Here is a 70976-nt window from a genome sequence, read left to right as displayed (position 1 = left end):
AACACACCCAATTTTTTCTTGAAAGAGCTTAAGTTCTCTTTCTCTCTTTGCTTCGAGATGTAAATGTACTACCTATTTTCTCTAAAACTCGGTAAAGTCTTCCTCAGATAAATGTTAACCTTTACCATTTACAAGAAAGCAATTTAAATCCAACTATCCTTTAAAATGGTGGGTTTTACTGATCTCATGCCTGAAGTCTTAAAATCAAAACTCTAAAATCTTTTTGTCTCTCTCCATCTTTATGTGAACATGTATATATGTTTCATCACATATATGTATATGTCACACATGTTTATATACTGTTTACACATAGTGTCAAATTAATGTAAAAATAAATGAGTACTCATAAATTAAGTGAGCAAGCCCAAATGCTTTTCTATACATGTGATTTTAGTACCCTTTGGTGAATATAGATAGTTTTAAAATTGTTGGTAAAATAAAGTAGAAATGTGTTCATAATTTAATTTATACATTTTTGCCTAGGTCTGTGGGCCAGCAGGTTTATATTGTCTTTACTAGATGTTTTAAGGTCAACAAACAGTTGTTTCTGTGTATATACATTTGCTTAATTTGTCTGTGAGCTTATGTCTTTATATTTGAACCTTTAAATTCTGAGTTCTAGATGAGAGACCATAGCAAGAACTGGGGACAAAATCCATCCCAACCCCAAGTTGTGCCTTTTGGCCATACTGAGAGAGATGAGATTCTCCAGGCATTTTCTTCATAGCCCTGTTCATTGTCTTGGACTTTACATGTGGTACATAGTTAGAATGGTTTACTCCCTAGTTTTTTTTCTACTGAAAATAAGGCTGTATAAGTCTGTTTTTACATTGCTACAGACAAATATATGAATCTGAATCATTTATAAAGAAAAAAGGCTGAATGGTCTCATGATTCAGCAGGCTGTACAGTAAGCATGATTCTGGCATCTGCTGAGCTTTTGAGGAGGCCTCAGAAAACTTACAATCCTGGTGAAAGCCAATGGTGGAGGAAGACATCTTATATAATGGGAGCTGAAGGAAGAGAGCAAGGATTGCACACTGGTAAATAACCAGATAAACACTCACTATTGCTACAACAGCACCAAGGAGAGTGGTGTTAAAATATGAGAAACCACCTCCATGATCCAATCACTTCCAACCAGGCTCCACCTCCAACTTTGGAGATTATAATTGGACATGAGATTTGTGTAGGGGCATAGGTCCAAAAAGATATTATTCTCTCTATGGTCCCTCCCAAATCTCATGTCTTTCTCACATTTAATAATATAATAATGGCTTCCCAACAGTCTCTAGAGTCTTAACTCATTCCAGCATTAACTCAAAAGTCCAAAATAGCAAGTTTCACCTGAGACGAGGCAAGTTCCTTTTACCTATGAGCCTGTAAATTCAAAAACAAGTTAGTTACTTTCAAGACACAATGGAGGTGTAGGCATTGAGTAAATACTCCAATTCCAAAGGGAAGAAATAGGCCAAAGGAAATAGGATACATACCCCACGAAGTCTGAAATCTTGCAGCACAGTCTAAAACTTAAAGCTCCAAAATAATCTCCTTTGACCCCATATCTCATATTCAGGGAACACTGATGTAAGGTTTAGGCTTCCAAGGTTCTGGGCATCACAAGAACATTCCAAGAGAGTCACAAAAGAATTTTAGTGTGGCTTTTTTATGCTAAACAGCATGTTAGACTGAATAAGTCACTGAAGAGAAAAAAAGTCAAAGGAGAAGATGGGCTTCCATCATTTGTAGGTTAATGATGTCTTCCTGATCACACATTTATTTGAGTTTTTGTAATTTCAGCTAAACTGAGACCCTCTGGTATTTGTTGATGGCTGCCCACAAAACATTTTTAAAACTTTTGTAGAATTCACCACACTAAATTGTAGAATTTAAAAGCTTTTGTAGAATTCACCACACCAGAGAGACTACTACTAGGAGGATAACACCAAAAGTTTGGAGTATGCACTTTAGGCAAGATGCAAACCAACTAAAATAGAAAATATCAAAGAATGAGACAGAAAGTCTAGCCATTTTAACCTAGCAACATGTTAGTTAACTTTTGCGACTGAGTCTTTATAATACTCAATGTATGTATGTATGTGCAACAATCAGTGTCAGAAACTGCACAGACTTCTCCCTGTTCAGCTGGTAGGGAACAATTTTATTGTCTAGCAGTCTATGGCTCATTAAATTAAAACAGGGAATGAGAACAAGTGAGTCTGAAAATGTACCTTTAAAAGGGACTACTGGCCGGGCGCGGTGGCTCAAGCCTGTAATCCCAGCACTGTCTGTTACCTTCTTTAAGTCATTTAAGGGGTAAAGAAAGGCAGACCCTTGCTGCTAGCATAGGGGATAATCCATTTTTTTCTGGGGACACGGGGCTTTGGTTGTTAACTTACATTATTAAAAGTTGACAAACCCAATCCTCATCTGAACCAAATTTTGGCCAAAAAATGGCAGGTTTTAAGACTGGCTCTTGGGTCCAGAGGAAGCAGCAATATTTAATCATCTGTTGTTTTCTCTTATGTTTAGTCTGCTCATCCTCTTTCCAATATTTTAGCATGAGTCCTAAGGGACTATCAGGAGGAATTTGGTCACTCTCCCCTCCCTTGTTGCCTGGTCTACTTCCTGTCCCAGTCCTACTGGAAGCATTTCCCATGTTGAATCCCAAATAGGTCCAATCCCTCATGCTAGGGATGTTTTGCCTATTCCTTTCCTGTGATGGCTGAATCCCCCAGATACGGGGGATATGTCTCGTCTGTCCCGCCCTTAAAGGCTTGCTAAAGGCTTAATCTGTCACACCAGAGGTGTTTCACCGATTCTCTTTCCCAGGGAGGTTAACCTTCCTCCCTTTCCCGTTTGGAGGTTCCTTACACTCTTCCCGTTTATGTCCACACACTGCCTGGACACAGCAACAGGCTGATAATAGAGCATACACATTCAGCCTCCCAAAAGCTGACCACCAAGGAAGTACTTTGCCGCCCTCTTGTGGCTCTTCCTACCTTGGCCCATGCATGGAGTCGCTTGGTTACCATGGTCCTACAAACCTCTCTCTTTCCCTGCATTGTTGAGAATCCAAGTATATCCCTCGCACCGGTAGGTCCCGGCTGTCCTCCTGGGGCGGCCACCAAGGGCGGTAGAGCGGCTCCCCATGAGAGAGGGCCAAAGACTGTCCCAGAGGCGAATGTTAATCTCGCTGGGGCCTCCAAATTGTTGGGGATGGGTGCTCGGTGTCATAAAGATCAACACTGAGACAGAGGATCTCCCAGAAAGGTTACTTTCTGCAGAAAGGGTGCCGCTTGCTAGAAGTCTTGCCATGAAGGCACACAGGAACAAAGGAGACAGGGTCATTTATAACCTGATGCATCCACCCTACTGCTGTGTCCAGCTTCCATTGGCTGGAACAGGACCTCACAATTTGTACTTGACTCAAACTACTACAAAACAAATACAGCAAAAATCAAAAAACCCAACTTTAAAAGGAGACAAAAGACTAAAATACTTCTCCAAGGAAGATGCACACATGGCCAATGAGGACATGCAAGGATTCTCAACATCACTAATACTTAGATATGCAAATCAAAACCACAGTAATACACCACCTCACACACATTAAAATGGCTTTAATAAAAAACAACAACAACAATAGCATGAAACCACAAGTGTTTTCAAGTAGGTGGAATAATTGGAGCTCTAGTGCATTGCTGGTGGGAATGCGAAATGTTATAGCTGCTGTGGAAAATGGTATGGCAGTTTCTCAAAAAAATTAAAGAATTACTACTTGATCCAGCAATTCTACTTCTGGACATACAGAAGTCCGGCCTGAGGCTCCCTCTCTGCCCATTTCCCTGTAGCCTGACCCAGGGGAGGCTTGGCTTCACCTGGCAGCTTGATTTAGCCAGATTCAGGACCAGCAGGACTGTCACATGCTCTCTGAGCCCCCCAATGTAGATAGCAGGTCACAGGGTGCCTGGCTAATTCCTGGGGATGCCGTGGGCACTCAGGCAGCCTCTGTTCTGTGTCAGCACTGGGCTCAGCCTGGGATGCCCCAGAAAACAGGACAGAAAAGCAGGGGCAGGTATTTAGAGAGCAGTCACAGAAGGAGTTGATGAAGTTGAAAGGAAGCCACAAGGAAAAAGTACCCAGTGTGGCATCACGTGCACCATGGCCACCCTGGGAGATGCCCTTTTGGGTGAGCCCCAGGAAGGAAGGCATGTGGGGGGCTGCCTGCAGAGGGAGCAGTCTCAGGTGGACGGCCGCCTGGCTGCAGGGAGGAGCTGACAGAGTCTGTGTGGAGAGCTTGGAGGGTGCAGAGCTGACCCTGCTGGGCTGTGGGCCCTGCTGAGCAAGCTCAACAGCTATTTGGGAGGCCGCAGGCCAGTAGGAACTCTGCCGCCCTCTGGTGGACAGGGATGGAAGTGTGTACGGCGGTGGCCCCAGGCCAGGCTGCGTTTTATTCCTCATGAATCTTCACATTTCACATGAGCTCACACAGGTTATGTTACAGCTCCATCATGTTCCAGCCCCTCGAGTACCAGTTTCTGTGACTGTGAGTTCACTGTCCTCCCTGTTTCACAATCACATGTCCCAAACAGATTTTTGTCACTATCTGTGAGTTTGTGTTTGTGTGCTTTGGGCTACACTGTGCATGCCGTGGGGGTGATATGTTTTGGGATATGGGGAGTGATGTCTCGGGATGAGCACTGAAGGGGGTTTGGGAACAGAACAGGGAGGTGCGGAGTGAAAAGATCAGTTGCAGGGGAGCAGAAGGGGAGCAGAGACAGGTCATCTTCATTTCTCACTGTCGGGGGACCAAAATCCGGGACCCTGACTCTGGAACACAGCACCACACCCTGTTGGAGTCCCTGGGTGTCACAAGGGCTCATAATTTCATGTTGCCTCGGCATGCATTTTTCAAAGTGTACATTTAATTTCCTCATCTCAGAGGCAGAACTTGGTCACCATGACAGTCTCAAATACTGTACCCGGTCCAAATGACTCCATCTGGTGGCCAAAGATAAAATCTTGGAGGCATCTCTCCTGCTTAGTGTGCTGGGCTCCCCTCTCTCCAGCTGCTTCCTTTCAACTGACAGTTCTGACATTTGCCCTCAAATTTAAAGTGACCACCTTTCAGTCACAGCGTGATCTCCATGCCCCAGTGTTTGCTTGCTTTAAACACACCCATTAAAGCTCCCTGCTGGACACCTGTCAGATAACACCCTGGACCCGAAAAAACCAACAGGTCCCTCCTCTCCTTTCTGTCTGGGCTTTCTAGAGTCTGTATCTATTGTGTCGAGGTTGGCATGTGCTCGCCAGTGTAAGTAGTAAAAACACTTACGATTTCACATTTTGGTTGTATCACTGAAGCCTCACCTGACATCCAGGTCTTGACATCAAGGAGGCCCCATGGGATCCATGAAGGTTGAGGCCCTGCTGGAGCTCTTTTCTTGGGGCCTCTGGTGCTGCTGCAGACAAGAGCTGCCAGCTAAGTTAATGAAAAAACTGAAGAGTTTCATTCAAAACAAGGGTCAGATGGTGTATTCCTGGGCTTGGGCTGTTATAACAAACACTGTCGCCTTGGTGACTTAAACAGTAGAAATCTATTTATCACAGTTCTGGAGGCTGGAAAGTCCAGGTGCCAGCTGATTCAGTCCTGGCTAGGGCTTCCCCACAGGTGCCTGTTTTCTTGATGTATCTACAAATGGTGAAGGGCTGGAAGGGTGAGAAAAGACAGAGAAAATGAGAGAGACGATTCTCCTGTGTCTGTTTTTATAAAGGCATTAATTCCATCATGAAGCCCCCACCTTTGTCATAATCTCAAAGTCATCTGCTTTCTTTGAGTATGCACACGTGTATGTGTATGTGTTGAATATTTATCAAGTAAGTAAAATTTCAAAATAGGGGGCCAGAAATGGTGGTTCATGCCTGTAATCCCAACACTTTAGGAGGGCTAGGTGGGGCTTGAGCCCAGGAGTTGCGTATATTGCAGGGCAATATGATGAACTCTTTTATCTACTAAAAATAGTTTTAAAATATATAGCTGGGTATGGTGACACACACCTGTAGTCCTAGCTACTCAGGAGACTGAGGTGAGAGGATCACCTGAGCCCAGAAAGTCCAGGTTGCAGTGAGCCATGATTACACTCCTACACTACATCCTGAGAAACAGAAGTGAGACATTGTCTCAAAAAAACTTAAGGGCCCGGCGTGGTGGCTCACGCCTGTAATCCCTGCACTTTGGGAGGCCGAGGTGGGCGGATCACAAGGTCAGGAGTTCGAGACAAGCCTGGCCAGCATGGTGAAACCCCGTCTCTACTAAAAATAAAAAAAATTAGCCGGGCATTGTGGCTCACGCCTGTAGTCCCAGCTACTCAGGAGGCTGAGGCAGGAGAATTGTTTGAACTCATCAGGCAGAGGTTGCAGTGAGCCAAGATCGCGCCACTGCACTCCAGCCTGGGCGACAGAGCCAGACTCTGTCTCAAGAAAAAAAAAAAAAAAAAAGAAAGAGATGAACCACAGCACTTCCCAGTAAATTACTCCAGATGGAATTGCAAAATGTTGTTCTCAATAACTCCTGGATGGGTATACTTAGAAATGAACAAATGTAAGAGAGTCCATGTTTCAAATCCAGTGCATTATTTTATGGAGTTTTCACAAGCTCCAAAAGATTCACAGTGCAGAACTGGAGGTTCTAGAGAAATTCCACGCCTCCTGCAGGTAACTCTTATCATTCAGAAAGCAGCTCTTGGCTCATCCCTGGGCCCGGGGCAATCAAGTTCAGGTCCTGGTGCTCTCTGAGCTATCAAACCATAACCTGGGGTATGCACAGCAGCCTCCAGCATCCACAGGAGAGCTGAGCATGGGGTCAGGCTCAAGCAGGTCCAAGGCCAGCAAGTGACTCAGGCTCCCATGGCACCTCTCCTCCTGCCTCTCCCTCTACCACATCTGTGAGCTCCTGGGAAGCCCCATGACCTCATACAGAGGAGGAAACTGCAGACCAGACTTATGGATGGGTCCTCACGGTGAGCTGGCACCCAGCAGAAGTGGACAGTGGCTGCCTTAGTGCCCACTTCAGGTGGTCCTGAGGAGTGACATAGGGAAATCCTTCAGACGGGCAGAGCCTCAGTGGTTCTGCAAAGAGGGATGGACTTGGGTCCATTGCATGAACCCAGAGTGGCCCACATAGTCAAGGACTTGAAGAGGATAAAAGAGTAAAATTAAGACAGGGAGGAGACATGGATGTTCCTCTGGGGATGGGCACAAAGTGTGAGCTATGCCATCCCCACCCTTAAGCCCAGAACCTGTGCTGTGAGGATGAGGTTCTTGGTGTTTGGTGGACAGTGTCAGGCAGACTGTGTCCCTCAGAGCTTGCTCAGGGGGTCCAGGCACAGATGGCCACATGGACAGGGAGGATGGCGATGTACCTTACCACAAGTGGACTGAGTCTACCAGCACTGGCCTGGCTGCACACTGTACCCAGCCCTGCCCAGTGTAGGCACAGCCCAGGGCTAAGACCCTGGTAGGTGTCATTTTACAGGAGGACTACCTGACCACTGTGGATAGGCTGGCCACAGAGGACACATCCCATCCTGGAGGGGACGGGGCTTTGTCCTCACAGGGATACACACACACTGAGGGTTCCAACTGGACTTCCCTGGACCCTGCTCAGTGCTTCCATGAACAGGGCCTTTCCTGTGGCTCTGGAACCTCTGCAGGATTACTTCCACTGGGGGACACATCTTAACGCAAAGAATGGGAGGTAATTAACTCACACCCATGGAACCCACTGACCGTCTGAGGTGCCCCACGACACAGAGACAGCTGCTTCTCAGAATGGCGCAATGGCTCATGTGTGGCTTATCAGGGCACCAGGAGGGAGACCGTACCCCATCACCCCACAGGAGATGCCACACATCTTATAAACCAGCAGCCAGGCCATCAGGTCACTTTTCCCAGGGCCAGATGCAAAGATTCAGGAAAGACAGGAAGAATAAGGGCGGGTCCCTCCCATGATTGCATCTGCCATGATTGCATCTGCCAGCCCACTGAGAGAATGCTTGCTCCTTGTCCCCATGGCCCTGGGCTGCTGTGGATGAGGAATCTCTTCCTAGTTCTGATCTGTGGGAAGCCATGACAGCCCTCCAGCCATCCTGTGCCCCTCGTGCTGCCAAAACAGCAGGCAAAGGAGAGGTCTCTCTGCAGTCGGGGGAACAGCATCTGATTACAGAGGGAGGTCAGGTGGCTGGGACAAGGAGGCTATTTTCGAAGGCAGGCAACTCATGGGGGTCACATTTCCTTGACCAGGGCCCTGTTCCATGGAAAACTATAGAAACTCACTAAAGACAAGGCCATCCAAGACGAACTCTCCATAAGAACCAAGATTTGGGTTACATTGCAGGTAACAAATAACATCCAAAGGAGGTTTTGGAGGTGGGAAGACAATGTGGAATGTACTAGAAGAAAGCAGCTCTGAGCACCAGCAGCCCCATCCCCAGGACCTCAGCAGCTGTGTTGGAAGCCATCTCCTCCCCACCTTCCTCTCATTGTGTGTGAAGAACTGGCACCCAGCATAATGGGAGGAGAGCATCATTGTCATCATCACACACTGTTACTGTGACAGAGGAAAGGACTGGAATTGTGTGTCATCTGCACGGAGGACTCTGATTTTTTTTCCCCCTTGAGACAGGATCTCACTCTGTCATCCAGGCTGGAGTACAGTGGCACAGTCTTGGCTCACTGCACCCTTGACCTCCTGGACTCAGATGATCCTCCTCCCTCAGCCTTCTGAGTAGCTGGGACCACAGACGTGCACCACCACAACAGGCAAATTTTTTGTATTTTTTGTAGAGAAGTGGTTTCACTGTGTTGCCCAGGCTAGTTTCAAACTCCTGGGCTCAAGTGATCCTCCCACCTCGGCTTCCCAAAGTGCTGACATTACAGGCACGAGCCACCGCGCCCGGCTTGGACTCTGATTTACATCTGGACAAAGGGAAAAGGTGGATGCCATAGAGACAAGGGAGTGAATGGTACTAGATATGTTCTGTTTCCTTCTCCAGCTTCACTCTCTTCTCTTCCCTCCCCTCTTCTCTGTTCTCTACTGTGAATGGTAGATCTGTGGGGGCTAGATCAGTGGCATCTCCTGCTTCCAGCCTCTAGGGGGTTCAGTCAATGGGGAACCTCAACTGCAGACCAGAATGAGGACATCAGTTTGGAATTTTAGTTCCCCAACTCCCTCCCCAGCATCATTGTGGGCTGGGTGCGTTTTTCAGCCTGAGATGGGAGCTCCTGTTAGGCAACCCTCTCTGAATAGCTCTCTCTTTCTGTCTCTGGCTCTCTCTCTAGCTCTCTCTATTTCTGTCTGTGTATGTGTCTCTCTCTCTCTTCTCTGCAGATTCCAGCAGTGGCTCCTCTCCTCGCCCTTATTGGGCGATGGTGGTAAGAAAGACCCAACGGTAACAGTTCTGGGAAAATGCTAACCCATTTTCTTCTGGAGTTCTCTCAAGCCTTTATGTCAATTACCCCATGATAGGCAGATGCTACATAGCAACGTTTGGGTCAATGACGAATTGCATATAGAACGTGGTCTCGCCGGGCGCGGTGGCTCAAGCCTGTAATCCCAGCACTTTGGGAGGCCGAGACGGGCGGATCACAAGGTCAGGAGATCGAGACCATCCTGGCTAACATGGTGAAACCCCGTCTCTACCAAAAAAATACAAAAAACTAGCCGGGCGAGGTGGCGGGCGCCTGTGGTCCCAGCTACTCGGGAGGCTGAGGCAGGAGAATGGCGTGAATCTGGGAGGCGGAGCTTGCAGTGAGCTGAGATCTGGCCACTGCACTCCAGCCCGGGCGACAGACAGAGCGAGACTCTGTCTCCAAAAAAAAAAAAAAAAAAAAAAAAAAAAAGAACGGTGGTCTCCTGAGATGACAATATTGTATTTATGCTGTACCTTTTCTATGTTTAGATGTGTATAGATACACAAATACTTGTCGTGGTGTTACAATTGCCTGCAGTATTCACACCATAACATGCACTGCAGGCTTGTAGCCTAGGGGCAGTCAACTCTACCATCCATCCTGGTGTGTGTTGGGCTGTACCATCTGGGTTTTTGTAAGTGCTCTCTACAATGCTCCTATGGCGATTATCACCTAATGACACATTTCTCAAGACATATCCCTGTCGTTAAGCAATGCATGACTATACTAACCCCTCCTGCAGTTGCTCAGATGGGACGAGCCACCTGTTTGTGCGAGGACCCTGGCTGCTAGGCTGGAAGCCTCATACGTCTCAGTGCATCTTCCCCTCCAGGTAATGATGATGCCCCAATACTTTTGGTTGGAGCACCCTGAAGTCTCTGCTACCGTCCAAGCTGGTTTGGAGACGTGAACCAGACCAATAAAGGGCGGGCTTTGGATGATCATGTTTTCATTAGGTTCCTCTCCTCCCCCACGCTAGATCCCTGGGTGTCCTGCTGTCCCCTCACATGGAGAAACGCCAGCACTGGGAGAAAGGACAAGGTCTTTATTACTCAGATACATGCAGCCACTCCTCCAACGTCCCCTCTCCCATAGGGCAAGTGCAGCTGCTCCAGGCTCTCCCCAGTGTCGCTATTAGGTGAGTAGACATGAATGATTGTGTGTGGGGAAGATAATTCATGGGCAGGATGGGAAAAGAATTTGGTGTCCAAGACTATTAGGTTACGAGGTCAGAGGGACGGTTGAGTGTGGTGGTCAGCAGGGGTGAAGAATCGTGGGGGAAATGGAGTTAGCAGGAAGGGCAAAGAGCCCCCCACCACAGCGCCAGGGTCAGTGCCAACCCCACCCCCCAAGTGAGAGACTCCAGGCCCCCAGCCCCACCTCTCTCAGAATGAGGGGCAGGAGCCTCCTCTTCACCCTTCTCACGCACAGAGAAGATCCCGATTTGTCTGGCGTGGTTCAACAAGGAGCTGGAAGGTTGGGCCACACAGCCCTGAATGCCCATTGTGGTGGTTACCCCACCTAGAGTGAGAAGACCAAGTCAGAAAGGACACAAAGTACAGCCCAGCCAAATTCGTGAACCCAGGAGTCCAGGCCTCAGACCCTCCTCTCAGTCCCAGAAGTCCAGGCCCCAGCCCCTTCTCCCTCAGACTCAGGAGTCCAGGGCCCCAGTCCCTTCTCCTTCAGACCCAGGAGTCCAGGCCCCCAGTCCTCCCTCCTCAGATCAAGGAGCCTAGACCCCTAGGCCATCCTCCCTTAGACCTAGGAGTACAGGACCCCAGCCCCTCCTCCCTCAAACCCAGGAGCCCAGACCCCCAGCCCCTCCTCCCTCAGATCCAAGAGCCCAGAGTCCCAGCTCCTCAGACCAGGAGTCCAGGCCCTGAGTCCCTCCTCCCTCAGACCCAGAAGCCCAGGCCCCCACCCCCTCCTCCCTCAGACCCAGGAGCCCAGGCCCCCACCCCCTCCTCCCTCAGACCCAGGAGCCCAGGCCCCCACCCGCTCCTCTCTCAGACCAGGAGTCCAGGCCCAGCCCCTCCTCCCTGAAACCCAAGAGCCCAGAGCCCCAGCTTCCTCCTCCCTCAGTCCCAGGAGCCCAGGACACCAGCACCTTCCTCCTTGGGGCCCTGCTTGCAGCACTCACCTCCTGAGAGACTAATGTACCCATCATAACAATGAGTGGTGCCCCTGGGGCAGGTCTTTACTGGGGAGTCACTTGAGCAGGTTCCAAAGGGCTGCGCACAGGTAAGACACTGCTGGTCTCCTGGCTCAGGGGCACCTAGGGAGCAGAGGGAAGGTGGGAGTACGTGACTTTGTGCTCAGAGCAGCCGCCCACCTTGGACCAGAGTGTCTGTGTGTCTGGGCTCATTTCTCCATGGCCCTGGATCCCATACCTTGAGGAGGGAGGGAGTTCAGCAGGACGCTGCTGCTGCTGGCACCATTGCACAGGTCTGAGGAGCAGAAGTGGGCATAGGAGGCCACGAGCACCCCAGGAGGGGCTGAGTGGATGGAGGTCTTCTGGGAATTTTGAGCCCCAACAGCGCTGCAGCCTTTGCTCCACACCAGGGTCGATGTGACTCCTAAGGGTGAGAGGGAAAGCTGGGCTGGGGGACTGGACAGCTCCCAGGGCAACAGGGGCTCCAGAACTGGACTCCCTGCCCTCAATCCACCTCAGGCAGAGGGCGAATACCCTGATCACAACTGCGTGGGTCACGTTTAGCATGGGGCAAAGACGGAGGCCAGGGCCTGGGTCCTCCCCGAAGCTCTGCCTCCTCCCAGTTCTCACTCAAACGTCACCTTCTCCATGAGTCTCCCCTGAACACTCAGCTTAATATTGTAGCCTTCACCTCACTTTTCCTATCTCCTTTTCCTTGCCAGATTTCTCTCCAGAGCTGGGATCTCCATCCCTATACTTTGCTGCTTTTTGTTTGTTTCCTGTTTCTCAAGGTATATAAAGCTGCAGGAATACAGATGGGATTGGATCTGCAGCGCCTAAGACAAATGCTGGATAAACATTTCCAGACTGTATGAAGTCACTGAGATTCCTCAGTGTTGGCACGGTTCTCCGCCCTGGGCAGGGATTACCGCATACATCGTCACCCCTACCCAGAAAGGCAGACACCATCATTCCCACTGCTTCACCCCCAGTTTTCATAAGGGGAACCCAAGATCCAGAGAGAAGAATAGTTGAATTGAAAATTGCAGATGTGGAAGAAACTGAGCAGGAAATTCAGGGGAAAGAATCCAGTGGGGTGGAGAGAGCTGCCAGGGACCTGGGACAAGTGTTTGTCTTCTACCTCAGTCCACGCACCTACATCTATGAGCAGCAGCGTCTCCTGACACACCTGGCCCGCCTCGCACATCACGGTATTAGATATGGTCCATCCAATGGGTACTTGAGTCAAGTTTTCCTGCTTCTGCAAAGAGTTCCCCCGATGACAGGTCAGAAAATCTGGGGAGAGGAAACCCAGGGTCTGTGTAAGCCAGGAACCGACCATGTCTGTCCCTCCAGGTCCTCAGCTACGGAAGGTGATCTTGCTCTTGAGTCACACTCCAGGTGACCAGGCCACAGAGTCCCTCAACTACGGATTCAGAAAGGACTTGGAAGTCCAAACCCCGCGCTCATTGTTCCCCCTGTTTCTACTTGAACATCCACAGGGACGTCCTCTCACAGCCCTGTGGGAATGGTCGTTCCTTGCTTCAGCTGTGAGAGCAATGGAAGCTCTTCCTTATCCTCTGCCCATCTCTGCTTCCCCATCTGAACTTTAAGGTCCTCATTTCAATAATAAGGAAGACAGCCTGAGACCTTTCTCATACCTTTCAGTTGCAAAGCCCTATGTTCCAAACAAACGATGCGGAGGGCCAGGGTGGGCTGAGCACTACCTCTGCACCTGGCTGACGTCATTGCTTCCCCCAGATCCACCTATCTAAAGTCCCAGGGAGCTCAGCTTATCTGAGATGCCTCATTTCCCCACAGTACCCCAACAGTAGGTGGGGCGATCACAATCAGCACCCTCATTTGCAACAAGGGAAACAGGCAGGATTGCTCAGTAGCCGCCCGTGCCACACAGCTTGTGAGCAGCAGAGGTAGGCTGGGAACCCAGGGACTCTGGACCCTCAGGGTCAGGGTTGAGGGCAGGAGGGAGACAGGTACTGATGACCATCTTCGGCTACCTTGGCCCCGAGGCCCTCAAGGCTCTAGTGTGAAACCACAGCCCCCAGCCTTCCCTCATGGCCATCACAGAGCAGGGGGCATCTGTCCCATGATACAGGGACTCTTAGACTGAGCCCCCAGCTTCCACCAACACATGCGACCTGCAGAACGGATGTCACCCCAGAGGGCTGCTCATTTGCATGCTTTACAGATGACAAAATCAAAATCATGGCTCCTGCTCTCTTCTCCCACCCTTCTCTCCCCACTCCCATCTCCCCTACTTATACCTGTGGTGGCTCATCTCTGCCGGCCTAGCTGAAAAGGTTGGTGCTGTCCTTGACCACTCCCTTTCTCTCCCACGTTGTATTCCTCAAGAAATTCTACTGGCTTGAGCTGCAGAAAATCTTCAAAACCCAACCCCACGTCACCACCTCTGCTGCTTCCACCCAGGCCAAACCCCCTTGGCTCCCACCTGACTCCCGGGGCTCTCCCTGTGCCTGCCTGCCACTCTTCCCCTTGCTGCATTCTCCGCGCACCAGGCAGAGGGAGGCTGGGTAAACCTAAGTCAGTTCATGTCACTCCTCTGCTCTGAAGACTCCAGGAGTTCCCCATTCTGGAGAATAAAATTCTAAGCCCTTCCAATGGCCCGGGAGGCCTGATAAGATGCAGCCACCTCCCCGCTCCATGCAGGTGTCCTACTCCGCTCCCTCCATCACTCTGCTCTGCACAGGTGCTTCTGGCAGGCACTCACCCACCTCAAGTCCTTTGCATCTGCTTCCGCCCTCTGTCTGCAACCTTCCCCTCCCCTTCCCCAAATCCAGGGAAAGAGGTTCCATGAGATATGGAGACTTTTGATCCTCATATGAAGCTGAGGCTGGAAAGCTGTTTCAGCGGCAGAGCAGGGCCTGGGACCCACGTGTCCCTGATTCAGACGCGGGCTCTTCCCTGCTCTCTCACTGGGACTGCTGCCCAGCTCCTCTAGGGGCAGCCAGGGCCTTATCTGCCCAGGGCTTCTTGGTTCTTCACAAGGGGCTGCTGCCATGGCCCCTTTTAGTAACCTGTGTCCTTGCACCCAGCTCTCCCACTGCTGTGGCTTCTTATAAGTGGTTCTATCACCCTGGAGCCTCTTCTCTCCAGCACTTGGTCCCCAACATCTTGTTGTTCCCCCAGTTTCTGATGCCTGGTCTTGTGATGCTCACTGTCTGCTAAGCTGCTGAACTGCACTTCACCAGGGAAGGCAAAACAGCCTCCAAGATCTGGCTCCAGTGTTGAAAGCAGAATATGAATCTCTATTAACAGCCCCGATTTGTATGTAATAGCTGTGTTTTATGTGGTGTGTGTGTGTTTGTGTAGTGTGTGCGCGGGGGTGTGAGGGTGCATGCGTGATGTCTGCAGATGTGTGTGCTGTGTGTGAGTGTGTAGTATACATGAGGGGGGTGTGGTTGTATGGGGTGTGTGGTGTGTTCATGGTATTTTTGTGTGGTGCATGCATGTGCAGACATACTATGTGTGATGTATGTGGTATGTGTTTTGTGTGTTTGCCATGCTGTCTGTTCTGTGTATGTGTGTTCTGTTTGCATGTGGTGTGTGTGTGTTTGTGTAGTGTGTGTGAATAGGGTGTGGGGGTGCATGCATGATGTGTGCAGGGGTGTGTGGTATGTGTCAGTGTGTAGTACATGTGTGGGAGTGTGGTTGTATGGGGTGTGTGGTGTGTTCATGGTATGTTTGTGTGATGCATGCATGTGTAGACATACTGTGTGTGATGTATTTGGTATGTGTTTGTTTTGTGTGTTTGGTGTGGTGTGTGTTCTGTGTATCTGTGTTTTGTTTGCATGTGGTGTGCGACATACCAGGTGTGTTGTGTGTATTGTGTGTTGTGTGTGGTATGTGTTGCATGTCCGATATGTTCAGAGGGAGTGTGTGTGGTGCCTGACATGTAGTGTGTGTGCCACATACACACTACATGTACACATAGTAATTGTGCAATTCTGTGATGCATTTGTGTGTGTTGTGCAGATTGTACGCTCTGTGTGTGATTTGTGTTTCATATGTCGTATGTCAGGAGTATGGGGGAGTGTGTGTGTGGTATGTGATGTGTGGTGTGTATGTGGCATGGTGTGATGCATTGGTGTCTCCTGTGCTTATTGTGGGCTGTGTGTGGCATGTGCTGCATCTGATTTGTTTCTGAAATACCTTCTGGATTATCAGTGTCACCTGGTTCCAGAGACCAGGGCCAGACTGTTAACACCAGCATCAGTCAAAAGGAAAGATAAATGGCTCAGACCCTGCCCTTCCCTGCTCCACAATCTTCCATGGCTCCCCTGCCTTCAGGAGATGGTCCACCCCTGAGTCTGGCTTTTCAGGTACTTGAGGGACCACCAGGTTCCCACTTACCTCTCCCTCCCCCACCAGTATCCATTCCAAAGGCATGCCAAGTCATTTCCTCCTCAGCCTCACACCTGCTGTGCCTTTGGCTTGGAGCAGCTCCCTCCTCAACCCCACACCCACCTTGTCCACCTGGAAAACTTCTAATCACCCCCAATCCCAGCTGCATCCCCTCATCTTGATGAGTCCTTCTCAGGTGGAGTGATGGACTCTTCTTGAAAACAGCAGGCTCACTCCCACCTCCAGGCCTATGCAGCTGCTACACACTGTTCCCTCTGCCACCAATGTCCTCTTCCTCTTCTACCAATAAGCTGTAGGTCATCTTTAACACACAGTTCACAGGCCACCTCCTCTGTAAAGCCCTCCTTACTCTCTACCCCAACAACATCAGTATCTTCCTCCTCTGAGCTGCCCCAGGCCCCACATCCCCATTTGCAACAGCCCTGATCACCTCAAGCTGTGACCATCTGTGTCTGTGGCACCTGCCCCTCCTAGTCCCGGAGGCCCTTCAGGTAGAAACAGGGTCTGACTCATTAGGGGACTTTGCATGTCCTCACTTGAGCAAACAGCTCCTGGTACCCTTCCTGAGCCGGCTCCTGAGCTACCCAAGGCTGGAAACCCTGGTGCCAGTGATACCAAGCCCCTGGCTTCGGGCTCCCAGCCTAGCCAGGGAGAAACAGCCAAATACACAGAGGAAGGTGTGCGGAACTCACACAACTCCCTCTTCTAAACTCTAAGGGTTGGCATGATGTGGGCAGACAAGGAAACAGAGGCATGGGTAGGGAAAGACTTTGCTCCTAGGAAGGAAGCTGGGATTCCTGTAAGACCCCCGCCTCCCCAGCATGGCTTCCCGTCGCCTTGGAGCCCTTCTTATGGAGACATTCCCTGGCACTCTCTTCCATGGCAGCACCTAAATGGGTAAGTGGGGACCCTCTCAGTGTCCTCGTTTAACTCTTGCTTTCTCTGTCACACCTGAAGTGCCCTTGATTTTGTCTCTCATGTTCTCTCCTGTGCAGGCAAGGCTGCTGGGGCACTCCAGCACTGTGGGCAGGGCGGGGGCTGGTGAGGGTGGCAGAGAGGCTACGGTGGCCTAGGGAAGTGGGAGACCTAGGTTATGCAAGGCCAGGGGTGTGGAGACAGAAATTGAAGCAAGCAGTCACTCTCAGCAGCATGAGAGCCAGCAGGGGCCCCAGCACTCACTGTTGCCTAAAGTCTCATGCCAAGCAACCCACCTTGCATCCTTGATCTTCCTCCTACTGGCTTTGGTGTGATGGCTCTGGATGCCCCATGTGTCATCGTGCCCCGAGGCTGCAGTGCAGGGCACAACCTAGGAGTGGGACTCACCTTTTGTATTGCAGTTCTCAGTCACCCGCAGGGGCCCAATTTCCTGCGTCCCATTGAGCAGGTTGCAACTTGGCTGGGGCATGCATCCCTGGACTCTCAGCTTGGAGAAGATGCCTCCTGCAGAAAGGGGGAGTGAGGGAGAGTCAGTGATGCTGCCTTGAGGACCACTCAACCCTCAGAGGCAGACATAGCTCCGGGAAGCCAGGCCCACCCTCCTCTGGGTCTCATGCCTCGCCTCAGCTCACCCTCACTCCCCAGAGACTAAGATCTCAGTCCCCAGACCGTCCCGTTCAGTCCCCTCAGGGACCCCAATGTCCCAGGCTTACCTCCCCTGAGCCTGAGGAGGCCATTATAACAGTGCATGGTCCCCTTGGGGCACAACTCTTCTGTTGTCCCCTCCGGACAGCCTTCCATAGACAAGCAGACTGGGCACCTCAAGGATCCTGGCTCTAGGGAAGTGACAGACAGAGTGAGGGGGCACTGAGAGGGCACTGGATTTGATCAGATACCTTCTCTGCACCCCACTTTTGCTGGCCTCAGGAGTCAACCTGCTCAGTCTTCCCAAAGGGGCCTTCTGCAGCTCCCATCATGAGATCTGGATGTGGGAAAATAAAGAAGTGTAACCTATGAAAGAGGAAGGGAGAGAGAACAGGAGGTCTGGGTAGAGGCACCAGGACTGGGTACAGAAAGTGGTCTTGGCTGGGTGTGGTGACTCACGCCTGTAATCCCAGCACTATGGGAGGCCAAGGCAGGTGGATCACGAGGTCGGTAGTTTAAGACCAGCCTGGCCAACATAGTAAAACCCTGTCTCTACTAAAAATACAAAAATTAGCCGGGCGTGGTGGCTGGCGCCTCTAGTCCCAGCTACTTGGGAGGCTGATGCAGGAGAATCGCTTGAACCCGGGAATCGGAGGTTGCAGTGAGCCAAGATTGCACCGCTGCACTCCAGCCTGGTCAACACAGCGAGACTATGAAAAAAAAAAAGAAAAAGAAAAAGAAAGAAAAAAGAAAAGAAAGCAGAAAGACAAGAAAGAAAGAAAGAAAAAGAAAGGAAGAAAGGAAGGAAGGAAGGAAGGAAGGAAGGAGGGAAGGAAGGTAGAGTTCTTGGGGGGAAGCAGGGGTAGGCAGGGTGGAGGAGGGGCCTGCTGAGGCCTGATAATAGACTCAGACATGGTCAGGTCTGAACCTTTCAACAAAGTCTGGCCTTCTGAGGGGAGACACAGAAGCAGACTCATTGGTCAAGGGAAGGAGGGATGTCCTGGAACGAGCCAGTGCCTTCACCTGCAAGGGCTACTAAACCTCCAAGAACAGGAGACTTCTGTGTTCACAAGCTATTCCAATAAAGAAGTGCAAACATCTCCCCAGACTCTTTATCACACCTGACAAGGAAAGTGGAAAGTTACAATTCAGTCTCCTTTAGGAAGAGAAATAGCAAAAAACCTGCAGGAGAGCTTCTTGAACCAAACGCAACAGAATTTAAAAAAAAAAAAAAAAAAATGAATGCAGGATGACCCATTTAATGGTGATTTCATATCAGAAACCCGTCCTGTTTGCTCTTAGAAGAGGAGGGGTGCGGCGAGTCCTGGGTGGCAGAGGTGGGTGGGAGGGATCAGGAGTGAGTGGAGAAGGATGGAAAGGGAGCAGTCAGGGGAGGGAGGGAGAGAGCAAGGGGCAGTACAGCGAGCGAGGGTGGGAGGGACTCCATAACAGCCCCTCCGCGCTCACCAGAACCCCTCCTGGCAGCCCCTCCCGCTCCTCCAGCCCTCCCGCAGGCACCTGCTGAGGTCTGCGGGGTCCAAAGCGGGGCAGTGGTAACTAGGTTGTTGCAGAAGTCCTTATGGCGGCACCACATAGGTGTGAGAGCACGGAGAGCCAGGCCCATCCGGTGCTCAGTGACGCGGGGCTCCTGGTCCTTGGCCTCGGTGCAGCCCTTGGAGAGCACCATGCTCACTTGGGATCCTGGACCGAGAGAGGGAGGCAAGCGAGGATGGAGGTCAGGTTTCCAGGGTCCCGGAGGGAGATGCTGCTACACTGCATAGCTGAGAGGCTATGAAGGGGATCACCGGGACCCTAGGAGTCGCTCCTCCCGGAGGGGTGGCTCCCAAGTCACTGCGCAGGGATCGAGGGACTGAGGGAACAGGGCGGGGTCTCTGCACCCCAGGGCCTTCTCACCGCTCTCAATGAGCACCATGGTGTCCTGGCACCCCAAGCCGCTGTCACAGCTGATCTCCTTAGGGGTCCAGTGCAGGGGCAACTCGGACACATTCCACACGTCGTGACCTGTCCCAAACTGGCAGAGCAGTTCCTGCACTCCTGGAGTGGCAAGAGCAAATGCATCTCAGCAGGGTTCCCTTGCCCGGCCTCCAGGGAGGTCCCCTCTAGGCTAGGGTCATCACTCACCTGGCAGTGGGAAGGTGACCCCCAGGAGGGCCAGCAGTAACACCGGGCTTATGACCCATCTGTAGCTGGTAATCTCTTTCTGCTTTTTCACCAGGAAACAAGTCCTTTATACCAGCCCTTAAGCAGCCAGCCCAGGAAAGGGTGGGGAGGGGAGGGCCTTGCTAAATGGAGGCCTGGGCCCCACCCCAAGTCTCGACCGGCCTATCAGGGACCCCCTTTCTTCCTCAGACCTTCGGGTCCAGGCCCCCAGCCCCTCCTCCCTCAGATGGAGGGTCCAGGACCCCCAGCCACTCAGCCACTCCTCCTTCAGACCCAGGGGTTCAGACCCAGGGGTCCAGACCCCAGCTCCTCCTCCCTCAGACCCAGGAGTCCAGACCGCAATCCCTCCTCCCTCAGACCCAGGAGTCCAGGCCCCCATCCCTCCTCCCTCAGACCCAGGAGTCCAGGACCCCAGTCCCTCCTCCCTCAGACCCAGGAGTCCAGACCCCCAGGCCCTCTTCCCTCAGACCCAGGAGTCCAGGCCCCCATCCCTCCTCCCTCAGACCCAGGAGTCCCAATGCCCAGACCCTCCACTATTAGAAACCATGGCATCTTGACCCTAGGATCCCCCTGGTCCAGAGTCCCAGCCCTCTTTCCTCCTGAGGCCAGCTATGTGGATCACCACCCCCACTCTGTTTCTCCAGTAGTTTGGGAAGGCAGTTTCCTCATTTCTCATGGGCTCCCTGGCCACCTCTGTACCCCAGATGGGGAAATGACCCAACTACCTCTGGGGACGCTGTGCAGTGGCCATTGGCTTGTCCCATATCTTTCGGCTCGCCTAGTTTCTACCCTCCGCTGGCTTCCCATGTCTCTGTTTCTTTCTCTTTCCTTCCCATATTGCTTTTCTTTTGATTCTCCTTTCATGCTTTTCTCTCATGCTTTCTCTTCTATTCTCTACCCTCACAGTACAACATAGGACTCAAGTCCCCAGTTTCCCACCATCATGAAAGACTTGGCCAGAGGTGGAGTGGAGATGGAATATCTATGAAATAATTACGATATATTTGAAAAATGCAACATCTATTTGCTGGAAGCCAATGGCAGAGCAGTGGTGTGCTGAAAAACTTACAGAAAAACAATACCCACAAATTCTGCCCCGTAGTGTTGGCCTATTTCTCTGGTGTAAATACTCATAGCATGTCTGATTTTAAGCTATCAACAGTTTACCAGCCGGGCTGATGAAATCCCTAGCTATTTAACCATTGGCCTTTCCAGGGCTGTACAAATCAGCTGTAACACACTGGGGAGGAGGAGGAAGACAGGAAGGAACCAGGGTTATCTGTCAGTGACTACAGAAGGATGTTGGGGTGTCTGTGATGGAGAGAGGAGAAGCAGAAGAGGGAAGGAGAGAGCAGGAATAGCAGAGAAAAAGAAATGGATGTGACTTGCAATTATATGTTTATTTTTGACATCTCTACAAATTTTATCTTTGTCTTTGCAAAGTTTATTGCAAGTTTAATATTTGCCACACCGACAGGAAAGTATTTGTTGGATCTCCTGCTATGTCTCCACCACCTACATGGCATATAGTACATGTCCAGTAATTTATTTATACTTTTTTTTCTGGAAACAGAGTCTTGCTCTCACCTATGCTGTAGAAGTGGGACAATCATAGTTCACTGCAGCACTGCAGCTCGCTACAGCCTCCATCTCCTGGACTCAAGCAACCCTCCCAACTCAGCCTCCCCAGTACTTGGGACTACAGGTGCGCACCACCATGTCTGGCTAATTTATGTATTTTTTGTAGAGATACGGTCTCATTATGTTCACCAGGCTGGTCTTGAACTCCTGGGCTCAGGTTATCCTCCCTCCTTGGCCTCCTAAAGTGCTGGAAGTAGAAGAATGAGCCACCAAGCCCCAGCCTCAATAAATATTTATTGAATGAATGAATGAATGAATGAAAAGGGGAAGACAAGAGCAGAGCCCTCACTCCATTTGTACAGGTTGTGCACCCTAGAAATCTTGCCCCGTGTTGCATGTCTGATATGTTGACAGGGAGTGTGTGAGGTGCCTGACATGTAGTGTGTGTGCCACATACACACTACATGTACACATAGTAATTGTGCAATTCTGTGATGCATTTGTGTGTGTTGTGCAGATTGTACGCTCTGTGTGTGATTTGTGTTTCATATGTCGTATGTCAGGGGTATGGGAGAGTGTGTGTGTGGTATGTGATGTGTGGTGTGTATGTGGCATGGTGTGATGCATTGGTGTCTCCTGTGCTTATTGTGTGGCTGTGTTGGCATGTGCTGCATCTGATTTGTTTCTGAAATACCTTCTGGATTATCAGTGTCACCTGGTTCCAGAGACCAGGGCCAGACTGTTAACACCAGCATCAGTCAAAAGGAAAGATAAATGGCTCAGACCCTGCCCTTCCCTGCTCCACAATCTTCCATGGCTCCCCTGCCTTCAGGAGATGGTCCACCCCTGAGTCTGGCTTTTCAGGTACTTGAGGGACCACCAGGTTCCCACTTACCTCTCCCTCCCCCACCAGTATCCATTCCAAAGGCATGCCAAGTCATTCCTCCTCAGCCTCACACCTGTTGTGCCTTTGGCTTGGAGCAGCTCCCTCCTCAACCCCACACCCACCTTGTCCACCTGGAAAACTTCTAATCACCTCCAATCCCAGCTGTACCCCCTCATCTTGATGAGTCCTTCTCAGGTGGAGTGACGGACTCTTCTTGAAAACTGCAGGCTCACTCCCACCTCCAGGCCTATGCGGCTGCTACACACTGTTCCCTCTGCCACCAATGTCCTCTTCCTCTTCTACCAATAAGCTGTAGGTCATCTTTAACACACAGTTCACAGGCCACCTCCTCTGTAAAGCCCTACTTAATCTCTACCCCAACAATATCAGTATCTTCCTCCTCTGAGCTGCCCCAGGCCCCACATCCTCATTTGCATCAGCCCTGATCACCTCAAGCTGTGACCATCTGTGTCTGTGGCACCTGCCCCTCCTAGTCCCGGAGGCCCTTCAGGTAGAAACAGGGTCTGACTCATTAGGGGACTTTGCATGTCCTCACTTGAGCAAACAGCTCCTGGTACCCTTCCTGAGCCGGCTCCTGAGCTACCCAAGGCTGGAAACCCTGGTGCCAGTGATACCAAGCCCCTGGCTTCGGGCTCCCAGCCTAGCCAGGGAGAAACAGCCAAACACATAGAGGAAGGTGTGCGGAATTCACACAACTCCCTCTTCTAAACTCTAAGGGTTAGCATGATGTGGGCAGACAAGGAAACAGAGGCATGGGTAGGGAAAGACTTTGCTCCTAGGAGGAAGCTGGGATTCCTGTAAGACCCCCGCCTCCCCAGCATGGCTTCCCGTCGCCTTGGAGCCCTTCTTATGGAGACATTCCCTGGCACTCTCTTCCATGGCAGCACCTAAATGGGTAAGTGGGGACCCTCTCAGTGTCCTCGTTTAACTCTTGCTTTCTCTGTCACACCTGAAGTGCCCTTGATTTTGTCTCTCATGTTCTCTCCTGTGCAGGCAAGGCTGCTGGGGCACTCCAGCACTATGGGCAGGGCGGGGGCTGGTGAGGGTGGCAGAGAGGCTACGGTGGCCTAGGGAAGTGGGAGACCTAGGGTTATGCAAGGCCAGGGGTGTGGAGACAGAAATTGAAGCAAGCAGTCACTCTCAGCAGCATGAGAGCCAGCAGGGGCCCCAGCACTCACTGTTGCCTAAAGTCTCATGCCAAGCAACCCACCCTGCACCCTTGACCTTCCTCCTACTGGCTTTGGTGTGATGGCTCTGGATGCCCCATGTGTTGTCGTGCCCCGAGGCTGCAGTGCAGGGCACAGCCTAGGGGCAGGACTCACCTTTCGTATTGCAGTTCTCAGTCACCCGCAGGGGCCCAATTTCCTGCGTCCCATTGAGCAGGTTGCAACCTGGCTGGGGCATGCATCCCTGGACTCTCAGCTTGGAGAAGATGCCTCCTGCAGAAAGGGGGAGCGAGGGAGAGTCAGTGATGCTGCCTTGAGGACCACTCACCCTCAGAGGCAGACATAGCTCCGGGAAGCCAGGCCACCTCCTCTGGGTCTCATGCCTCGCCTCAGCTCACCCTCATCCCCAGAGACTAAGATCTCAGTCCCCAGACCTTCAGGTTCAGTCCCCTCAGGGACCCCGATGTCCCAGGCTTACCTCCCCTGAGCCTGAGGAGACCATCATAACAGTGCATGGTCCCCTTGGGGCAGATCTCTTCTGTTGTCCCCTCCGGACAGCCTTCCATAGACAAGCAGACTGGGCACCTCAAGGATCCTGGCTCTAGGGAAGTGACAGACAGAGTGAGGGGGCACTGAGAGGGCACTGGATTTGATCAGATACCTTCTCTGCACCCCACTTTTGCTGGCCTCAGGAGTCAACCTGCTCAGTCTTCCCAAAGGGGCCTTCTGCAGCTCCCATCATGAGATCTGGATGTGGGAAAATAAAGAAGTGTAACCTATGAAAGAGGAAGGGAGAGAGAACAGGAGGTCTGGGTAGAGGCACCAGGACTGGGTACAGAAAGCGGTCTTGGCTGGGTGTGTTGGGTCTCGCCTGTAGTCACAGCACTTTGGTAGTCTGAGGCAGGCGGATCACGAGGTCAGTAGTTTAAGACCAGCCTGGCCAACATAGTAAAACCCTGTCTCTACTAAAAATACAAAAATTAGCCGGGCGTGGTGGCTGGCGCCTCTAGTCCCAGCTACTTGGGAGGCTGATGCAGGAGAATTGCTTGAACCTGGGAAGTGGAGGTTGCAGTGAGCCAAGATTGCACCGCTGCACTCCAGCCTGGTCAACACAGCGCGACTATGAAAAAAAAAAAAGAAGATGAAAGGAGAGAGAGAGAGAGACAGAAAGAAAGAAAAAGAAAGAGAGAGAGAGAGAGAAGAAAAGAAAAGAAAAGAAAGAAGAAAGAAGAAAGAAAGAGTTCTTGGGGGGAAGTGGGGGTAGGCAGGGTGGAAGAGGTGCCTGCTGAGGCCTGATATAGACTCAGATATGGTCAAGTCTGAACCTTTCAACAAAGTCTGGCCTTCCGGCCGGGCGCGGTAGCTCAAGCCTGTAATCCCAGCACTTTGGGAGGCCGAGACGGGCGGATCACGAGGTCAGGAGATCGAGACCATCCTGGCCAACACAATGAAACCCCGTCTCTACTAAAAATACAAAAAACTAGCCGAGCAAGGTGGCGGGCGCCTGTAGTCCCAGCTACTTGGGAGGCTGAGGCAGGAGAATGGCGTGAACCCGGGAGGCGGAGCTTGCAGTGAGCTGAGATTGGCCACTGCACTCCAGCCCGGGCGACAGAGCAAGACTCCGTCTCAAAAAAAAAAAAAAAAAAATCAAAGTCTGGCCTTCCGAGGGAGACACAGAAGCAGACTCATTGGTCAAGGGAAGGAGGGGATGCCCTGGAACCAGCCAGTGCCTTCACCTGCAAGGGCTACTAAACCTCCAAGAACAGGAGACTTCTGTATGCACAAGCTATTCCAATAAAAGAAGTGCAAACATGTCCCCAGACTCTTCATAATACCAGACAAGAAAAGTGGAAAGTTTCAATTCAGTCTCCCTTAGGAAGAGGAAATAGCAAAAAACCTGCAGGAGAACTTCTTGAACCAAACGCAACAGAATAAAGAAAAAAAAAAAAATGAATGCAGGATGACCCAGTTAATGGTGATTTCATATCAGAAATCCCTCCTATTTGCTCTTAGAAGAGGAGGGGTGCGGGGAGTCCTGAGTGGCAGAGGTGGGTGGGAGGGACCAGGAGTGAGTAGAGAGGGATGGAAAGGGAGAAGGGTGGGGCGGTGGTCAGGGAGCAGTCAGGGGAGGGATGGAGTATAGCGAGCGAGGGTGGGAGGGACTCCATAACAGCCCCTCTGCGCTCACCGGAACCCCTCCTGATAGCCCCTCCCTCTCCTCCGACCCTCTGGCAGGCACCTGCTGGGGTCTGCGGGGTCCAAAGCGGGGCAGTGGTAACTAGGTTGTTGCAGAAGTCCTTATGGCGGCACACATAGGTGTAGGAGAGCACGGAGAAGCCAGGGCCCATCCGGTGCTCAGTGACGCGGGGCTCCTGGTCCTTGGCCTCGGTGCAGCCCTTGGAGAGCACCATGCTCACTTGGGGTCCTGGACCGAGAGAGGGAGGCAAGCGAGGATGGAGATCAGGTTTCCAGGGTCCTGGAGGGAGACACTGCTACATTCCCTAGGCTGAAAGGCTAGAAAGGGGATCACCGGGACCCTAGCGGTCGCTCCCCCGGTGGCTCCCAAGTCACTGCACAGGGATCGAGGGACTGAGGGAACAGGGCGGGGTCTCTGCACCCCAGGGCCTTCTCACCGCTCTCAATGAGCACCATGGTGTCCTGGCACCCCAAGCCGCTGTCACAGCTGATCTCCTTAGGGGTCCAGTGCAGGGGCAACTCGGACACATTCCACACGTCGTGACCTGTCCCAAACTGGCAGAGCAGCGCCTGCACTCCTGGAGTGGCAAGAGCAAATCCATCTCAGCAGGGTTCCCTTGCCCCGCCTCCAGGGAGGTCCCCTCTAGGCTAGGGTCATCACTCACCTGGCAGTGGGAAGGTGACCCCCAGGAGGGCCAGCAGTAACACCGGGCTCATGACCCGTCTGTGGCTAAAAATCTCTTTCTGCTTTTTCACCAGGAAACAAGTCCTTTATACCAGCCCTTAAGCAGCCAGCCCAGGAAAGGGTGGGGAGGAGAGGGCCTTGCTAAATGGAGGCCTGGGCCCCACCCCAAGTCTCGACTGCCTCACCGGCCTATGAGGGACCCCTTTCTTCCTCAGACCTTCGGGTCCGGGCCCCCAGCCCGTCCTCCCTCAGTTGGAGGGTCCAGGACCCCCAGCCCCTCAGCCACTCCTCCTTCAGACCCAGGGGTTCAGACCCAGTGGTCCAGACCCCCAGCCCTTCTTCCCTCAGACCCAGGAGTCCAGACCCCCAGCCCCTCCTCCCTCAGACCCAGGAGTCCAGGCCCCCAGTCCCTCCTCCCTCAGACCCAGGAGTCCAGGACCCCAGTCCCTCCTCCCTCAGACCCAGGAGTCCAGACCCCCAGGCCCTCTTCCCTCAAACCCAGGAGTCCAGGCCCCCATCCCTCCTCCCTCAGACCCGGGAGTCCCAATCCCCAGGCCCTCCACGATTAGAAACTGTGGCATCTTGACCCTAGGATCCCCCTGGTCCAGAGTCCCAGCCCTCTTTCCTTCTGAGGCCAGCTATGTGGATCGCCACCCCCACCCTGTTTCTCCAGTAGTTTGGGAAGGCAGTTTCCTCATTTCTCATGGGCTCCCTGGCCACCTCTGTACCCCAGATGGGGAAATGACCCAACTACCTCTGGGGACGCTGTGCAGTGGCCATTGGCTTGTCCCCATGTCTTCCGGCCTAGTTTCTACCCTCCACTGGCTTCCCATGTCTCTGTTCTTTCTCTTTCCTTCCCATATTGCTTTTCTTTTGATTCTCCTTTTCATGCTTTTCTCTCATGCTTTCTCTTCTATTCTCTACCCTCACAGTACAACATAGTCCCCAATTTCCTACCGTCAGGAAAGTCCCCAATTTCCCACCATCAGGAAAGACTTGGCCAGAGGTGGAGTGCAGACTGAATATCTATGAAATAATTAGGATATATTTTAAAAATGCAACATCTATTTGCTGGAAGCCAATGGCAGAGCAGTGGTGTGCTGAAAAACTTACAGAAAAACAATACCCACAAATTCTGCCTTGTAGTGTTGGCCTATTTCTCTGGTGTAAATACTCATAGCATGTCTGATTTTAAGCTACCAACAGTTTACCAACCGGGCTGATGAAATCCCTAGCTATTTAACCATTGGTCTTTCCAGGGCTGTACAAATCAGCTGTAACACACTGGGGAGGAGGAGGAAGACAGGAAGGAACCAGGGTTATCTGTCAGTGACTGCAGAGGGATGTTGGGGTGTCTGTGATGGAGAGAGGAGAAACAGAAGAGGGAAGGCGAGGGCAGGAATAGCAGAGAAAGAGAAATGGATGTGACTTGCAATTATATGTTTATTTTTGACATCTCTACAAATTTTATCTTTATTTGTCTTTGCAAGTTTATTGCAAGTTTAATATTTGCCACACAGACAGGGAAGTATCTGTTGGATCTCCTGCTATGTCTCCACCACCTACATGGCATATAGTACATGTCCAGTAATTTATTTATTTATTTTTTTTAGAAACAGAGTCTTGCTTTCACCTATGCTGGAGTACAGTGGTGCAATCGTAGCTCACTGCAGCTCACTACAGCTTGCATCTTCTGGACTCAAGTAACCCTCCCAACTCAGCCTCCCCAGTACCTTGGACTACAAGTGCCCACCACCATGTCTGGCTAATTTTTGTATTTTTTGCAGAGATACGGTCTCACTATGTTGCCCAGGCTGGTCTTGAACTCCTGGGCTCAGGTTATCCTCCCTCCTTGGCCTCCCAAAGTGCTGGAAGTAGAAGCATGAGCCACCAAGCCCCAGCCTCAATAAATATTGAATGAATGAATGAATGAATGAAAAGGGGAAGACAAGAGCAGAGCCCTCACTCCATTTGTACAGGTTGTGCACCCTAGAAATCTTGCCCCCTCCCCAGCAATTCCCATTGTCATTGTGTGAACGGTGCCCTGGAATTGTGCATGGCCTAAAGCAATGTACCTGATGGAGGAGGGAAGGGAAGGGTGGGCAAAGAGGCAAACAGAGTCATAGGTACTCAATTCAATGTGTTACTTTAACATACATGTGGTCAGCAATTGTATGAAAAAAGCTCAACATCACTGATCGTTAGAGAAATACAAATCAAAACCACCATGAAATACAGCCTCACACCAGTCAGAATGACTATTATTAAAAAGTCAAAAAGTTACGCATGCTGGGAGAAAAAGGAACACTTAGACATTGTTGCTGGAAGTGTATATTAGTTCATCCATTGTGGAAGACAGTGTGGCAATTCCTCAAAGACCTCAAAACAGAAATACCACTTGACCGAGCAATCTCATTAATGGGTATATACCCAAAGGAATATAAATCATTCTATTATAAAGATGCCTGCATATGTATGTTCATTGCACCACTATTCACAATAGCAAAGACATGGAATCAATAGAAATGCCCATCAATGGCAGATTGGATAAAGAGAATGTGGTACATATACACCACGGAATACTATGCAGCCATAAAAAAGAGTGAGATAATATACTTGGCAGGAACACGAATGGAGCTGGAGGCCATTGTCCTTTTCTGACTAACACAGCCACAGAAAACTAAATACCACATGTCCTCACTTATAAGTGGAAGCTAAATGATGAGAACACGTGGACACATAGAGGGGAACACCACACACTGAAGCCTATCAGAGGGTGGAGGGTGGGAGGAGGAGGAGGAGGGAGAGGATCAGGAAAAGTAACTACTGGGTACTAGGCTTAATACCTGAGGGATGAAATAATCTGTACAACAAACCCCCATGACGCAAGTTTGTCTATATATTAATAACAAACCTGCACACGTACTTCTGAACTAAAATAAAAGTTAAATTTTAAAGAAAGTCTTGCTTTAATCAACAAATGTTTACTGAGGCTGGAATATGTGCCAGACACCATCCTAGTGGCTGGGGATATAGAGAAGCAAAGAAGAAGGAGGCCGCTGCTTTTTGTCAAGTTCACAGCCTATGAAGGGGCAGACTCTAAACCAACACAGAAGCATGAAAAATATTAGGTGGTTCAGGGTGCTGGGTAGAGAGTGAAAACCTGGTGAGGTGAAAGTAGACAACTGAACTGGCTGCTTTGGCTAGTAGGAAATCAGCGAGGGCCTTCCTAAGGAGGTGGCATTTAGCTGTGAGCAGAATGGGGGAAAAAAAAAAGAGCCAGCCCTGAAAGGACATGCAGAAAGAGCATTCCAGGCAGGGGAGAAGCAGGTGCAAAGGCCATGAGGTGAGATCCACCTTGGTTTAGGTAAGAATTAGAAAGAGATGCCAGGCCTGGGCATGGTGGCTCACACCTGTAATCCCAGCACTTTGTGAGGCTGAGGTGGGTGGATCACTTGAGCTCAGAAGCTCAAGACCAGCCTAGGCAACATGGTGAAACCCCATCTCTACCAAAAATACAAAAAATTAGTGAGGCATGGTGGCATGTGTCTGTAGTCCCAGCTACTCAGGAGGCTGAGGTGAGAGGATCACTTGAACCTGGGAGTCAGAGGTTGCAATGAGCCAAGATCGTACCACTGCGCTCCAGCCTGGGCAACATGGCAAAACCCATCTCAAAAAAAAAAAAAAAAAAAAAAAAACGCCAGGTGTGGTGGTGTACCCCTGTAGTCCCAGCTACTCAGGAGTCTGAGATGGGAGGATCACCTGAGTCCAGGAGATCAAGGTTACAGTAAGCTGAAATCGCACCACTGCACTCTAGCCAGCAAGGGGCAAGACCCTGTCAAAAGAAAAAAAAAAGAAAAGAGATAAGAAAAGAAGGAAGAAAGGAAAGAAAGAGAGAAAGGGAGAGGGAGAGGAGAAGGAGGGAGGGAGGAAGGGAGAGAGGGAGGGAGGGAGGAAGGAAGGAAGGAGAGAGAGAGAGAGAAAGAAAGGAAAGAAAGAAAGAAGAAAGGAAAGAAAGAAAAAGAAAGAAAGAGAAAGGAAGGAAGGAAGAAAGGAAGAAAGGAAGGAAGGAAAGGAAGGAAAGGAAAGAGAAAGAAGGCGGGCAGGTGGTGGCTGAACGGTAGTGGGTGACAGGGAGGGTGACACAGAGTGACAGGAGACTGGAACAGAAAGGTCTGATCAGGCTGCTTGGTTCAACTCTCCTGCTTCTGTCTGTGTGACCTTTGGCCATTCACTCTCCTCTCTGAACTTCCTTGTGCTCTTCTGTAAACCGACACCATGGTCAACTGCACCCGATGGGTTGTGGTAAATATTAAGAGCCTTGTACCACTCAAAGTATGTTCTCAGCAAACAATGAACAGGGTGACCACTATGAACCCTGACTGCTTCAAGCCGTTGTCTGAGCGCTCATTCAGGCACGGCCACAACAGTGAGAGAAAGCCTATTTTTTAAATTTATTTTTTAAAATTATGTATTCAGGGGGTCCGTTTGCAGGTTTATTACATGAGTATATTGCATCGTGCTGGATCCTCTATTGAACTCAAAACTCAAATAGTGAGTATAGCGTCCAATAAGTGGATTTTCAACTCTTGGCTTCCTCCTTCCCTCCCGCCTTTTGGAGGTCCCCATCTCTATTATTACCATTTTTATGTCCATAAGTATCTAAGGTATAGCTCCCACTTAAAAGTGAGAACATGCAGTATTTGAGTTTCTGTTTCTGCATTAATTCACTTAGGATTATGTCCTCCAGCTGCATTCATGTTGCTGCAAAGAGCATGATTTTATTTTATTTTTATGGCTGCATAGGACCCCATGGTGTATCTACACCACATTTTCTTTATCCAATCTACCAGTGATGGATATTTCAGTGGATTCCATGGCTTTGCTGCTGTGAATAGTGCTGTCATAAACATATAAGTGCAGGTATCTTTTGATAAAACAATTTCTTGTTCTTTGGGTAGATTTCTAGGAGTGGGATTGCTGGGTCGAATGATAGTTCTACTTTTAGTTCTTTGAGAAAGAGAGATCCCATTAACCGTCCAATTTTATTGGTGAAGAGACTGAGCCCTAGAGGAGCTAAACAACTGCCGGGCGTGATGGATCACGCCTGTAATCCCAGCACTTTGGGAGGCCGAGGTGGGCAGATCATGAGGTCAGGAGATCGAGACCATCCTGGCTAACATGGTGAAACCCCATCTCTACTAGAAAATACAAAAAATTAGCCGGTGTGGTGGCGGGCGCCTGTAGTCCCAGCTACTCAGGAGGTCAAGGCAGGAGAATGGCGTGAACCCGGGAGGCGGAGCTTGCAGTGAGCCAAGAAAGCGCCACTGCACTCTAGCCTGGGTGACAGAGCGAGACTCCATCTCAACAATAACAAAAAAAAAAAAAAATTACAAAAATTAGCCTGGTGTAGTGGCAGGCACCTGTAGTTCCCAGCTACTCCAGAGGCTGAGACAGGAGAATCGCTTGAACCCAAGAAGCAGAGGTTGCAGTGAGCCAAGATCATGCCACTGCACTCCAACCTGGGCGTGATCCATCACTTTTGAGAGCAAGACTCAGTCTCAAAAAAAAAAAAAGAAAAAAAAATTTCAAACCTGCAGAAAAGCTGCAAGGACAGTACAGTATTCCCTTCCTAGATTACACCCACTCTTCACATTTTACTGTATTTGTTTTTTTTTATTTTTTTATTTTTTTTTTATTTTTTTATTTTTTTTTTGAGACGGAGTCTTGCTCTGCCGCCCAGGCTGGAGTGCAGTGGCCGGCTCTCAGCTCACTGCAAGCTCCGCCTCCCGGGTTCACGCCATTCTCCTGTCTCAGCCTCCCGAGTAGCTGGGACTACAGGCGCCCACCTCGTCGCCCGGCTAGTTTTTTTTTTTTTGTATTTTTTAGTAGAGATGGGGTTTCACCGTATTAGCCAGGATAGTCTCGATCTCCTGACCTCGTGATCCGCCCGTCTCGGCCTCCCAAAGTGCTGGGATTACAGGCTTGAGCCACCGCGCCCGGCCGTTTTACTGTATTTGTTTATGCACACACGACGCATGCTTTTAAAATATTCTTAAATTTTAAAAACAAGGAGTAGACATTGTAACTCTTATCACTAAGTGCTTCAGCAAGAGCCTTCTTAAGATTATTCTTAAGGGAACTGGGCACGGTGACTCAGGCCTGTAATCCCAGCACTTTGGAAGGATCACTTGAGGTCAGGAGTTCAAGACCAGCCTGGTCAACATGGTGAAACCCCATCTCTACTAAAACTATAAAAATTAACTGGACATGGTGACACACAACTGTAATCCCTGCTACTTGGGAGGCTGAGGCAGGAGAATCACTTGAAGCTGGTGGTGGAGGTTGCAGCAGTGAACCGAGATCACACCACTGCACTCCAGCCTCGGTGACAGAGCCAGGCTCTATCGCAAAAAAAAAAAAAAAAAAAAAAAAGTATAGATTATTCTTTTTTTCTCTCTCTCTTTTTTTTAGATGGAGTTTCGCTCTCTCACCCAGACTGGAGTGAAGTGGCATGATCTCTGCTCACTGCAACCTCTGCCCCCCAGGTTCAAGCAATTCTCCTGTCCTAGCCTCCCGAGTAGCTGGGATTACAGGCACCTGCCACCTCACCAAGCTAATTTTTGTATTTATGGTACAGACAGAGTCTCACCATGTTGACCAGGCTGGTGCTGAGCTCTTAACCTCAGATGATCCATCTGCCTCAGCCTCCCAAAGTGCTGGGATTACAGGTGTGAGACACCACACCCAGTCAGGTCTGTAAAAATCTTTAAGTGTAACTTTTCATTAAGTGCCATAGATCCCTCCTCTTTATAACATAAAGTCCTATAAGCTGAATGCAGATCAGTTTGCCATAGCAATAATTTGTCTTTGCTGGAACATGCTGGGTGCTTGGCAGATGAGGAGGCTGGAAGTGAAACCTTCAGATTACTGATGAGCGTCCTCGGCAGGCTGCATTGGAGGGGAAGAGTGCAGGTTGTTTATAAGGCCTGACTCGTGGCCTTGGCCATCATTTCCTGGCTTTGTGACTCCAGCTTTACTTCTCCTTCCCAGGGCTCAGTTTTCCTCTCCTTGAATGGGATGAATGGAACCAGTTCTGGGTGCTGAACTGCCTGGGTGTAAAGGCTTCTTGTCATGGGCAGAGGAGTGAAGAGGAGGGCAGCAGGGGAGCTGGACCAAAAGCATCATGTGATTTGCCATGATCACGGAGAATTTTCTGGAAGTAGCTTGGGCATGATGTGTGCAAGGAGACAGAAGGGTCTCGTGGTGGGGAATAGGACATTCACATGGCCTCCATGACTTACCTCACAGAGCTCTTGTTAATTAACCAAGAATTTGACAAACAGGCATTAAAGACCTTCTGAATGTGACACACGACACCCAGCTAGAAGAACATTGCCAAAAATCATTAAAACTACTCTAATCATAAAGTCAGAGTCAGACACATCCAGGTGGTGGAAGACTTTACCAAAAAAAAAAAAAAGTGAACCATTCACTTTCAATGACATTAAAGAAAATGAAAGGTAGTTGGGGAGCACTCCTAGATTAAAGGGGAGTCCAGAGATGAGATGTAAACCAAAAGGTGTCTGAGACAGGTCTCCATCAGCTTAGAAACTTATTTTGCCAAGGTTAAGGACATAGAAAAAACCATGCAATCATAGAAACAGACTGTGGTCTGCGCCCTTTCCCAAAGATAATTTTGAGGAATTCAATATTTAGAGTGGAAAAGCTGGCTGGAGGTGAAAGAAGGAGGGTGTGAAAGAAGGATCACCTGAGGTGAGGAGTTCAAGACCAGCCTGACCAACATGGTGAAACCCTGTCTCTACTAAAAATACAAAAATTAGCCAGGCATGGTGGCGTGTGCCTGTAATCCCAGCTACTCAGCTGAGGCAGGAGAATAGCTTGAACCCGGGAGGTGGAGGTTGCAGGGAGCCAAGACTGTGCCATTGCACTCTAGCCTGGGCGACAGAGTGAGACTCCGTCTCAAAAATAAAACAAAAGATCTTTACAGGCTTTCGTGTACTGACCAGAGGGGCAAAAATGAATGAAAGGATTACAACATGAGGTTGGCATTGCTGTGCACCTATATCCTTGAGTGCTGGTGGCCCTGTGGATTAGATCAACAATTTGGAAGCCAATTTGACATTAGACCAACAAAGTCCTTTGACCTGGAGTTTCATTTTGGCAAAAAATAGTAATAAATAAATAAATAAAATCCCTAAAAAGCATAAAGAGAAAGGAAGTTGTGCTATTTGGAAATTGTGGGCTTTGAGTAAAGAGGCTGATATTCTAGACCTGCTATTGTTTCACTATGACCTGAACAATTTACTTCCTCTTTTTAGCCTTCCATCTCTTCCTGCAAAATAAGGCAGGGTTTTCAATCTCTTCACCACACAGGAAAAGGAAATAGAAAAGGAAATAAATAAAGCCCACTCCAGGAGCAGTGGCTCATGCCTGCCATCCCAACATTCTGGGAGGCCAAGGCAGGCAGATCTCTTGAGCTCAGGAGTTCGTGGCCAGCCTGGGCAACAGGGAGAAACCCCCTCTCTACCAAAAATACAAAAAAGTAACCAGGCCTGGTGGTGCACACCTGTAGTCCCAGGTACTCGGGAGGCTGAGGTGGAATGATCTCTTGAGCCTGGGAAGTGGAGGTTGCAATGAGCCAAAATTGCATCACTGCACTTCAGTCTGAATGACGGAGCAAGACCCCCTCTCAAAAAAGACAAAGAAAGAAATAGACAAAGCACAGTGCTGGCAGTGCTGTGGAACTAACATCTTAGGGTTGGTGGAGAGAGTGGACTTAGCACTTGTGGAAAGAGCCATATTTCCTGGGGGCCACAAGGCCACATATGCCCCGTGAAGACTGACCGGGGAGTGTTTGATTTTTTCTTTTTTTAAAATTACTGTCACTTGCAATAGATTTTTAAATCTTGTAACCTGGTTACACAATTACCATGGGGAAAAAGCCTTAGTTCCTGTAAGAGGAAATCAGGCTTGACTAGCCTCGTATGGCTTTGAAGAAGTAAAATCAGGGGTTGATAAATTTGCATAGCGTAAATATCAAAGGTCAAAAGTAAACAATAGGCGGTAGAGGGAATACTCCAAATTATAAAAGAACAAACTGTTTAAGCTTGTTCTGAGGTCAGCAACATCCTCCTTTATTGCTAAACCTGCCAGGAGCTCACCAGTTAGTTTTGCGTCCTTTGACACTGAGGGTCACTTCTTTTCCTGGCATAATCTCTGTGAGGTAAATATACATTTTTTAAAATTTTGTTTAGCCTGGTGCAAAAAGATAAAGAGACTCTCCTCTTTTCACTCACAGCATTTTCTATTCATTCATTTATTCATTCATTCATTCATTGACAGAGTCTCCTTCTGTCACCCGGGCTGGAGTGCAGTGGTGCCATCCAAGATTACTGCAGCCTTAACCTCCTGGGCTCCAGCGATCCTCCCTCCTTAGCCTCCTGAGTAGCTGGGACTATACACACATCCCACCATGCCCAGCAAATTTATTATTATTTTTGTGTGTGTGGAGATAAGATCTTGCTATGTTGCCTAGACTAGACTTTGAGAGCTTTTTTTTTTTTTTTTAGAAGAGGTGTAATTGAAAATCCTTTCTCTGCCCCGTGGAGATCTATGTAAAGTTATCTAAAGCATACGTAAGCATCTTGCCTGCCTCACAACCCAGAACTGTCCTCCTCAAGGCCCTGGGAGCTCTCTCTTTGAAAGGCAGGCATCCGGGAAGAAAGCACCCCTGTCTCCCAGTTTCTGTGAGAAGGAAGGAACCTCAGTTCTGGGGGCATCTCACTCCCAGTTGCAAAATTACCTCCTGTCATACATAAGAGAGGTTTGTTTTTCCTGTGGATAAAACCAATTAACCACACAGAGAATCAACCCAGTTACTGAGTGAATTTAGGATGAACTATGTGTGACAAATGGTGCCATCGAGTCCTCTCACCTGGGGACTAGTGACCGTCTATCTGGAGACCATGTGTGTAACAGGTTGCACCTGCTTGGCTGGATACAAAGGTGGGATTTCTTCCTGTCTTTGTCATCTCTTAGCAGATTGCATCACGTTTTGGCTTAATGGTTACTCAATCATAAGACACGTTTCTTTTACTTCTACGGATGTGAGGGAGGTTTCTGGGCTGAGCAGAAATTTGTTTCTTAATTATATTTTTCCAGCACCCCACACCCAAGTTACTCCACCTTCTCTGAAGCTGCTTCCCCCAGGCTTTAACAGAGGCTGCTCCCCAGGGTTCCTCCCAGGCCCTGCCTCTCCTGGTTCATCTGATCTCCCACCCTCAGGGTACCGTGGCTTCCCTCCCTTCCATGTGCTGATGCCTCTTGGATCTCTAACTCTAGGCAGAACCCGGCTTCTCAGTTCCTCAGCTCAAATACCCACCTTGGGGCGGGCGACTGCACCGGGACATCCCGCCAGGAACTCTCCTGGTGGAACACAGTGCATGTTCTCTGGCTGCCCTGCAGTTGTTAAATGCCACCAGTACACGTGGGGAATGTTCTGCCTTCCGAAGGAGGAAGCCGGAAAGTTCATGTTCCCAGCACTCCTTACAGGAGGGATACCAACACGGGTCCAGGCTTTCCCTGTCAGGCGCTCCCGTGAAAGATTCAGGATCCCGAGCAGTGCCAGGAAGCAGAGGGTGCATGGTACCAATTTGTTTTTTGTTTTTATTTTTTGAGTGGGGATGGGGGACAGTGGTGCAGAAGCTTCTGGACTCCAGGGCCAGCCTCAGCAGTGCAGGGTGCAGGGTGTGGTTTCTGCCTCCTGTAGTAGCCGGAAGATCTTGACTGGAGCTGTCCTGTGCCTGCGGTTTAATCCTTGCCCTGGGCCCTGTGGCCTCCAAGCCGGCTTCATGAGGGCCCTTGGAGCTTGGTGACCTTCCTACCCTGTCCTTTAACCAGTCCCTTTTCTGCTTCTTGCTGGAGTGAGCAGGGCGGTTTTCTCTGAATCTGCTCCTGTCCTGGGTTCTCCTTTAAGGAGCGGTACCCTGGTCACCCGACCTCTCAGCCAGATGCCCAGCAGATGTTCTCATGCTTCCACTTTCCTTACCCCTTCATGTCTGGTGGTCACTCCTTTCTGTCCCTTCCATGTCCTACATCTCTTTCTGCTGTGTCCTGTCTTCTGCACCCTGTGGCCTCCGCCTAAGTTTGCACCACCACCCACTCTTCCTTGGATGAATGCAGTGATCTCCCCAGGTCTCCCTGTCTCCATGGAGGCCACCAGCATCCAAGCCAGCTTCTTCTCTGTGGCAGAGATGATCTTTTTCAGTCCTCCTCTGGCCATGGCCCTCTCCTGCTCCTCTTTCCAGGGCTCCCAAGTCCCTGGGATGTGCTCCAGCTGCTAAGAGAGCCTCGAAGGTTGATGACGTGGCCTCCACAGTCCTCCCGAGCAGCTGCCCCACCTACCCTCATCCTTCAGCTCCATTACATTTCCTTTTTCTGTTTAATTTTTTGAATAGGTGTTGTATTTACATGGCTCAGAAATTTGCATCCGTGTGTATCCGTACATATGTGCAGGCATGAAGAGCCTGTCTCACCCGTGTTTCCTATGTACCCAGGTGCTAGCCCCATGCCAGCCCCAGTGGCCAGCTATGCTCTTTGTGACCTGCAAAGCTTTCTCCAGCTGTTTTATGAAAAGAATAGGAATTATTGTAAATTATGGTAAAATATATATAACATAGAATTCACCATCTTAACCACTTTTTTTTTTCTTTCTTTCTTTTTTTTTTTTTTTTTTTTTTTTTTTTTTTTTTGAGAAGCGGACTTGCTCTGTCACCCAGGCTGGAATGCAATGGCACAGTCTCAGCTCACTGCAACCTCCGCTTCCCAGGTTCAAGAGATTTTCCTGCCTCAGCCTCCCAAGTAGCTGGGATTACAGGCACGTGCCACCAGGCCCAGCTAATTTTTGTATTTTTAGTAGAGACAGGGTTTCACCATGTTGGTGAAGGCCAGGCTGGTCTCAAACTCCTGACCTCAGGTGAGCCACCCGCCTTGGCCTCCCACAGTGCGGGTATTACAGGCTTGAGCCACTGCGCCCGGCCTAACCTCCTCATTTTCTAGATGAGGACACCGAAGCTTGGGGAGGAACAGGAATTGGCTCAGGCCAAGGAAGATCTGTTGATCTCTCTTGCACCAAAAAGGCAGAGCCGCCTTTCTCAAGGGGCTGTGTATTGCGGTGTTCTTGCACAGCTATAAAGAAATACCTAAGACTAGCTAATTTATAAGAAAAGAGGTTTAATTTGCTCAAGGTTCTGCAGCTGTACAGGAAGCGTGGTGCCAGAATCTCCTTCTGGGGAGGTCTCAGAGAGCTTTTACTGATGGCGAAAGGATGCAGGCCAGAGAAGGGGAGCAAGAGAGAGTAGGAAGGGGAGGTGCCACAAACTTCAACAACCAGATCTGGCAAGGACTCACTCACCACTGCAAGGACAGCACGAAATCATGAAGGATCCACCCCTATGACCCAAACACCTTCCACCAGGTCGCACCTCCAACGCTGGAAATTACATTTCAACATGAGATTTGGGTGTGGGACAAATATCCAAACTATGTCACGGGGCAAGAAGAGGTCCCTGGAGCTGTTGAAGCAGAAACGGGGTGAAGAATAGAGATGGAGAGCGCTTAGGTTTCCAAGGTCTCTTCTAAGTGTGAGATGGAGGGATTCTGTGACCAGGTCATCTGGAGAGTGACTCAACAAGGTGATTACTTTCCCAAGCATGAGCCCTCAAGGCTCAGACAGGGGCTGAAAACTGCCACACATTCATCCCAGATCCTCTGACATGTGATCATTCAAAGATAACAGTTCAAAGATAACAAAGGGATTGGAGCTTTACCAATCCCTTTCTTATTGTGGCATTTTCTCTATTAAAAATAAATACTCATTGATACTGTAACTTACAGAATCAGTACCAATTCTGAACGTATACAAAGCGTTGCCTTACTTTAAGGAAGGAGACCACTACTACTTCTGCTACCCTCCTCCCTCCACCTTGCCTAGTTCACAAGACAGGAGGAAAGTGAGAAACAAAAAGATGGAAAGAAACAGAAGTAAGGTAAATAGTCAGACAATCTTGGCACCACCGCCCGGCCCCAGGAGTTAAAAAAAGTAATAATAATAACATCAACCCCTGACCTAAACTACTTGTGTTATCTGTAAATTCCAGACTATGTATGAAAAAGCATTGCAGGGCTGGGCACAGTGGCTCACGGCTGTAATCCCAGCACTTTGGGAGGCCGAGGCGGGTGGATCACGAGGTCAGGAGAACAAGACCATCCTGGCTAACACGGTGAAACCCCGTCTCTACTAAAAATATAAAAAATTAGCCAGGCATGGTGGCAGGCGCCTGTAGTCCCAGCTACTCGGGAGGCTGAGGCAGGAGAATGGCATGAACCTGGGAGATGGAGCTTACAATGAACCGAGATCGTGCCACTGCACTCCAGCCTGGGTGACAGAGCGAGACTCTGTCTCAAAAAAAAAAAAAAAAGAGAAAAAGCATTGCAAAACTTTCTGTTCTGTTAGCTGATGCACGTAGCCCCCAGTCACATTTCCCATGCTTGCTCGATTTATCACGACCCTTTCACGTGGACCCCTTAAAGTTGTAAGCCTTTAAAAGGCCAAGCATTGGCCAGGTGCAGTGGCTCACACCTGTAATCCCAGCACTTTGGGAGGCCTAGGCAGGCGGATCACAAGTTTAGGAAATCGAGACCATCTTGGCTAATATGGTGAAACTCCATCTCTACTAAAAATACAAAAAATTAGCTGGGCGAGGTGACAGGCATCTGTAGTCCCAGCCACTCGGGAGGCTGAGGCAGGAGAATGGCATGAACCCAGGAGGCAGAGGCAGTGAGCCAAGATTGCACCACTGCACTCCAGCCTGGGTGACAGAGCGAGACTCCATCAAAAAAAAAAAAAAGCCAAGAATTTATTTTTCAGGGAGCTCAGCTCTTAAGATGCAAGTCTGCCAATGCTCCCAGCCAAATAAACCTCTTTCTTTAATCCAGTGTCTGAGGAGTTTTGTCTGCAGCTCATCCTGCTACAACTTCATGTCACATCTGGAAAGCTTACATAGGCCAGGCGCAGTGGCTCACGTCTGTAATCCCAGTACTTTGGAAGGCTGAGGCAGGTGTATCACCTGAGGTCAGGAGTTCACGACCAGCCTGGTCAACATGGCGAAACCCTGTCTCTACTAAAAATACAAAAATTAGCCCGGTGTAGTGGCAGGTGCCTGTAATCCCAGCTACTCAGGGGAGGCTGAGGCATGAGAATCGCTTGAACCTGGGAGAGGGAGGTTGCAGTGAGCTGAGATCACGTCACTGCACTCCAGCCTGGGGGATAGAGAGAGACTCTCTCTCTCCAAAAAATAAGCCAGGCGTGGTGATACATGCCTGTAATCCCAGCTACCTGGGAGGCTGTGGTAGGAGAATCGCTTGAACCCGGGAGGAGGAGGTTGCAGGGAGCCGAGATTGCGCCATTGCACTCTCGCTCGGGCAAAAAGAGCAAAACTCCATCAAAAAGAAAAGAAAAAAGAGGAGGGGAGGGGAGAGGAGGGGAGAAGAAAAAGAAAAGAGAAAGGAAGGTTACATAGATGTGAAAGTGAACTGCCAGCCATGAGCAACAAATCCAACTGACATGTTTTCTTCATGGTCCTGACACAGACACGTGGGTTCGATCTGACAGCAGCCTGTGCCGTCACAGCGACTCATGCAAGCATTCGGGGTGCCCAGAGTGACGCTGAAGGGGGCATTCCTGGATTCAGCCCTCCAGGAGACCAGAGGAGGCTGGTGCGATAGAATCAGAGGAAGACGCCCGGGCTGCGCAGAGGCCACTGCAAGTGAGGAGTGAAGAGGCCAAGCTGACTCCCAGCAGCCAGGGCCACTAAGGTGGGTGCGGAGGCAGGGGCCAGGCTGGGAACATGAGAGGCCGTTTGGGTAGGGAGATAAGTTCCGTGAGTGAGGGCCAAGGGTCTGACCTCCTAGTGTGGCTGGAGAAGCAGGGACAACTGAGTGCAAAAACAGAAAAGGGCTAGGCGAGGCCGTCTGGCAATGCACAGCCCACCCTGCATTGTGTGCCTGAGGCTGCAAAAACAGGCGGACTCTTCCTGCCGCTTTGCCCGCCACTCATCTCAGCATGCGCACCCTCTGATTGCCAGGAATTGACTTCTCTGTGGCCAATGAGGTGCCGTGTTCCTCCAGGCTCATCCAATGAACTTATCCGATGCTTTTGCGTCCACCAATGGGGTTTCGAGTGCTGTGTGGCCAGGCTGGCCCGGCCTTGGAGAGGCCTAGGAGAATGCCAAGCCCGGAGAGAAGGCGTTCCGGGCCTCAACTTTGACGTCGTGAGATTCTTGTGAGGTGTCTGCCCGGAAGCCGGCGGAAATTTTGCTTCTTTAAAGAGAAAAAGACGGCTAGGGACTCAGATTCCTGGATTCTGAGGAAACAGAAGGCTGGGGACCCAGATCCTGGCTCTGAGGGGAACGAGGGTTGAGGGCCTGGGCTCCCGGGCCTGAGAGGGGAGGGGCCCAGAATGGCGTGTCCTGCGGGAAAAGGTGGTTGGAACCCAAACTCCTCAATCCCTATGTAGGACGGGGCTGGGCTCTCAGAATCCCGGGTTCTGATGGGGCTGGGGCTGGAGACTGAGATTCTGGGTCCCAGAGAGAATGTAAGGGACCCCTGAGACCGAGAGAGAAGCGGCCTTCAGGGCCACACTCCTGATCCTGAAGTTGGAGGGCACTGGGTGGCTGGGCCTGAGAATAAAAACCATGAAAAACTGGGGCACGATAAACCTGTGAACTCGCTCCAGCTCTCAAGCCGATTAGGGACAGAACGACTTCAGAGGTCGTGGTCATATACACCATAAACCCCACTGTGGGGCCGGGCACGGGGGCTCATGCCTGGAATCCCAGCACTGTGGGGGGCCGAGGCCGGCGGATCACCTGAGGTCAGGAGTTCAAGACCAGCCTGACCAACATGGTGAAATGCTATCTCTACTAAAAATACAAAAAATTCACCGGGTGTGGTGGTGGGCACCTGTAATCCTGGCTACTCGGGAGGCTGAAGCTGGAGAATCGCTTGAACCCGGGAGCAGAGGCAGTGAGCCGAGATTGCGCCACTGTACTTCAGCCTAGGCGACAGTCAAAAAAAAAAAAAAAAAATGCAGATTAAAACACTCCACCCTGAAGTCAGTACTTGCCAGAACCTAGATTTTATCTCATGCACTGTGACTGAAAAGTTAGTTGCTTTCTCTCCATCAGATTCACAGATCCAGACCAGCTCCTCCCAGACCTCTCCAGAAGAAGCCATGGGAACCCCTCATATCCAGCATTTGCTGATCCTCCTGGTCCTAGGAACCTCCCTCCTGACCTGTGCGTATAGGGGACGTAGGGGAGGGCAGTGTGTCACAGAAGGTGGACTGATGATGAAAAAGGAGCCGCCTTGGCCCATGGAGTAGTGCTTATCCTCTTCTTGTTTTCTCCCCAGCAGGCCTAGAACTATATTGTCAAAAGGGTCTGTCCATGACTGTGGAAGCGGATCCAGCCAATATGTTTAACTGGACCACAGAGGAAGTTGAGACTTGCGACAAAGGGGCACTTTGCCAGGAAACCATATTAATGATTAAAGCAGGTAAAATGAGATGGGGCAGTTGGGCTGGGTAGGAGGGAGGTTGATTATGTCCATGTTAATGCTTGTTCCCTTCGTCCAGGCCAATCGTGAGGGCCACCATCCATTTCCCCTCCTTCCTGTCACATAACAGGGACTGAGACAGCCATTTTGGCCACGAAGGGCTGCATCCCAGAAGGGGAGGAGGCCATAACAATTGTCCAGCACTCTCCACACCCCGGCCTGATTGTGATCTCCTACAGTAACTACTGCGAGGATTCCTTCTGTAATGACAAAGACAGCCTGTCTCAGTTTTGGGAGTTCAGTGAGACCACAGGTACCCTGGAAGTGGGAGAGATAGGTACTAAGAGAAACTCCATAAAGAGCGTGTGCATGGCCTCCCTTTGCATTCTGACTTGGCTTAGCCTAAGTGGCCCATACCCCAAAATACCTCACAGTTCAAGTAATTTTATTTTTTCTGAATTGTTCACTGGGATCTAAACACTGCTCAGAGCAGACAGAAGGCTGGAGTATAAACTGAGTTTTGTGCTTATTAAGCCATAAGACAGGCCGGGTGAGGTGGATTGCCTGAGGTCAGGGATTCAAGACCAGCCTGGCCAATATGGTGAAACCCTGCCTCTATTAAAAATACAAAAATTAGCTTGGCCTGGTGGCACACACCTGTAATCCCAACCACTCGGGAGGCTGAGGCAGGAGAATTGCTTGAACCCAGGAGGCAGAGGTTGCAGTGAGCCAATAGTGTGCCACTGCACTTCAGCCTGGGAGAGAGAGCAAGACTCCATCTAAAAAAAGAAAAAAGCAATAAGCATCAGTGTAGGTTTCTGAGCAGGGTGGTATTATCAGTCTAACAAGTATTGGTTTCCCATTGCTGCATGAGAATAGCCCAGTTCCCCAATTAACAAGGCCTATAGTAACTTGGCCCTGCCTGTCTTTTCAGCTTCATTTCCCTCTCTTCCCTCTCGCATTTACTGTGTGTTTCTGGGGCTAATACTCAAAATGCTTAACAATGTAGATGGCACTGGCCAATCAAAATGGATGCTGGCCATAAAAAAAAAAATCAGCTCAAAGAAATAGCTGGGCCTACAAGCTGCAACTTCTCACAATTCCCTGAATCCACCCAGATGGCTCACACCACCTGACCTTTGCCCTTGCTGTCCCTTACTACCCCTCCCTACCCCATTTTCACATGGCTAACCCCTCTTCATCTTCCACGTCAACTCAGGTATCAGCTCTTTGAAAATATTTACCAAATTCTTTTAGGTAGTTGGATATTCCTCCATTCCTTTGTCATTATACCTTGAACACAGCAGCTACTGAGTTGATTACTCACATGTCTTTCTCCTAGACAGAGATGCTAGATGACAGGAACTATGTCCTTTTCATCTCTGTATCTTCACACCTCCACAGAGTTTGGAAGTCAGATTGATGGAGATTTCACAGCAGAGAGCACCAGCTGGGGAAGGATGGGGGGAGGCTGCAGTAATGGGCCTTGATTAGAGTGGCATCTGCAGGAAAATCTTGGGGAAGACAAGGCAGCAAGGAGCAAGACCTCTGGAGGCAGGACCTGCCCTTAACTGTCTCTCTCGTTTCCCTCCAGCTTCCACCATGTCAACAACCCTCCATTGCCCAACCTGTGTGGCTTTGGGGACCTGTTTCAATGCTCCTTCTCTTCCCTGTCCCAATGGTACAACTCGATGCTATCAAGGAAAACTTGAGATCACTGGAGGTAAACTGAAATGAACATCTGATAGTTTCAGAGGCTGGAAAACCATTTGAGTGGATCCCAAGAGATTCTGACACTGAGGTCTCCAGGGATGAGGGGGGACTGGATTCTCCTCTGATGTCCTAAAACATCTCTGTCTCTCCCCATCCTTCCTTGTTCCATAGGTGGCATTGAGTCATCTGTGGAGGTCAAAGGCTGTACAGCCACGATTGGCTGCAGGTTGATGTCTGGAGTCTTAGCAGTAGGACCCATGTTTGTGAGGGAAGTGTGCCCACGTCAGCTTCTCACTCAACCTCGAAAGACTGAAAATGGGGCCACCTGTCTTCCCATTCCTGTTTGGGGGGTTACAGCTACTGCTGCCATTGCTGCTGCCATCAATTATTCACTTTTCCTAAGAAGGCAGTTCTGGGCCTGGGTCTGAGGACGTCTTTTTTGACTGGGAGCCTTCTTACCATTGAGCTTCAACAAGTTGAGGAGTAGGTGGGAATTTGAGGGAGAATAGGGAGATACTATGAATGTATGTGACATTTTTAATACAATTTCTGCTGTAATTTTTGTATGCAGTAGGCATTACTAATAAACATTTCTGCTGTGATTTGTGTATGTTTCAACACTAGAAATGGAATTTTAGTGCTGAAAGAGCCTTTAAAATTCATCTTCTCCAAACCACACATTCTCCAGAAAAAGAATCTGAGATCTGGAAAACGTCAGTGAGTTTCTTACATTTAGCTATGGCCAGATCCAAGGCAAGAAGTTAGGTATTTTGACGTAAAGTCTGATTTTCCTTTCACTCTAATATGCTAACTCCTCTTGCTAGCTGGAGCAGTAACTAGCTTTAGCCTTCTCCAGAGCACTCCCAGCCCAATCTTAAGGCTGCTGTTTTGGGGTCCTAAAATTTCCCTAGGAGGTATGGCCAAATGAGAAAAATCGGAATCCAAATTCTCCAATTATGGGCCTGCGGTAGTGGCTCATACCTGTAATCCCAGCACTTTTGAGAGGCAGAGGTGGGAGGATTGCATGAGCCCAGGAGTTTGAGACCAGCCTGGGCAACCTAGTGAGAACACATCTCTACAAAAAAATATAATCCAAAAATTGGCCTGGCATGGTGGCGCTTGCCTGTAGTCCCAGCTACTTGGGAGGCTGAAGTGGGATGATCACTTATGTCCACAAAAAGAGTGAAACTGTAAAATATTTGAAAAGATTTATTCTGAACCAAATGTGAGTGACCATGGTGTGTGACACAGCGCTCAGGAGACCCTGAAAACGTGCCTAAGGTGGTCAGGGCACAGCCTAGTTTTATACCATTTAGGAAGACATGAGGCAATCAAATACATGTAAGATGTACATTGTTTCAGTCCAGAAAGGCAGGACAACTCCAGGTGGAGGAAACTTCCAGGTTATAGGTAGATTCAAAAATTTTCTGATTGGCAATAGGTTAAAAAAGTTATTATCTAAAGACCTGGAATCAATAGAAAGGAATGTCTGGGTTACAATGATAAGGGATCGTGGAAACCAAAGTTTTATCACACAAATGAAACCGCCAAGTCGCAGGCTTCGGAGAGAATACATTGTAAATGTTTATCAGACTTAAGGTCTGTGTTGACGTTCATGCTGGTCAGCTTTTCCCAAAATCCAAAAGGGAGGAGGGTATAATGAGGCATGGCCAACTCTCCCTTACCACAGCATGGCCTGAACCAGTTTTTCAGGTTAACTTTGGAAAGCTCTGGCTCAGAAGAGGGGTCCATTCAGATGGTTGGGGGGCGGGAGTGGTTTATCATTTTATTTTTTGTCTGCACTTGAGCTCAGGAGGTTGAGGCTACAGTGAGCCATGATCATGTCTCTGCACTTCAGACTGGATGACAGAGTGAGATCATATATCAAAACAAAGGACAAATTCTTTCATTAGAGTGGGCCCCATTTCTCTGTGTCCTGTCCATCCTTTGCCCGCTCTACATCATTCCTTCCCTTCCCTGGGGCTGACTTAATGACTCTTCAGTGGACTTGGAAAGAGGGAAGGACTCATTATGGTATGATGAATGGGGACCTGTGACTACTTGGGGGGCAGAGATTTTTGGAGAATGCTCATGCTTATTATTACTCAAAAATATATAAACTCCATCTTATCTTATTGTAAAAAACTCAAATGATATCAGAGGTGTACAGAGCAAAGTAAAAGGTGGGGAGGGTAAAGGGGAGACAGATATTTTCTTCTTAAAAAAAAAAAAACTTTACTAAGACTTACCTGACACACAGTAAACAGCACCGGAGGTGGGAAGAGAGACTTTTATTACAAACCCTTGTTGCCCTCCCAAAAGACTGGGGAGTTTGGCCATAGTATATATATATTTTTTTTTTTTTTTTCCAACCAAGTTCTTTCTAGAAAGTTCTCTGGTTCTACCCACTGAGAAAGGAAAAAAAAAAAACAAATCTTGGAACACCAAACTCACTATGCTAAAGGGAAAAGTCAGGCTTGGGAATGGAGTCACACCAAACTGCCTCCTGTTTTGTTCCTAAATATATAGATGCAAAGACAGAAGGCTACACACCTCCCCAGCAGGCCTTGCTCACAATTTGGCCACAAGGAAATTCCTTGTGGGCCCCAAGATCTTTACCCTAAAACATTTCTGTTGAGTTTCACCCTGACAATGTAATTAACAGCTATCTTCACAGGTACTGAACAAGACAGGACCAGAAGTCATCCCTCTGCTCACCTGAGACAAACGCCTATTTCAGTCTTTCCTCCACCAGATGTTTAGTTTATTTTATTTAAAAATGCAAATCTGGCCAGGCGCAGTGGCTTACCCCTGAAATCCCAACACTTTGGGAGGCCAAGGCGGGCAGATCACTAGGTCAGGAGTTTAGACCAGCCTGGCCAACATGGTAAAACCCCATCTCTACTAAAAATACAAAAATTAGCCAGGTGTGGTGGCAGATGCCTGTAATCCCAGCTATTCGGGAGGCTGAGGTGGAGAATCACTTGGACCCGGAAGGCGAAGATTGCAGTGAGCCAAGATCAAGCCATTGCACTCCAGCCTGGGTGACAAGAGCAAAACTACATCTCAAAAGAAAACTCCGTCTCAAAAAAAAAAAAAAAGGAAATTCACAGAGGGCAAGATGATTGCATAGTTGACTATTCCTCTACCCTCTCCTGTCACATGTAAAATGTGGATTCAGTGAAAGCTGATCAAAGCCTCAAAAGAATGCAACCACTTTCCCTTTTTATTCACTCTCCTCCTTTTTTTCTTTCCTCTTTCCCCACTTTAAATATTGAAGTCCCCAGGCTGGGTGTGGTGGCTCACACCCATAATCACAGCACTTTGGGAGGCCAGGACAGGTGGATCACCTGAGGTCAGGAGCTCAAGACCAGCCTGGCCAACATGGTGAAACCCTGTCTCTACTAAAAATATAAAAAATTTGCTGGGCATGGTGGCGGACGCCTGTAATCCCAGGTACTCAGTAGGCTGAGGCAGGAGAACTGCTTGAACCTGAGAAGCAGAGGTTGCAGTGAGCCGAGATCATGCCACTGCGCTCCAGCCTGGGCAACAAAAGTGAAACTTTGTCTCAAAAAAAAAAAAAAAAAACCAAATTGAAGTCCCCAAACCCTCTTTGGAAAAAGCACAGATCACAGATGTTCCTGTGGTTTTGTTTTGCTTTTTCCTGGATTTGTCCTAAACCTTAGCAAAAGAAACTAAAATAATTAAGACTCACCTCAATTATTCTCTTTGATTTATATCACTCTTTTGCAGTTTAAGCACTACTCTAGCTAATTTCTTATCTTTGTCCTTAGGTAGCCAGTCCCCATCATGTCAGTTTGCTAAATCTCCCTAAAGAGGAAGAAGAAGCACATGAAAATCAAATTTTAACTGAGGGCCAGGTGCAGTGACCCACACTTATAGTCTCAGCCCTTTGGGAGGCCAAAGTGAGTGGATTACTTGAGCTCAGGAGTTTGAGACCAGCCTGGGCAACATAGTGAAACCCTGTCTCTACAAAAAATACAAAAATTAACTGGGCGTGGTAGCGCGTGCCTGTATGTAGTCACAGCTATTTGGGAGGCTGAGACAAGAGGATGGCTTGACGCAGGGAGGTGGACAGTTTGCTGAGGTTACGCCACTGCACTCCTCCTCCCTAGATGATAGAGCATGACCCTGTCTCAAAAAGAGAGAGAGAGAAAGAAAGGAAGAAAAGAGAAAAGAGAGAAAGAAAGAGAGAAAGAGAACAAGAGAGAAAGAGAGAAAGAGGGAGAGGGAGAGGGGAGGGGAGGGGAGGAGAGGAGAGGAGAGGAGAGGAGAGGAGAGGAGAGAGAGGAAAGGAGAGGAGAGGAGAGGAGAGGAAAGGAGAGGAGAGGAGAGGGAAGGAGAAAGAAAAGGAAAGAGTGACAATGCCAAATTCTGGAGAGGAATAGAGAAGCTAGATCTCTCATATATTTCTGTAAGAATGTGAAATGGTACACCCACTCTGGAAAATAGTTTGGCCATTTATTTAAAAACTAAACACACACTTACCATCTACCCAGCAGTCATACTGCTGAGCATTTATCCACAAGAAATGGAAACTTCAGTCCACACAAAATCATGTACGTGCTTGACCTTAGCAGCTTTATTTGTAATTAGCCCAAAATGAGAACAACCAAAACGTCTTACAGTAGGTGAATGTTAAACTCCACAATAGAAAGAAACAAACATTTCTACACACAGAAACTTGGATGGATCTCAATGGCATTATGCTGAGTGGAAAAAAGTCCATCTCGAAGGTCATATATGTACTATATGAATCCATGTATATAATATTCTTGAAATGGCAAAATTATAGCAATAGAGATGTATTTTATTTAACTGAATTGTATATCCAAAATATTACCATTAAACATGTAATCAATATAAAATTTTAATGAGATATCTTACATTCTTTTTTATACTAAGTCTTCAAAATGTGGTGTGTATTTCACAATCATGATACATCTTAATTTGGACTTGTTACATTTCAAGCATTCAGTATTCACATGTGGCTACTATATGATATACTGGCTACTATATTGTACAGCACAGATCTAAGTGATATAAAATGCGTCTTCAAATGGGTGGCTCTTTTTTTATTGTGATGTTTATTTTATTATTGAGTTTTGAGTATGTTTCATATATTACAAATGCAAATTCCTTATTAGGTATATCATTTTAAAATATTTTCTTCTACTCTGCCCTTGTCCTTTCCTTCTCTTAGTCTCTTTCACAGAGCATGGGCTTTTTTTTTTATTTGTTTTTGTTTTTGTTTTTTTGAGACCGAGTCTAGCTCTGTCACCCAGGCTGAAGTGCAGTGGCACAATCTCAGCTCACTGCAACCCCCACCTCCCGGGTTCAAGCAATTCTCCTCCCTCCACCTCCCAAGTAGCTGCGACTACAGGTGCATGCCACCACACCCAGCTAATTTTTTGTATTTTAGTAGAGATGGGGTTTCACTGTGTTGTCCAGGCTGGTCTTGAACTCTCGAGCTCAGGCAATCTGCCCGCCTTGGCCTCCCAAAATGCTGGGATTATAGGCGTGAGCCACCACACCCGGCAGAGCATGGGTTTTTAATTTAACAAAGTCCAATTTATCAACTTTATGAAGTATGCTTTTAGTATTATATCTAAAAAAAATTTGGGCCAGGCATGGTGGCTCATGCCTGTAATCCCAGCACTTTGGGAGGCTGGAGGCAACCTGGCCAACATGGTGAAATCCCATCTCTACTAAAAATACAAAAATTAGCCTGGTGTGGTGGCAGGCGCCTGTAATCCTGGCTACTTGGGAGACTGAGGCACAAGAATCACTTGAACCCATGAGGTGGAGGTTGCAGTGAGCCAAGATCACATCACTGCACTCCAGCCCAGGCAACATAATGTAACCCCATCCCCCACACCAAAAAAACACAAAAACAAAAAACTGCCCAACCAAAAGCAAACATTGTCCTATAGTCAATTTTACACCCACCAATACCACACTAGCTTGGTTACTATTGCTTCATGACGTCTTAAAATCAGGTAGCATTAGTTTTCCAACTTCTTGTTTAGCCAAGTTTTTTATTGTTTTTTTGTTTGTTTGTTATTGTCGTTGTCACTGCTTTTCTAAGTCGTTTGCATTTCCAAATGAATTTTAGAATGATCTTGTCAATTACTACAAAAATCCTGCAAGGATTTTGATTGGGATTGTTTGAGAATTGACATCTTAATGTTAGCAAAACAGGAGCATAGGAGAGCCAGGGTGACATCTTTTTTTTTTTTTTTTTTTTTTTTTTGAGACGGAGTCTCGCAGGGTCAGTCGCAGTCGCCCAGGCTGCAGTGCAGTGGCACGATCCTGCAAGCTCCGCCTCCCGGGTTCACGCCATTCTCCTGCCTCAGTCTCCTGAGTAGCTGGGACTACAGGCACCTGCCACTTATATTTTTGATAAGAGACAGGGTTTCACAGTGTTAGCCAGGATAGCCTCAATCTCCTGACCTCGTGATCCACCCGCCTTGGCCTCCCAAAGTGCTGGGATTACAGGCGTGAGCTACCGCGCCTGGCCTAAACCATTTTAAAATCAACTCCATCGTAAAACTAACAAGGTACACTCCTTGCCAATCACAACCCATGGTCATAAGATGTTTACAGCTAAAGAAGCAGTTTATTAATGCCTGCAAGGACAAACTCCTGTGACAGAAGAATGTCCAGATGTCCCAATATCACATAACAATACACACTTTCAAGATAGAGTCAGTTTGATGTACTTATGCACCAAAAACCCAAGAAAAACTTTTATTTATTTATTTATTTTATTTATTTTATTTTACTTTTGGAGATGGGGTCTCGCTCTGTCACCCAGGCTGGAGTGCAGTGGCATGATCTCAGTTCACTGCAACTTCCGCCTCCGCAGCTCAAGCCATCCTCCCATCTCCCACCCCCACCCTCCAGCGCTGGGACTACAGGCGAGAACCACCACACCTCGCTAATTTTTATATTTTTTGTAGAGATAGGACCGCACTATGTTGCCCAGGCTGGTCTCAAACTCCTGGGCTCAAGCGATCCTCCCACCTTGGCCTCCCAAAGTGCTAGGATTACAGGCATGAGCCACCGCACCGGGCAGATAACTTTCCTTAAATCAGCGAAATAATAAATTTTGTCATGCTGTCAGCCCCCCCACACATAGACATAACTTAACTTAGCTTTTATATAGATAAGACCCCTGTATAAGAAGAGTCTTTTTAAAAAGGACAGTGCAGGCCACACACGGTGGCTCAGGCCTGTAATCCCAGCTCTCTGGGAGGCCGAGGCGGGCGAATCACGAGGTCAGGAGATCGAGACCCTCCTGGCTAACATGGTGAAACCCCGTCTGTACTAAAAATATAAAAAATTAACCAGGTGTGGTGGCGGGCACCTGTAGTCCCAGCTACATGGGAGGCTGAGGCAGGAGAATGGTGTGAACCCGGGAGGTGGAGCTTGCAGTGAGCCGAGATTGGGCCACTGCACTCCAGCCTGGGCAACAGAGCGAGACTCCATCTCAAAAAAAAAAAGGACAGTGCGGCCGGGTGCGGTGGCTCACACCTGTAATCCCAGCACTTTGGGAGGCTGAGGCGGGTAAGCCACCAGGGGTCAGGAGTTCAAGACCAGCCTGACCAACATGGAGAAACCTGGTCTCTACTAACAATACAAAAGTAGCTGGGCATGGTGGCGCATGCCTGTAATCCCAGCTACTTGAGAGGCTAAGGCAGGAGAATCACTTGACCCTGGGAGGCAGAGGTTGCGATAAGTAACGATCGCGCCATTGCACTCTGTCCTGGGCAACAGGAGTGAAACTCTGTTTTTAAAAAAAAAAAAAGGCAGTGCATTCTTTCTCTTGCTTTCTGAGGCCACCCTACCCTGTAACTGATGAGCTTTCAATAAACTCTCTCTTTCCACTGTACTCTGTGACTCACCTCGAATTCTTTCTTGCATGAGATCCAAAAATTCTCTCTTGGAGTCTGGATCAAGACCCCTTTTTCCAGTAACATTAATAATACTGTGTCTTCTTCCCCATTCATACCGTATATGTCTTCATTTATTTCACAACAGTGCTGAAATAAATGAAAAGATATACGGTATGAATGGGGAAGAAGACACAGTATTATTTCACAGTGTGAAATTTCTTTCAGCGTTGTTGTGTAGTTTCTAGTATATAGGTGTTGGCAGGGATATAGAAAAACTGGAACACATATATTATGGGTGGGCACCTGCATGAGATCCCAAGAAACAGCAACCAGGCCAGGGTGACTGGAGCAGAGGAAATGAGGGAGAGCCTCTTAGGAGATGTGGTCAGAGGAAACTGGGAAAACGGATCTCAGAGAGCTCACAGGCAACTGCACTGACTCTGGCTTTTACGCCAGGTGAATTTGGAAGTTGTTAGAGAGTTTAGGTCAGGCTAGGTGTGGTGGCTCATGCCTGTAATCCCAGCACTCTGGGAGGCCAAAGTGGGAGGATAACTTGTGTACAGGAGTTTGCGACCAGCCTAGGCAACATAGCAAGATCCCCATTTCCATAAAAAATTTTTAAAAATTAGCTGGGCATGGTGGCATGCTCCTGTGGTCTCAGCTACTGAGGAGGTTGAGGCAGGAGGACCACTCGAGCCTGGGAGGTTGAGGCTGCAGTAAGCTTTGATCACACCACTGCACTCTGCCTGGGTGACAGAGTGAGACCCTGTTTAAAAAATAAAGAAAGACAGAGAGATTAAGGGGGGAGAGAGAGAGAGAGAGAAAGGAAGGGAGGAAGGAAGGAAGGAAAGAAGGAAGGAAGGGAGGAAGGGAGGGAGGGGCAGTGGGGAAGGAGGAAGGGGAAAAGAAAGAGAAGAAAAGAGAAAAGGAAAAGAAAAGAAAAGAAAAAAGAAAAAGTTAGTTTATGTCAGGGCGTGATATGATGTTTTGACTTCTCTTGTCCAAGGATCCCTCTAGCTACTGTTGAGAATAGGCTGAAGGAAGACAAAATTGGCAGTGGGAGACCCACTAAATTGCTGTTTGCTACATTTTTAAAAGCTGAATAGTTCAGATCAGTAGTTGAGATCGACAAGATTTGTTTTCTGGTCACAACCCTGCTGACTAAAACAGGATCTAGTCTAGACAGGATAATGTGAAGAAACTGAACAAAACCAGCAGGTGACAGCAAAAGCGACCCTAGCTGCCCTCAATGCTCATTAGCTCAAGACACTCCCACCAGCACCATGACAGTTTATAAACGCCATGGCAATGACCCAGAAGTTACCACGCATTTCCATGGCAATGATCTGGAAGTTGCTGCCCTTTTCCTGGAAACTTCTTAAATAACTCACTCCTTAATTTTGCATTAACCACTCCCTAATTTGCATATAATTGAAGTGGCTATAAGAGAGTATAAATGTAGTTGCCAAGGGTTGACAGGTTGCCAACTCTGGGCACACTGCCAATGAGTTATCCCTGCTCAGCAAAGAGCAGTACCATTCAATAAAAGATTATTGCATAATACCTGGGGCTTGCCCTTGAATTCTTTCCTGGTCAAAGCCAAGAACCCTCCCAGCCTAAGCGTCAATTTGGGGGCCTGCCATCCTGCATCAGTTTTGTTGTTGTTGTTGTTGTTGTTTATTTTTGTTTTGTTTTGTTTTGAGACAGGGTCTTGCTCTGTCACCCAGGCTGCAGTGCAGCGGCACAAACACAGCTCACTGTAGCCTCTACTTCTTGGGCTCAAGCAATCCTCCCATCTCAGGTTCCCTGGGTAGCTGGGCCTCCGGGCACATACCACCAGACCTGGTTAATTTTTTTTTTTTTTTTTTTTTAAATTTTGTAGAAACAGAGTCTCACCATGTCACTCAGGCTGTGCTCAAACTCCTGGGCTTAAGCGATCCTCCCACCTTGGCCTCCCAAATTTCTGGGATTACAGGCGTGAGCCACTGCACTCAGCCTGCATCAGTTCTAACTACCAAATTGAAAGGAACTTCGAGGAGGAAAGAGCATATTAAATGCCTATGAGGCTGGAACTAGCAAAATCCAGATTGTGGAAACTGCAAGAAAATGACCTAATTTTGTCAAAACATAAATTTGAGAGACAAAGAAAAAAAAGTAAGGGAAGCTATAGTTTACGAGGGACTTAAAAACACAAAATCAAATGCAATTTGTAGATCTCGCTTGGATCCTGGCTTGAATAATCAGATATAAAAATAATACTTTTATGAGACAGCTAAGAAAATGCATTCATTGATTATTTAATGAGGTAGGTATCTTAAATTCTATTAGATATGAGAACTGAGATCATGTATTTCAACATGACTTACCTGTTTGTTTGACTTTCAAAAAAGTCTTGCCTGGAAGGATAAGACTATAAAACAATAAAGAACTCATTGTTGGCCGGGCGCGGTGGCTCAAGCCTGTAATCCCAGCACTTTGGGAGGCCGAGACGGGTGGATCACGAGGTCAGGAGATCGAGACCATCCTGGCTAACATGGTGAAACCCCGTCTCTACTAAAAAATACAAAAAACTAGCCGGGCGCAGTGGCGGGCGCCTGTAGTCCCAGCTACTCGGGAGGCTGAGGCAGGAGAATGGCGTGAACCTGGGAGGCGGAGCTTGCAGTGAGCTGAGATCCGGCCACTGCACTCCAGCCTGGGCGACAGAGCAAGACTCCGTCTCAAAAAAAAAAAAAAAAAAGAAAACTCATTGTTTGCTTCAGGAAAAAAAAAAAAAAAAAACAACAACAATTTATCTAGGCAAACAATTTGCTCACCCGGGCAAATAGCTCTCCTCTCAACACATGGCTCACCTGGGCAAAAATCTCACTTATCAGACAGTAATTTGCTTCTCAAGACTTGTCTCAAGACCTCCATTCTGTTGTGTTCACCAATTCTAAACTATTGTCTCATAGAATTTTATTTTATCTTATCTTATCTTATCTTATTTGAGATGGAGTCTGTCACCCAGGCTGGAATGTAGTGGCTTGATTGTAGCTCACTGCAGCCTCCACCTCCCAGGTTCTTTCCTGACATCAGGTGACACGCCTGCCTCAGCCTCCCAAAGTGCTGGGATTATAGGCATGAGCCACCACACTCAGCCCTTTACCCAATTGTAGTCAGTTCCTTGCTTTAAAGAATTACATCAAATACCCTTACATCATTTTCCCCTTTGTGACACTGTTGAGACACCACCGAACTTTGTTCTCCCTTGCTGCAATTGGCCTCATAAGCTCTACTTTGCGTGATCAGTGGGTTTCTCTGGTGGTCTTTGCAAGAAAGTCAACCATTAATATGATGATTTTGTGACATGTTTATTTTATTTTATTTTTATTTTCTTGCAACTTTATCTTCACAGAATGTGGCGTATTTATTTTTTAAAAGGGGGAGGCTCAGCTGGACTCAGTGACTCATGCCTATAATCCCAGCACTTCGGGAGGCCTAGGCAGGTGGATCACTTGAGGTCAGGAGTTCAACAGCTGCCTGGCCAACATGGCGAAACCCCATCTCCACTAAAAATACAAAAATTAGCCAGGCGTGGTGACGCGTGCCTGAAATCCCAGCTACTCAGGAAGCTGAGGCAGTAGAATTGCTTGAATTCGGGAGGCAGAGGTTGCAGTGAGCTGAGATCGCACCACTGCACTCCAGCCTGGGGAACAGAGCAAGGCTCCGTCTCAAAAAAAAAAAAGAAAGGTCGGGGGAGGCTCATATTTTTAAAACTATATATATATATAAAATATATATATACTGTAATATATATATTATATATATACTGTAATATATATATAAAATATATATATACTGTAATATATATATATAATATATATATACTGTAATATATATATATACACACACACAGAATGGCTGGGCATGGTGGCTCACATCTGTAATCCCAGCATTTTGGGGGGCCAAGGCAGGCAAATCACTTGAGGTCAGGAGTTCAAAACCAGCCTGACCAACATGGTGAAACCCTGTCTCTACTAAAAATACAAAAATTAGCCAGGCGTGGTGGTGGGAGCCTGTAATCCCAGCTACTCAGAAGGCTGAGGCAGGAGAATCACTTGAACCTGAGAGGCGGAAGTTGCAGTGAGGCGACATGGCACCATTGCACTCCAGCTTGGGCAACAGAGTGAGATTCCGTCTCAAAAAATATATATATATGTATATGTGTATATATATACACACACACAGAAGGATTTACAAATAAAATGAAATAATGTCCAAGATTTACTTCAATACAATATGGAATAGAGAGTAGGGAGAGGCATAGATGAAATGAAAATGGTCATCATTTCGAGGCAATCATTATTGAAGCTGGTTGACAGCTACATGGGGTTCACTATAAGACTTTTGTCTGGCCGGATGTAGTGGCTCATGCCTGTAATCCCAGCACTTTGCGAGGCAGAGGTGGGTGGATCACCTGAGGTCAGGAGTTTGAGACAAGTCTGACCTACATGGTGAAACCCCGTCTCTAATTTTAAAAATACAAAAAAATTGGCCGGGCGCGGTGGCTCAAGCCTGTAATCCTAGCACTTTGGGAGGCCGCGACGGGAGGATCGCGAGGTCAGGAGATCGAGACCATCCTGGCTAACACGGTGAAACCCCGTCTCTACTAAAAAATACAAAAAACTAGCCGGGCGAGGTGGCGGCGCCTGTAGTCCCAGCTACCTGGGAGACTGAGGCAGGAGAATGGCGTGAACCCGGGAGGCGGAGCTTGCAGTGAGCTGAGATCCGGCCACAGCACTCCAGCCTGGGTGACAGAGTGAGACTCCATCTCAAAAAAAAAAAAAATACAAAAAAATTAACCAGGCCTGATAGCAGGTGCCTGTAATCCCAGCTACTCCAGAGGCTGAGCCAGGAGACTCACTTGGGCCCAGGAGGCAGAGGTTGCAGTGAGTCGAGATCGCACCACTACACTCCAGCCTGGGCAATGAGAGTGAAACTCCTTCTCAAAAAAAAAAAAGAAAGGTCGGGGGAGGCTCATATTTTTAAAACTATATATATATAAAATATATATATACTGTAATATATATATATAATATATATACTGTAATATATATATAAAATATATATATACTGTAATATATATATATAAATATATATATACTGTAATATATATATATACACACACACAGAATGGCTGGGCATGGTGGCTCACATCTGTAATCCCAGCATTTTGGGGGGCCAAGGCAGGCAAATCACTTGAGGTCAGGAGTTCAAAACCAGCCTGACCAACATGGTGAAACCCTGTCTCTACTAAAAAATACAAAAATTAGCCAGGCGTGGTGGTGGGAGCCTGTAATCCCAGCTACTCAGAAGGCTGAGGCAGGAGAATCACTTGAACCTGAGAGGCGGAAGTTGCAGTGAGGCGACATGGCACCATTGCACTCCAGCTTGGGCAACAGAGTGAGATTCCGTCTCAAAAAATATATATATATGTATATGTGTATATATATACACACACACAGAAGGATTTACAAATAAAATGAAATAATGTCCAAGATTACTTCAATACAATATGGAATAGAGAGTAGGGAGAGGCATAGATGAAATGAAAATGGTCATCATTTCGAGGCAATCATTATTGAAGCTGGTTGACAGCTACATGGGGTTCACTATAAGACTTTTGTCTGGCCGGATGTAGTGGCTCATGCCTGTAATCCCAGCACTTTGCGAGGCAGAGGTGGGTGGATCACCTGAGGTCAGGAGTTTGAGACAAGTCTGACCTACATGGTGAAACCCCGTCTCTAATTTTAAAAATACAAAAAAATTGGCCGGGCGCGGTGGCTCAAGCCTGTAATCCTAGCACTTGGGAGGCCGCGACGGGAGGATCGCGAGGTCAGGAGATCGAGACCATCCTGGCTAACACGGTGAAACCCCGTCTCTACTAAAAAATACAAAAAACTAGCCAGGCGAGGTGGCGGCGCCTGTAGTCCCAGCTACCTGGGAGACTGAGGCAGGAGAATGGCGTGAACCCGGGAGGCGGAGCTTGCAGTGAGCTGAGATCCGGCCACAGCACTCCAGCCTGGGTGACAGAGTGAGACTCCATCTCAAAAAAAAAAAAAATACAAAAAAATTAACCAGGCTGATAGCAGGTGCCTGTAATCCCAGCTACTCCAGAGGCTGAGCCAGGAGACTCACTTGGGCCCAGGAGGCAGAGGTTGCAGTGAGTCGAGATCGCACCACTACACTCCAGCCTGGGCAATGAGAGTGAAACTCCTTCTCAAAAAAAAAAAAAAGATTTTTGTGTACTTAGATATATTTCTGAAACAGTCCATAATAAGAGTTTTATGTGTGCTACTCAGACCACAACATTGGAGTTATTCTTGATCTCCCTCTCCTATCCCATATCCAATCCTTTAGCATATCCTGTTGATTCTGCCTTCAAAATACCTCTAGAATCTGACCATGTCTCATAACCTCCACTGCTTCTTCTCCAGTCCAAGCTGCCACCGTTTCCCATCTGGATTATTCCAACAGCCAAGAGTCTCTATGCTTCAACCTTTCCCTTCCCACAATCCCATTCTGTTCTCGACATAGCAGCCACAGTGATTCTTTTTTAAAGTAAGCCTAAACCCTCTGTCTTAGCCAGGCATGGTGGTGCACACTTGTAGTCCCAGCTAGAAGTCCCTGCCTCAGGTGGCTGAGGCAGAAGAATCGCCTGAACCCAGGAGTTCAAGACTGCACTGAGCTATGATTGCACACTCCAGCCTGGGCAACACAGCAAGACCCTGTCTCAAAAACAAAATAATAAAGAAATGAAGAAATGAAAAATAAAATAAATTATCTCTCTATCAAAACCCTACAGTGACTTTCCACCTCACTCAGGGTAAGAACCAAAGCCCATGGCTGGGCGCGGTAGCTCACTCCTCTAATCCCAGCACTTTGGGAGGCTGAGGCGTGAGGATCACTTGAGATCAGGAGTTTGAGACCAGCCTGGGCAACATGGAGAAACCCCGTCTCTACTAAAAATACATTTTAAAATACATTTAAAAAATTAGCCAGGCATTGTGGCAGGCGCCTGTAATCCCAGCTACTTGGGAGGCTGAGGCAGGAGAATGGCTTGAACCCAGGAGGCAGAGGTTGCAGTGAGCAGAGATCGTGCCACTGCACTCCAGTCTGGGTGACAGAGCGAGACTCTATCTCAAAACAAAATAAATAAATAAAAAGTAATTAAATAAAAATAAAAGTTATCCTAAGGGAAGAGAGATGAGGCCCTGATACAGCAGTGCACAGCCACAGACACCCTCATCAGCCAGCAGGTCTCTGTGAAAGATGTACCTTACAGCAGAATTCTGTGAAGGGTGCCTGTGGGGCAGTGCCCCCCAGTGGACAATGACCTTTAGACAAAGGCATTACCTGTAAATGATCTAGTGTAATAGAAGACTGGAAAAGACCTGCAATTTCCATCCCTGGAAATCCAGGAAATGCGAACTAAGACAACAGTACGTTGCCTGGCAACTTTATAAACAAGAGAAGGAAATCGAAACTTTGTTCAAAACAAACTTTAAATGCAGTGTTTCATTTTCTGGGCATGTCTCAAGACAAACGACCTTTTTTTTTTTTCCTTTCAGAGTCTCATTCTGTCACCCAGCCTGGAGTGCAGAGGCACAATCTTGGCTTGCTGCAACCTCTGTCTCCAAGTGATTCTCCTGCGTCAGCCTCCTGTGTAGCTGCGATTATAGGCAAATGACTTTCTTTAGAAGACCAAAATCGGCCGGGCAAGATGACTCACGCCTGTAATCCCAGGACTTTGAAAGGCCAAGGCAGGTGGATCACCTGAGCTCAGGAGTTTGAGACCAGCCTAGGCAACATGGCAAAAATCCCATCTCTCCTAAAAATACAAAACTTAGCTTTGCATAGTGGCAGGCACTCATAATCCCAGCTACTCAGGAGGCTGAGGCACGAGAATTGCTTCAGCTCAGGAGGCAGAGGTTGCAGTGAGTCAAGATCACACCACTGCACTCCAGCCTGGGCAACAGAATGAGACCTTATCTCAAAAAACAAAACAAACAAACAAACAAAAACTACATCATGGAATGAAAATGGAAAAAATGTTTCACGGTACCTACTAAGGCTAAACATATGTATATCGTATGGCCCAGCAATTCCACATCTGGGAATATACTCAAGAAAACTGATTGCATGTCTATGTACAAGATTGCTTCTAGCAACTCTATTCATAGTAGCCGAAAATCAGAAACAGCCCAAATGTCCATCAACAATACACTTGAACAAATAAACGTGGTAGAGTCATAAAATGCAATGCTACACAGCAATTTTAAAAAATAACATTCACCAACATGCAACAGCATGGTCAAATATCATGACATAATGTTGAGTGAAAGAAGCTAGTCACTGCTCAGGAGGCAGAGGCTGCAGTGAACTGAGAGCTTGCCACTGCACTCCAGCCTGGGTGACAGAGCAAGACTCCATCTCAAAAAAATAAATAAAAATGTGGCCGGGCGCAGTGGCTTAAGACTGTAATCCCAGCACTTTGGGAGGCCAAGGCGGACGGATCACCTGAGATCGGGAGTTCGAGACCAGCCTGACCAACATGGAGAAACCCCGCCTCTACTAAAATACAAAATTTAGCCAGGCGTGGTGGCACATGCTTGTAATCCCAGTTACTTGAGAGCCTGAGGCAGGAGAATCACTTGAAACCAGGAGGTAGAGTTTGCAGTGAGCCTAGATCACGCCATTGCACTCCAGCCTGGGCAACAAGAGCAAACCTCCGTCTCGAAAGAAAAAAAAAAGAAGAAGAAGCTAGACACCGCCAGACGCAGTGGCTCATGCCTGTTATCCCAGCACTTTGGGAGGCCAAGGTGGGCAGATTACTTGAGGTCAGGAGTTCGAAACCACCCTGGCCAACATGGTGAAACCCGTCTCTACTAAAATGCAAAAATTAACAGGACAGGGCTGGGCGCAGTGGCTCATGCCTGTAGTCCCAGCACTTTGGGAGGCTGAGGCAGGCGGATAACGAGGTCAGGAGATCAAGCCCACCCTGGCCAACACAGTGAAACCCCATCTCTACTAAAAATACAAAAATTAGCTGGGCGTGGCAGCGCGTGCCTATAGTCCCAGCTACTCAGGAGGGTAAAGCAGGAGAATCTCATGAACCTGGGAGGCGGAGGTTGCAGTGAGCCGAGATAGAGCTCCTGCACTCCAGCTTGGCGACAGAGTGAGACTCCATCTGAAAAAAAAAAAAGAAAAAAAAATTTGCCGGGCGTGGTGGCCCATGCCTGTAGTCCCAGTTACTCGGGAGGCTGAGGCAGGAAAATCACTTGAACCCAGGAAGCAGAGGTTACACTGAGCTGAGACTGCGCCACTGCACTCCAACCTAGGTGACAGGGTGAAACTCCGCCTCAAAAAAATAAAAAATGAAAAGAAACGAAACGAAAAGAAAAGAAGCTAGGCGGGGCATGGTGGCTCATGTCTGTAATCCCAGCACTTTGGGAGGCCAAGGTAGGTGGATCACCAGAGGTCAGAAGTTCAAGACCAGCCTGTCCAATATGGTGAAACTCCCTCTCGACTAAAAATACAAAAATAAAAAAAATAAAAATAAAAAAACCCAGCTGGGCATGGTGGTGTGCTCCTGTAGTCCCAGCTACTTGGAAGACTGAGGCAGGAGAATTGCTTGAACCCAGGAGGCGGAGGTTGCAGTGAGCCAAGATTGCACCACTGCACTCCAGCCTGGGCAACAGAGTAAGGCTCCATCAAAAAGAGAAAAGAAAAAGAAAGAAAAGAAGAGAAAAGAAAAGAAAAGAAAGCCAGACACCAAAAGAAAAGAAAGAAGCTAGACATAATTGTATATGCATTTTATATAAGCATTAGGAACAGGCAAACTTAACTTGTGGTGACAGAAATGAGAAAGTGGTGACCTCTGCGTGCTATTGAGTGGGAGAATGCACAAGGGAACTTTCTAATATGACGGGAATGCTCTATATCCTGATCTAGGTGTTGGTTATAAAGATATGTACATAAATTCATTGAGCTTTATACTTCAATTTTTGTGCTGTAACTTATTTCCATTTTAAACGTTAAAATTTTTAAGTTTGAAATAAAACAGAATAAAATAAACAACTAGTGTATCAGTACTTTCAAGATACACAAAGGATCAGAATGCAGGACCAGCCTGGTGGAGAATACATTGGGGTCGGGGAAACAGGGCCCCAGGTGCTCACATTCCCTCTCCAGCCACAAGGGGGCTCTCTCCCCACCTCAGCTCTCTACAGCCAAGTCCTCTGGAAAACCCAGTGGCACATGACCTCGCCTATTCAGAAATGTCACTGCTGGCTGGGCAAGGTGGCTCACCCCTGTTATCCCAGCACTTTGGGAGGTCGAGGTAAGAGACTCACTTGAGTCCAGGAGTTCAAGACCAGCCTGGGCAACATAACGAGACCCCCATCTCTACAAAAAAAATAGAAAGAGAAATACAATCTCACGGTTCAAATTCAGTAAATATATACAACCATTGTGAAAAACTGTCAGCATTTAACATAAACATATGCATACCTTATGATCTTGCCCTTCAGGTCCTGGCCTACATACCCAGCAGAAATGCATACATGTTCTCTAAATGACCTGTACAGGAATGTTCCTACCAGCACTGTTTGTAATTGCCAGAGATCGGCAGCAACCCAAATGCCCTCAACAGTTAGAATGAATAAATAAATCACAGTGGAATGCTATACATCAATGAGAATAAATGCCATACAACAACATGGATAAATCTCATAAAGCCAGGCACAGTGACTCAATGCCTATAATCCCAGCACTTTGGAAGGCCAAGGTGGAGAACTGCTTGAGCTCAGGAGTTCAAAACCAGCCTGAGCAACAAAGTGAGACCTCATCTCTATAAAAAATAAAATAATTGGCCAGCCGCGGTGGCTCACGCCTGTAATCCCAGCACTTTGGGAGGCTGAGGGGGGCAGATCATAAGGTCAGGAGTTCCAGACCAGCCTGGCCAACACAGCGAAACCCCATCTCTACTAAAAATACAAAAACTAGCTGGGCGTGGTGGCGGGTGTCTGTAATCCCAGCTACTCAGGAGGATGAGGCAGGAGAATTGCTTGAACCTGGGAGGCAGAGGCTGCAGTGAGCCGAGATTGCACCACTGCACTCCAGCCTGAGAAACAGAGCTAGACTCTGTCTCAAAAAATAAAATAAAATAATTAGCCGGATGTGGTGGTGTGTGCCTGTAGTCCCAGCTACTTGGAAGGCTAAAGTAGGGGAATCACTTGGGCATGGGAGGTTGAGGCCACAGTGAGCTGTGATTAAGCCACTGCACTCCAGCCTGGGCAACAGAGTGAGACCCTCAAAAAAATAATAATGATAATGTTGCACAAAAGAAGCCAGATTCATACGGAGTATGATTCCATTTATATGAAGTTCAAAATGTACAAAATTGACTGGGCATGGTGGCTCACACCTGTAATCCCAGACCTTTGGGAGGCTGAGGTGGGCAGACCACTTGAGACCAGGAACTCGAGACCAGCCTGGCCAACATGATGAAACCCTGTATCTACTAAAAATAGAAAAAATAGGTGGAGTGGTGGTGGGTGCCTGTAATCCCAGCTACTCAGGAGGCTGAGGCGAGAGAATCACTGGAACCTCGGAGGTGGAAGTTGCAGTCAGCCGATATCACGCCACTGCACTCCAGACTAGGTGACAGAGCGAGACTCAGTCTCAAAAAAAAAAAAAATGTACAAAATTAATCTCTGCTGTTACGAGTCAGGATAGTCCCCCTTTGCAGGGAGGGTGAAGGGAAGGGGGCACAGGGAGAATTTGGGGGTACTGTAGGTCATGATCTCCTTACAAATGTGGGTGGTAGGTACATAGATGCATTCAGTTTGTGAAAATTCATCCAGCTATAGATTTATGATATGTACCCCTTTTTAAACATATGTTTCAATTAAAAGTTTCTAAAAGTCTGCCAATAGATAAGCCATGAAAACTCTCCTTCCCCACCCCGTGGAAATTCCCTTTCCAAGAGGCAACCAAGCTACCAATGGCTTTTGGAATCCATTCAGAAATAGTTGGTGCCTATACAAATATGCATCTACACAACATAAATAGACACACATACACACACAAATATATATTCACACACAAGCAAATATACATATGCACACATACACATCACACACTACAAATACACACATACACATGCACACAACACACACAATTGTACACACACATATGCATGAACACAGGCATAAATGGAGATGTACATACAACACATAACACATGGATGATATATATACACACATGCAACACACAACACAAACACAACCCATATACACACAAGTGCACACACACATATTCATTCTCTGTTTTTACATGGATGGTTTACACTTTGTTTTACCCACTTTACATTACACCTTGGAAATCACTTTATGTCAGTCCCTAAAGAGCTTCTTCATTCTTTTTTATAGCTGCATCAATGGCACAATCATAATTGGACTATTGCAACACAGCAGAAAAGACTACAGGCTCCCTAGCCAGACTGCCTGGGTGTGAGTGCAGCCTTGGCTGGCTGTGTGATCTTAGACAAGCTACCTAACCTCTCTGTGCCCCAGCTTCCCCATCTTTAAAATGAGCCAGCTGGGCGCAGAGACTGATGCCTATAATCCCAGCACTTTGGGAGGCCGAGATGGGTGGATCACATCAGTGTGACCAACATGGTGAAACCCTGTCTCTACTAAAAATACAAAAATTAGCCGGGTATGGTGGTGCACGCCTGTAATCCCAGTACTCAGGAGGCTGAGGCAGGAGAATCGCTTGAACCCAGGAGGCAGAGGTTGCAGTGAGCCAAGATCACGCCACTGCACTCCAGCCTGGGTGACAGAGCAAGACTCCATATCAAAAAAAAAAAAAAGAAGAAAAAAAAGGTGCCTAATTATAGTACCTACCTCATCCAGTTATTGTGAAAATTAAGTGAATGATTATTTATAAAGCGCTGACAACAGAGGCCATGTATTCCATGAGTGTTACACGACTGTACATATCCTGGTATTGGACACTGAGATTTTTCTAATCATTTTATATTTCAGACAATGCTGCAATGTACACACTTATAAACATATCATTTGCCACAAGTGTGAGAAGTGGAATAGTGGGATAGTGGGATTGGTAAACCAAAGAGCGTTTGTGCTGGTTATATGAAGAGATGTCCAATTTCTCTCCATTACAGTTGCACCAATTTACACTCCCTCCACAACGAAGGAGAGAACTGATTTCTCACCATTACCCTGGTTGTGGTAATGGTTTCACAGGTGAATACATATGTCAAAGCTCATCACTGTATACCTCAAATACGTGCAGTCTTTTGCATATCAATTACACCTCAATAAAGCTATTTTTGTTGTTGTTGCTGTTGTTGTTGTTGTTGTTTTGAGAAGGAGTTTCACTCTCGTCACCCAGGCTGGAGTGCAATGGCATGATCTCAGCTCACTGCAACCTCCACCTCCCAGGTTCAAGTGATTCTCCTGTCTCAGCTTCCCGAGTAGCTGGGATTATAGGTGCCTGCCACCACCCCCGGCTAATTTTTGTATTTTTAATAGAGATGGGGTTTCACCATATTGGCCAGGCTGGTCTCAAACTCCTGAGCTCAGGTGATTCACATGCCTCAGCCTCCAAGTGCTGGGAATACAGACATGAGCCACCACGCCCAGTCAATAAAGCTAATTTTTAAAAAATTATCATGGTCTCCCTTTTGAGAAACACTTAATGGAGGCGCATGATAAATGATTCAACTGGGATGCAGCCAGCAAAATCCCGAATGTTGCAAACCCTACGAGAAAAAGGACCCTATTTATTCACCAAATGTACTGTAAGAGAAGGGAGTGAGGAAGAGGGAGCATCCAAAAATTAAGAGAGAATTAAGAAACTGATCCATTAAATGCAGTGTGTAGATCTTTGTTTTTCTCATGAGTTGAATAAACCAACTGTGCAAGAAATGTTTTATGGCGGGGTGCAGTGGCTCACACCTGTAATCCCAGCACTTTGGGAGTTTGAGGAGGGAGCATCACTTGAGCCTGGGAGTTTGAGACAAGCCTGGGCAGCACATGAAGACCCTCATCTCTAAAAAAAGAGAAACATAAATAATCCAGACATGGTGGTGTGCCTGTAGTCCCAGCTACTTGGAAAGCTGAGGCAAGAGGATTGCTTGAGCCCAGGAGGGCAATAGGCTGCAGTGAACCATAATCATACCACTGCACTCCAGCCTGGATAACAGAGAGAGGCACTGTCTCAAAAAAAAAAGAAGAAGAAGAAGAAGTATTTATGAGACCCCCAGTCAAATGTAAGGCATTGACCAGATAGTTAATTATATTAACAAGTTATTGATAACTTTTAGATATGATAATGATATTACGGTTATTTTCTTTTAAGAGTTCTTACAAGACACTAAAGTTTTTGTCTCTTCAGTATGTATCAATGAAAAGATATGTTTAGGGTTGATCTCAAATTAATTGGAAAGATAAATGAAATAAGAACAACTGGGTGTTTAGGGAGGATCATTTGAGCTCAGGAGTTCAAGGCTGTAGTGAGCTATGATCGCACTACTCCAGCCTGTGGGCAACAGAGCAAGATGAAAGAAAGACAAGAAAATGAAAACAAAACGAAAAGAAAAAAGAAAAGAAAAAGGGAAGGGAAGGGAGAAAGAGAGAAAGATAGAGAGATAAAGAAAAAGAAAGAAGGAAGGAAAGAAGGAAGGAAGGGAGGGAGGGAGGGAGGGAAAGAAAGAGAGAAAGTAAAAGAGAAAGAAAGGGCTGAGTGCCATGGCTCACACCTGTAATCCCAGCACTTTGGGAGACCGAGGTGGGTGGATCACTTGAGGTCAGGAGTTCAAGATCAGCCAAGCCAACATAGTGAAACCCTGTCTCTCTTAAAAATGCAAAAATTAACCAGGTGTGGTGGCGCATGCCTGTAATCCCAGCTACTAGAAGGCTGAGGCATGAGAATCACTTGAACCCAGGATAAGGAGGTTGCAGTGAGCCGAGATCCCCCCACTGCTCGCCTGCCTGGGTGACAGAGCAAGACTCTGTCAAATAAATAAATACATACATACATACATACATACATACATACATAAAACTAAAAAAGAAGAAGGAGAGAAGAAAGAAACACTGCTCTGAATCTCCTCCTGCTCTTCTCCCTCCACATACATACCTGCCTCAAGGTTGGTGGAGCTCTGTGTAGTCTCCTTTTAGGGTGAGCAGGGGATAATTTGAGAACTGAGATGCTTCAAGTTACTCCTGAGGCAGGGTTTGGGTTTCCCTAGAAGGATGTTGGCCTGAAAATTTTAAAAGACATGGCACAGGTCAAGGATTCCCGGGGTTTTGACCCCAATGGAGACACACAATGCCCTGAAAGGGCACCATCTTCCTCCTTCACAGAGCCCTGGAAACACATCTTAGCTTTCTGGAAACTTCTTGAGATTCTCTGGAAAGTCCCTCCAGGAAATTTGGAAAAATTTGTCCTCATCGGGGCCATACTTTTGGCATATGTAGGTGTCAGCCACTTTGGTGGATCTGTACTGTCTCAAGTCAACTAAATGGGAACTGTTTTCCCAGATTTCCCTTCCCTGGATGGTTCCAAGTTAGCATGAGCCACAAGGCACTTTGTGTGAGAGTTGGAAGGTGGAAGTGAAAGAGTATATATATATATATAGTTTTTGTTTTTGAGACAGAGTTTCACTCTTGTTACCCAGGCTGGAGTGCAATGGCATGATCTCGGCTCACTGCAACCTCTGCCTCCCAGGCTTAAGTGATTCTCCCGCCTCAGCCTCCCAAGGAGCTGGGATTACAGGCACCCGCCACCATGCCCAGCTAATTTTTGTATTTTTAGTAAAGATGGAGTTTCACCATCTTGGCCAAGCTGGTCTTGAACTCCTGACCTCAAGTGATCCACCTGCCTCAGCCTCCTTTGGTGCTGAGATTACAGGCCTGAGCCACCACGCCCAGCTAAGCATACATCTTCTTTATGCACTCAGGAGATTCCAGCACTTTTGCAGCTCACATGCATAAGCACTCATCTGCTGGCCACTTTGTTGATATGGGGCCAGGGCCTGGCCCATAGCCACGCCAGCTTCTATCGGATATTCTGTTTCAATTTCTCTAGCTCCTGGGCAACACACCTGTTTAACTCTGTGACTAAGGGTAGCTTCTCCTTCAAGACCTCCTGCCTGTGAAGTTGGAGAATGAAGGTGATGAGAGACCATGCAGGTTCCAATCCACCTTCCACTCATCCTCACAGGTCCAGGGCATCCTTGCTTCTCACTTCACAGCCACCTTTCCTTCCTGAACGCCTGCCCTTCAGACTTCCGTTTCCAGCACCAAACCGGAAACCGACAGCCTTGCATAGAGAGTGGAACCAGCTCTCACAACTGCGTCAGGCCAAATTCCCATAATGAATCCCTTTTTTTTTTTTTTTTTTTTGAGACGGAGTCTCTGCTCTGTTGCCCAGGCTAGAGTGCAGTGGCCTGATCTCGGCTCACTGCAAGCTCCACCTCCCGGGTTCACGCCATTCTCCTGCCTCAGCCTCCTGAGTAGCTGGGACTACAGGCGCCGGCCATGACGGCCGGCTAATTTTTTGTATTTTTAGTAGAGATGGGTTTCACCATATTAGCCAGGATGGTCTTGATCTCCTGACCTCGTGATCAGCCCGTCTCGGCCTCCCAAAGTGCTGGGATTACAGGCGTGAGCCACCACACCCGGCCATGAATCCCTTCTTTTATATTGTGGTAGCTAGCTCCAAGATGGCGCCAGTGATCCTCACCTCCTGGTAGTGTCCTCCCACCATAAATCAGGGCTGACCTGTGCAACCGGTTATGGACTGCAGCAGTGACTCTGTGTGACTTCCCCGTCTAGGTCATAAGAGACATTGCCACTGCCACCTTGGTCTCCTGCATTGATGGCTGCAGGGGAAGCCAGTTCATGTGTCAGGAGAGTATTCAGGCAGTGTAGGCGAAAGAGTACCTCGGTGCCGAGGCAAGAGACTGAAGGCACAGACTGTTTCAGTATAATGAAAAAAATAATTAGAATAAGAATAGTCAGAATACAAATTAGATATAGAGATGCTCATGGACAATTATCAATCATTATTATAAACATTATTAATCATTAGCTTTTAATATTACTCTTTGTTGCATTACTAATATAACCTAGGAATAAGCGGCAGGTATAGGGTCAGGTGCTGAAGGGACATTGTGAGGAGTGAAGTAGAAGGCAAGAGGTGAGCCCTCTGTCATGCCGGCATAAGGGCCGCTTGAGGGCTCCTTGGTCAAGCAGTAGTGCCAGTGTCTGGGAAGAAACCCATTAGTTAGCAGACGGCAAAAGGGAGTCTCCTTTCCTTGGAGGAGTCAGGGAACACTCTGCTCCACCAGCTTCTTGTGGAAGGCTGGATATTATCCAGGCCTGCCCGCAGTCATCCAGAGGCCTAAACCCCTCCCCGTGGTGCTGTGCTTCAATGGTCACACTCCTTGTCCACTTTCATGCTCCTCCCATACTCCTGGTTCCTCTTTGAAGTTCATAGTAGTTTGCGGTAGAGGAAATAGTGAAAGTCTTAAAGTCTTTGATCTTTCTTATAACTGCAGAGAAGAAAACGCTGACGTAGGCCTCTCTCTCTCTCTCTCTCTCTCCCTCCCTCCCTCCCTCCTTCCCTCCCTCTCTCCTTCTCTCCCTCTCTCCCTCTCTCTCTCTCTCTCTCTCCCCCCACTTCGGCTACCTAAGAGGAAAGGGCCCACTGTCCAATGATTACGTGACTTCTTCACCTTGTCAATCACTTAGAAGATTCACACTCCTTACCCTGCCCCCTTGTCTTGTATGAAATAAATATCAGCGCACCCAGCCGTTCGGGGCCACTGCCCGTCTCCGCATCTTGATGGTAGTGGTCCCCAGCGCCCAGCTGTTTTCTCTTTATCTCTTTGTCTTGTGTCTTTATTTATTATAATCTCTCCTCTCTGCACACAGGGAGAACACCCACTAAGCCCCGTAGGGTTGGACCCTACAAGGCAGCCTTCAGAAAGGCCAATGGGGCTGAGGAACTGAAGGCTTCTATCAACAGCAGGCACAGCCTGCCAGTCAGATGAAGGAGCCATCTTAGAAGCAGATCCTCCATCCCTAATTGAACTTCCAGATGACTACAGCAGTCCCGGTCGACATCAATAGATAAATCAATAAATGCTTATTAGGGCTGGGCATGGTAGCTCATGCCTGTAATTCCAGCACTTTGGGAGGCCAAAGCAGCAGGATTGCTTGAGCCCAGGATTTCAAGACCAACCAGGGCAACATAGTGAGACCCCCATCTCTAGAAAAAAATTTAAAACTTAGCCAGGCAT

The 70976-nt window shown here is 48.1% G+C and overlaps 2 protein-coding genes across 4 annotated transcripts; one reads left to right on the top strand and one right to left on the bottom strand.

The window, feature by feature from the left end:
* Window positions 1-3603: 3603 nt before the first annotated feature.
* On the bottom strand, window positions 3604-26467 carry CD177 (CD177 molecule). 3 transcript variants are annotated; one of them, XM_033224908.1, is made up of 10 exons: window positions 26308-26467; window positions 26080-26220; window positions 25686-25871; window positions 23925-24047; window positions 23603-23719; window positions 12782-12922; window positions 11865-12050; window positions 11615-11749; window positions 10855-10995; window positions 3604-5712 (listed from the first exon to the last, which is right to left on the bottom strand). In XM_033224908.1, the coding sequence occupies exons 1-10, from the start codon at window positions 26357-26359 to the stop codon at window positions 5696-5698; spliced, it is 1239 nt and encodes a 412-aa protein (XP_033080799.1). In that variant the 5' UTR covers window positions 26360-26467; the 3' UTR covers window positions 3604-5695. The 3 variants fall into 3 exon arrangements, with proteins under 3 accessions (XP_033080799.1, XP_033080798.1, XP_033080800.1); XM_033224907.1 differs by lacking the exon at window positions 3604-5712 and adding an exon at window positions 10500-10812 and having other exon boundaries at window positions 10848-10995; XM_033224909.1 differs by lacking the exons at window positions 3604-5712; window positions 23603-23719 and adding an exon at window positions 17354-17470 and having other exon boundaries at window positions 10500-10995.
* A 15142-nt stretch (window positions 26468-41609) lies between these two features.
* On the top strand, window positions 41610-45269 carry TEX101 (testis expressed 101). Its single transcript, XM_033229291.1, is given in 7 exon segments — window positions 41610-41696; window positions 42604-42706; window positions 42822-42965; window positions 43096-43278; window positions 44560-44688; window positions 44850-45025; window positions 45027-45269. Coding segments are annotated over 6 exon segments (750 nt in total). The 5' UTR covers window positions 41610-41696; window positions 42604-42642; the 3' UTR covers window positions 45081-45269.
* The last annotated feature ends 25707 nt before the right edge of the window (window positions 45270-70976 follow it).

This window comes from Trachypithecus francoisi, unplaced genomic scaffold, assembly GCF_009764315.1.
Source record: "Trachypithecus francoisi isolate TF-2019V2 unplaced genomic scaffold, Tfra_2.0 Lachesis_group12, whole genome shotgun sequence".
Classification (NCBI taxonomy): Eukaryota; Metazoa; Chordata; class Mammalia; order Primates; family Cercopithecidae; genus Trachypithecus; species Trachypithecus francoisi.
The sequence above is the reverse complement of the archived record's forward strand: the minus strand, read 5'-3'. Positions and strand labels throughout refer to the sequence as shown.

What these genes read in the sequence shown, in the direction of transcription:
- CD177 (XM_033224907.1), bottom strand. Translation starts at nt 26,359, where the DNA reads ATGAGCCCGGTGTTACTGCTGGCCCTCCTGGGGGTCACCTTCCCACTG. An exon ending in TCTCCTCAGGCTCAGGGGAG is followed by an intron (nt 23,720 to 23,924) that starts GTAAGCCTGGGA and finishes CCCTTTCTGCAG; the next exon opens with GAGGCATCTTCTCCAAGCTG. An exon ending in TGAGAACTGCAATACGAAAG is followed by an intron (nt 12,923 to 23,602) that starts GTGAGTCCTGCC and finishes TCCTCTCCCCAG; the next exon opens with ATTTTCTGACCTGTCATCGG.